Genomic DNA, 72,089 nt, shown 5'->3' on the forward strand with positions numbered 1-72,089 from the left:
TGGCTTTTTTTTTTAATATAGTGGCCAAGATGGACATTACCATTCCCCTTACTTGTGTTTTATTCCTTTTTTATTTTCCTTTTATACCTTTTGAAATCAAAAAAATTATCTATGTGTCTAGAAACTGGCCACATAGATAATATGCCAAAGGCAAAAGAAAAGAGAAATTGCAGGCATTTGTATGGTATGGAGGCAAACTTTAATTAGAATCTATAGTCAAGATATAATATGAAGGATTACGCCTGTGTTTTATCTCCTACACCAAAGAAGCGACAACATAAAGAACAGATTCAACATGACCAGCACCTGGGTATCCTCTTCCTCCTCACCTCGAGACACATCTCCTGAACTACAGTCAAAGCTCTAACACACAACAGCATGCATAAATGAGCTTATATAAACCCAACATTGTCGCAGTTACTTCTCGTCAGATAATTAAACGTGTATTCTAAAAAACCCAACTTGCCTCCAATAAATACATTACATTCTTTCATCATATGTGAGTTTATTCATTGAGCATTCGAGTCCAACATTTCAAAGAAGTTTCACTATCACTGGCTAATGCCAGCTAACAGCAGCTAATGGAGGCTAACTGTAGCTAACGGAGGCTAACAACAGCTAACGGAGGCTAACAGCAGCATTCACCTACAGAAACGTTCAGGACATCCCCAACAACTCGCCTCAGTATCATCAGAGAGAAACTTCACTGACTCACTGACTCTTATTAGACTCCTTTCCCAGTTTGAAAGCCTCTTCTAGAGTAAATAGATGTGTACAATGGCAAACTAACAACCTACAATCACTACTGAGGAACAGTAGCCAGAATGGTTTGTCCTACAGCAGCCATCGTAGCTAGAATTATGTACTTGAATTAGGATTGGTAGGAAAACAGGACCCAGTTGATTGCAATCTGCAATCCACTGACATCTCATCAAGCTCATTCTCAGCTAATTAAACTTGATTATTCGTTACTTTATGTTATTTTTGCTAATCCTATTATCCGTGTTGGGTTTTTTTGTTTGTTTGTTTGCTTGTTTTAGATTTTGTTGTTGTTGTTTTTACAATAGAAGCCCCACTGTTCTGCATTTTTCCCCATCCACACCTGTGTTTGGACAGAGTGGCAGATGGCAAGAAACTCCACAAAGAGGGAGAAACCAGGGCTGATGCTAACAGCTTGAACTGGTCCAGCTTGTGACCACCGTGATCCTCCACCACATCAAACTTTGCTCAATGAGACTGTGGAGGGGAAAGTTCCCCATCTCAAAAGAAATCCTGAGTCAGACATAAATTTGCTGTATTTTTTGTGGCCATAGGATCACTGAGCAACTTCTACCTCACATTTCCATGTCCCCTCATCACCCCCTCCCTACAGCCTTTGTAGCCTTTTCAAAATTTTGCAGTTGGTGGAGGTCGGGGTGAAGTTACACTTTAAAAGCCTGAGTTTAGAAACTGCCATGGTCCGTGGGTCGTTATTTCCTATTACCTCATTTGATTTCCTTTTGGTGTTTTTCTGATACCTTTAGTTTTGTCCTCCATGTGTTTCCTACTTCTCAGTTTCCCTCCTCCTGGCCTGCCACTGTGTTTTCTTGTATGCTTTCTTAGCTGCATGTGAGTAATAATCCTTCCACACTGCTGAACTATGCTTTATTTGCCTTTATAGGTTGGTAATGTGTAATAATCACAGTAAAATGTCGCACAGCTATCTTATGAATTTAAGTTTAACTGGATGCTTCTTCCTTGTCGGTGGCTTGTTTAGTGTGTTCTTGTAGACGTTTGACAGGCGTGATGTCTGCCAGAAATGCAGCTGCTGTTAAAAAGTATTTCTGAAGAACAGTTGACAAGATAAGAGAAGAAAAGGGAGACAGATGGGAGCTTGGTGGGTAGAGCGGGTCGTCTACCAGTCAGAAGGAAGGTGGTTTGATTTAGCCGGCTACTACAATCGTCAAAATTTCCTTAGGCAAGATACTGAGCCCTGAGTTGCCCCTAATGCATTCAAGTCAGTGTAAAAGTGTTTGTGTTTGTTTGTGTGTGTGTGTGACTCGGTGAATGAGGCTTGTTAAGCCCTTTTTTCAGGAACCAGAAGCGGATCAGCTGTGGTGTCTCTTTGCTTATATCAGAACTGAACCCACCCAGAAGACGGTTGTACTTCTGTACAAGATACTACTGACAAGATCTTTAAGGTCTCTGGAGTCTTCAACGGAGCAGGCAGAGTCTAAGTTGGCTTTGTCTTTCTGTACCTGCCTCCTTTCACACTGACACTCACCTTTCTTCTGAAAGAAGGGGCTACAAAGAGAGCTTTTGAGATTTGGGCTTTCCGAGTGCTTTTTTTTCCTATTTTTAACATTATGCCCCTCAGGATTAGAAAGTAGTGTTCTCCCACAAGCTTACAGATTTACCACCTTTCTTCAAACATGTACATTCCCCTTTTTCTTCTTGTTCTTTTGGTTTATGTTTGTTGGTTTGTTTTAATCAACTCACTCCTTTAAAAAGCAACAAGAATTAGCAGTTGAATTTGCCTTAATTAAATTATTAATCGACCGCGCCATCTGTCAGTACAGTGTTGGTCTCCTGGGCTTGCCATGTGAGACTCTTGTTATGGTTCCAGAGGTCAAAGGGCAAAACCCATTTTAAATTGCATTTCCCTCAACCCTAACTCCATGAATTTTGTTTGCATATATAAGTTTATGAGCCCTGTCCCTCGTGCAGATGCCATTAGAGTCGAATCAGGGCAATCAAAGGCTTTGGTGCTGCTGGGAATGATGAATGGCTGCCATGTGCTGAGCTCCGTGTGGTAATCACCTTAGGTAAGGGCTTTTTGCCCTGCTGGCAGGGGAACAGAAAGGGTTAAGTGGTTGTGGCGACTCACTGCTGAAACCTCATGCTCTTCCATCGCCTCAGGCAGCAGATCTTCAGCTTATTCCCCAACATCTCCAAATGCCTACACGGATGAAGTCTTGAGCTAAGGCAGGCAAACATTGGGGAAATAGAGATGAGGCTTAATTTCCTTCATACCAGTAGTGGGACTGGGAAGGAGGAGAGAGGATAAGCTGACTGGCTACTTGCCTCCACTCCACTTGCCTGCTGTCCTGGGGCAGCAGAGCCAGCTCATGGAGCGGGCCCTGTCTGCCTGTCATCCTGCGTCAACATCAGCTCTGCCTCTCGCTCCTCTCCACTTCTCTGCTATGTGACTCTGCACTCACGGAGGTCACATGAGTTCAGATTTAGTATATGAATAACCTCGGCCCAGGGAGGTGTCAGAGGTGTCTTATTCAGACCTCCAAGTAAAACCCACAAACTCCCCCAGATCTCGCCGCAGTTCACTGACAAGTCGTGTTGTGTAGAGGGAGAGGAGAACAAACACATAAAAGAGATGCTGTTACATGCTGTCATCATCACGCCTGCTTCTATAAGGTTCATAGTCTCTGATGTGCTCAGGCTGTAGCATTCAATAGCTGCTAAGATCAGTGGCTTCGTGCCACTTGTGCTGGCCCATTTGATGTTGCGAAATAAGGAAAGGGGGGGGGGAAAAATCACCACCTCTCGTTTTCTCTTCTCTCCGTGATGACCGTTTGCACCGGAGATGTTTTCCGTGTGTTCACGCTAGACTTTCACTTTGATTTTAAAGCACCTTGAAGGAATTGCTTTGACGGGGCAGGAAATGTTGCTTTACATTGCACCTTACAAAGATTAGGAAGTGAGAAGAGAGCCTGCAAGGCATGAGTGAGTGGTTTGTGCGTGTCAAAGGTCAATCGGCTTTAAGATTCAAGTTTCATCGCGGTAAAGGTCAGCAGTTGTGAGAATGTGTCAAAAACCAGGTGACTGGCCTCATTTTAATCTGCGGTTTTCAAGATTGAAATTAGACTATTTGTGCATTTTGGTAATGTTTCCTATTACTTTCAGTTTCCTGTTTTCCTTTCACAAATTAAAATTAGCCACCTATAAATACTCCTGCCCTTCAAAAACAAGAAGAAAAAAACCCACTTGGGTTTGCCAGGATTGGGTTAGATGAAAAATCAGTCACTCAGCAACACAACAAGCACAAGGTTCTGCATCTAGTCTATTCAGACTGACACAGCATCTATAAATAGTCACGCAAAGCACACAATCTCTCTCTCTTTCTCTTTCTCTCACACTCTGTGTCCCGCTTCCTCGTGTGGCCAGCCATGGGCTCGGTCCCTGCAAAATTCAATTTGCAGTCTAATTCCATATCAAAAACATGGTCAAAGCTCAGTGTTTGGTAAGCGTGACACAAACAAGCAAGGACACAGTCTCAGCATGGCTCCTCCCGCAACCTCATTATAGCTGTGCCCTCAAGTAACAGATTTGTCCTTAATTGGTGAGTTGTCCTAATTGACTTTAGCTAATTTAGGGATTTGATTATTTTTACCCTCTTCCTAATAGAACCATAACTTCCATGTGTTTTTCCTGGCTGGCTGGCTTGTGAGTAATTGGTGTGCTGCGAGTTGTGCGTGTCTGAGTGGAAGCTGGAGGTTTTGCACCATCGCATTCAGTTATGTACAGCATCCATATAGAAAATGAATCCAATAAGTGAGATGTGGAGGAAAAGAACAATGGCAATACCCGAGCAGGAGAGTCCATTTCTCAGGTTGATGGAGTGTAGCACCTTGGGGTGCTAGTCCATCTAGAGGTGTATTGGGTTTTTGGACTGTATATGTTGGTTCCAGTGCAATATTAACATAGTTAGGAGGCTCTGGGGCACTTGGGAGTGATAGTAAAAGTGAAGGCATTTAAGTAGAAATGCTTATGTTTTTAACAATTCTAATAAGCGAGAATAAATAATAGATACATAAATGAGCAATCCAGTCGTTAAGTGATGACGTGACGAATCCTATTTCCGGGTCTAAAGTAGTCTGCCTTTAATATGGCTTTTGTGTTGTTAACATGTTTAATGTTTTGTATTTTCTTCTATTTAATCTCAAAAAGCTCCTAAAACAGTCAGTGATCACTGCTGACCTCCCTCGGCTTTTATTGCCGCTAATCATTTATTTAAGCTCAGTTTTTAAAACCTTAGGATGTAACTACAGCCCAGCCCATGCAGCAGTATATTAATGACTAACCTCGTATTGTGGATGGATTATCTCAGTTGTTCTCCTGGCTGAAGTTTGGTCCTTTTACAGCATCCTGCCATGCGATTACATTTGTTCCTGACCACCGAGAACACTCACGTTAGCTTTTATCGAGTGGAAAAAAAGTTAGCTTGTTTATATTATCCTAACATAGCTGTGTCGCTAGCGGTCACGTAGCACATCATTATATACCAGCTAGCCCAACTTCAGTAACCCTACAAACGTCACTGCTGTTTAGTTTTCTGTCTTCATTTATGTTGGAAGTGATAACAAAGCTGTACGTTTTAATTTGTTTCCAAAACCCTGCAGTCAGGACATGCTATATTGTATTTAGATAGAAGCTAGCGAGCTAACTTCCTGCTAACTTCTAACTCCGTTAAATGTCATAAATTCCGTTTTCATGGATGCCTGGATGTTAAACTCAATTGTTACACCTGGTAGAGCAGAACGCTGATCATTTTATTAAAGATTAAAGACTTTAGACAGTTTTTCAACTCTCAGTAATGCCATAGTGATCGTTTGATATATGGACCTGCAGCAGAGTTTAGGCCCAGACACGGCTAGTGACGTCAGACTTAACGGCCGGATAGAGGTGTAGCTGTTCATCTTTGACACACAGTTTTTGGTTTAAAGAATAACTAACATTATTATTATTATTTATTGTTTTTTGTATGTGTGTATGCTAGCAGGATTAGTGTAGTTAGCAGACACTGTGATTTCAGTCAGGTCTCATAGCAAAATGTGCAACAGTTACACTGACTTTATGTAAGCATGACTTTGAAAGGGTTTTTTTGAGAGCACCACTTATATTCTCCAGACTGTCGCTATGGCAACCAAGAAAACAGCTTTAAAAAGGTGGCAGCCTTATATTTTGACCCAAACCTTGATGTCTTTTGTAAGGCAAATCAGGCGGTCTTGCTGCGTAAACATAACCAAACAACAAATGAGCGTGACGTCAAACTCTCCAAAGACACAAAAAGAAAGAGTCAAAATGTGTTTGTGATGAACTAACTCTGGAATGTATCTACAGTTATATATGGACCACGTTAAAAAACACGTTACCATGTTCTTGTCCCCCCCCCACAACATTTCTTCTCCAATACAGTCCAATCCTTCGCATGTTTTGGTGTCTGTGTTCCTCAGATTACGTTTACCTCACGTTATTATCTCCCCAAAATCACTTGTTTTGTTTTTTCTAATTCTGTTCTGATTTCTGCGCTTTTGCACACACGTTTTTCTGTTTCCCAGTGTTTTCTTCAGTTGCAGTGTGTTTGACCTCTCAGGGCCACTGTAGATTCAGGTAACTGGTGTGAGGAGCAAAATTCATTGTGCCAGTACAAATCCCTCCAGATGCAGATTTCAGATTTTGCTCTTTGATCCTTAAAAACTCGATTCCCCATAAAACTACAGGTTTGAGACCGGTACGAGGCATAAATCAATCAAAATGCTTATCTCACACAACGCATTTTTAACATCCACCCTGCACTGATGTAACTGTTGACTTCTCCGTTGTAAATGGTCTCCAAACGGCGCTGATGCTGATCTTACACACAGATCGGACAATCCAGAGACAATTCCAATAAAGTTTATTCAGGCAAAGTGGCTTTCTCGCCAGTGTTGACCAAAAAACGAGAGTACTGAATGTGAGTGAAAAGTGATCAGAAGACAATCAATGAAAAAATATAGTACACAACAATTTTCTTAAGACAAAAATGGAGTAGTTTGTCTTAGAGCATTCTACAGGTCGAAAAGTATCCACAAAGTCCAAGGTCATCTAAAACACGTTGAAACCCAAAAAATGATGCTTCTCCAATAAACCTGTACTTCCACTGTAAGAGCTAGTTAAGCATTTTCACATATCAGCAGTGGGTCTGAGGAGGGAATACAGTAACTCTACATGTAGAAAATATAACCATCATAATGTAATCTAGCAGCAATTTGACAAAGGTGCTGTCTGAAAATCAGCGTGTTTTCAATGCTGATGTTTTATTTTTAGCTTAGTTTGTGTGTTTGCCCAGGCGTCCTGCTGCAGGCTCTGTGCACGCTCACATAAGGAGGTTATTTGATGCATCATTTGACTCCTCTTCCACACAAAATTGACCCACTGAGTTACACCTACTCCAATCACAGACATTATCAGAGGAACGGGTGGCAAAAACCTATAAAGATTATTAAAAATATACATATAACAATGAAAAGCAAAATTATTACTGCAAACCTGAGAAGAGAGCAGTGCTCCAAGGCGATCATTAAACTGATCATTTCATAAGTACATTTCACCACTCTGTGCACTCTCTGTGTTGCAGTTTATTTACATGACAGCAGCACAGTACCGCTATTAATCTTTAAACTTTAATGGATACTCTGTGCATTCAGATCTGACACTATCCCATAGCCTAATGACGAAATTCGGAGATCGCTTGAGTTTGTGGTCACATCAAAGTGAAATTAAATTTATTGACTGGACCAGTTATGTTAAATAATTAATATAAAACCAGAACTCTGAGCATACCCTGCTCTGCACCAGGTTGTGTATTTAACACTTAAGTTGCTGCATATCTCACTAACTAACAAATGTCATTATGTAGCAGGTGGCTCTTCCAAAGAGTCCAAATGCCACTTTAACTCTTAAAAAAAAGGAAATGACACAAAAAATCCTGTTGAATAGGCAAAAAAGATCAATCAAAGAATCAAGAAAAGGACAATAAAGACAAGCAAAACCAAGCAAACCAATTCAAAATAACCTTCAAAACAGGAAGCAAACTGAAAGAGAGACCTGAGGACTGTGCCATAAACAGAGTTCATCATAGCCAGCCTGACAAAACAACCTAAAACCCCCAGTCAGAGATAACGGCATCACAACACTGGTTATCAACTTTCTTTCATACTCCGGGCTCTGTGCGGGTTCTCATAAAAGGAGGCGTTTGATGCGTTATTTGACTCTTCTTCTGCACAAAATGGATCAATTGAAGTGCTGTCTACATCAGTCAAAGATATTATCAGTAGAGCTCTATAAAGACTATAAGAAATATAATAGCAAAAGCTAACACTGGTGCTGCAAATAAGTCACACCAACGAGAATTCTCGTGCATTCATATATTTGTTTTTCCTCTCAGCACGCCGGTTTATTTCAAGCACATCCTAGCACTTTAGAGCTCTAAACCTTTAAAATGGATACATTTAAAGATCAGTACATTCATATCTGACACTTCCCCATAGTCTAATGATGGAAATGTGAAAATCACTTAGTTTTCTGGCAAGATCAAAGTGAAATTTATGCTGATATAATATTCTCTATGATAAATATCCCGCAAATAGACTGATAAATTTTCTACTGCGTGTGTGTTCTGTTGGCTACAGTTCCAGAAGTGTAAAACAATCTTGGCAGAAGATTAAAATCAAGCATAAAACCCTTTGTTTTCTGCATAAGCAGCTGGATGCATGTCAATTCCTGTGACTACGCGGCACATTTGCATTTTGCGCTGCTGTAACTTTGCTGCACGGCTTCCTTCTGGTGTCAGTGAGATCCGACTCCACGGGTTGCATATATAAAATGTAACTCTGCATTAGAATATCTGAATTTTTCTCACAGCGTACTGAACATTTAAAAAAATGGTGTCAAAATCACTTCCAGCTGATTTCAAAGCAAAACTCTAAACATAACCTTGTCCGGAGCCGAATGTAGTCGTCAGGTCCATAATTCTGGACAATGACAGAGGATCTTTTTTATAGACACACCCCCTTTTTCAGATGCTCAAACATAATTGGATAATCTGCTGACAAGCAACATTATGGGTAGCTGAGGCTCATTCTCTTGTTATTTCATGATAAATTAAACAGATAAACGATCTCAAGCTGATTCCAATTGTTGAACTTACATTTGGTAGCTGTTCACTGGAACTCTCATTATGAGCACCAATGAGATGTTGATGTGAGGGAGGCCAAAAAACCAAAATGAGACAAGAACAGGCCAAAAGAAAAAGGGTGGAAATTCTTTGCAGAATAAAAATTCAAGACTCAATAATAAAAAAACACAAAGAAAGTGGAAAAAAAGAGGCTGACAGAGACATACTGGACAATAACTCATGGAAGCAGCAGCTTGTTTTTGTCCGACAATCAGTCACAAATACTTCAATTCACTGTCACGCGTGGCAAAGAAAAGCACCAAATATTGTGTTGTAAGAATTATTGTACGGTTGTATACCCAGCAAATCGTTTTATTTCTGCTTTTTGTTCACCCTTTTTTGCTTTTATTGTCGTCGTTTTTGAAAATGACACAGGAGCCGTCACTTACAGTACTTTGGTGCATTTGTTGCAGTAAGAATTATTAAATCATAAAAGATTTATGTATATATTCCCACATCCTCCAGCAAAGGTCTGGATTTTTTTTTCTGCAGACAGTTTAAACAATGAAAAAAAAGTTGTTTGTTTTGAAACGTCTAAATGCAGATTTCCACGAACAAACATTTCCTCTTGTGCTTAAAACAAGCCTCGAGCAAGGCTGCTGCTGTTGTTCTTTTCAACTAACCTTTTTCTGTGTGTATGTTAATCACAATGTTTAACCAAACCTAGAAAATACACAGTGGAATCTCTCTGATGCAGTGGGGAAAGTTTAGCTGTAGGAAGCATCGCATATAGACAGCTGTGTCTCTGTTATAATGATTTTTTCATGCAAGATTTTTCTTTCATTCCCACCTTTCTTGGTTGGACTCACTGTATGTGAATTATAATGAAAGCTAAATGACACGACTGTACAGTAGCAACAGTAAACAATCAGCTGCAGCACCATGCATGCACACAGCCCTCAAAAGGAGGGTACGATGGGAGAAATCTTCGTGCTAAAGTCTTTCTTTGTAATGTCTCTGCATCTTTGTGTGCCCCTTCTTTTTTTTGATGATTATGTGCGAGCATTACAGCGTACAGAATGTGTGTGCATGTGTGCAAAAGTTAATGATGGTGAGGAGAGGAGGTTGAGATGTGTCAGGGATGAAAGTGCTGCATCTCTCCTTGGGGCTGTCAGGCTGTTACCAGGTGTCACTTCAACTCCTCTCGCCCACCTGCTTTCCAGCCTTCGCCAGGCCGCTGCCACACACACACTCACACACACACACACACACACACACACACAAAAGCTGCAGACAAGAGCGAACTGACAATAAAGACAAAGTTAAGCAACAAAAGAAGGAAAAGAGACATAGTTGAAAAATGATCACAGACAGATAATTAACTTAATTTTTTTTTCAATAACAACCAACATTTAAATGCTAAAAACACTTCCAGTAGAGTGATTCATCAGCGCGAAGAGAATCTCACGAGACCGGATAAACTTGTGCGGAATGAAGACCCGGCTGACACGAACAGAAAATGGCGATATGAGCTGACATGTATAGCTACTCTCTCACTGTAAAAGTCCTCATGTTTGCAGGGTATTTATACAAAAACAGGTCATGCATATGTATTACGCACTCCTCTGCATGCATCTCACTCTGAATACAAGACATCTCATATTTGGGAGTATTCGTGCTAGCTTTGGAAGATCGTTCTCCTTAACTTAGAAAAGATGAGCTCCGCGGGTCCTCGGTGTCTCCAGACTGAGAGCGAATCATTACATTCCCGTGAGTAAGGCTCTGCTGTTTAATGGATTCTGCCAGGCGCCTTTTGGGACTGAACTCTGTAACCCCACCTAATGAAGGGAGACCTTGCTTAAGAAAAAACCTTTACTCCCCTTTCTGATCGTGAGATTACCATTAATTATCCAGTTTCCCCTAAATGAATTGTTGAATTCTTGTTTCTTCTATTTGACAGTCCTTTCTTGTTCATAATATTACATTTTTAGAATTATAAGGTCACTTAATTTACTGTATTTCCCCATTGCTGAATTTTACCTTCACAGCTATCCTGGAAGTACCATTGTGTGATTTTGCTACCTGTTACCATGGGTAGCTGGCATCCACGGCTGCTCATGTGGCCTTGAAAACGGGCTGCTTGTGGGGAGGGTATCTTTTAACATCCAACACAACTGGAAAAATAAAACAGTTAATAATGTCCTCCACGCAAATCCATGAGTGTGCCTTTTAATAGTACAATCCACTGTTTTTATGTGGGCCTGAGCTTCTTTTCATATGTTTATTTAGCTTATTTAAGTGTGACCAGTAACAGATTTTTTATATTTTCTCTAAAATAAACAGTGTGTCTCTATTAATGAATATACAGTATTCCTATGGGAAATGCAACGATGGCTATATAATAGGGTTTTTTTAACCATAACATTCCATTTATCCCGTTCTTTTCACCTTTCTCAGGGTCTTATATCATCCAAAATAATTGGGACTCTTATGGTTAAGACATGATTAATCCCCAGGTGTACTCTTTCCTACTCCAAGTCCTTTCGGCAGGGAGTATTTCAAGCTCTAGACTTCAATTTGCCACATTAAGTATTAGTTTCCCACAAGTTTTCCCAAACCAAACGCAGTAATGTGTGATCTCAGCTTTTCCAATTTACTTCGATTGTTCTGTTGAGTACTTTGAAATCTTAAAAAAAATCACATAATGTCACAAACATATGTTTTACTTTACAACATTCATATAAGGTGTTATATTTCCTCCATGACCTCACATATTCCACACATTTTGCTCCTGGGAAGATTTTTCCTTCCTTTCGCTCCATGTGTTTAGGATCCCGGGACAGTTCTCCTTCTTGTACAATCATCTCCATTAGACTCATCTCTGTGGTTAAACTAATCAAACTGACCCTGATGCTATATGGACAAATGTGTTGTGAAAGCCATTACAAAAACACATCTCTAGACTCCTTGTTATTCCAAACTGTGTATACAGAGACGTGATTGCTTCGTATTTTGCTTTTTTTTTTTCTCCACTGACTCTGACCCAGTGGGACATGGACATATGACGTGTAGAGATGGATCCTTCGGGTCCTGTGGGCTATTGAGCACTTCCATGGACAGATGACAGATTGGGGTCTGGGGAATTTGATGGCTCATTCGGTGCCGTAGGCTCTTTATCGTGTTCTTCAGACTGGTATGGTAGGGCACACTGTCCTGCTGGGTGAGGTTTATAAAGTGTGCAACAATGTTAAGGCGGGTGTTCGGTGTCCAAACCTTTGGACCACTTCCCAGAATAACAGTGCTTTTAAAGGAAGAATCAACATTACTCAGTCCACCTGCACATTCAAATAAATTCTCATTTTCTGTGAATGAGGTTGGACATATCCTGAGCCTGAGAAGGTTTGACAATAAAGGCCCTTCAACCACAAGAAAGGATGACGCTCAACATACTGCTGAGATGATTGTGAGTTAGGGCCGATTTAGAGGAATTACAAACAATAACCTGTTTGTCTGTTCATGTTAAACGATGATTCGATAGGCAGGAGATGCTACCATGTCTATCACTGCACAGTCCCTTTTATTGTCAGACTGAGTCTGTTCACCGTTAAATCTGGAGGAGCTGAGTTTACATAACCCGTAGCAGCCAAATAAAATGCAAATAGATGCTGAGCCTTTGGTTCCACACCATCTAAAATACTTTTGCCTGCAAATACGTGAGAGAGACCACAGTGTAACTGCAGAATAGAAAGAGGCTGAGACAGGCAAGAATTTAGAATTGAGAGGGAAGATAATGATGTCAAGACTTTATTTACATTTGGGACTCCATGCTATTAGTAACTAACATTTTAGTTGTCTAAAATACATCTAATGTTTGCTGTAAACACAATCAATAGTATGGATGTTAAAACATAATGACTGTGTAATTATATTTTAGTCAATATTTTTTATTTCCTGGAAAAGCTTTCTTGATTCCAACTAATATGATGTTTAAGTCAGTGGTAGAGGTCTCGAGGAGAAAGACGATGGAAACGCGAGAACTTTAAGAGGGTCTCTCAACCCTCGTACGTCAATCTCTTTCCTATTTATAGAGGCTCAGTAGTCTGCTCTTCAGTTTGGAGCTGTCTCTCTTAGCCTCTCGTTGTCTCCGTCTAACTATCTCTCATGGCTTCTGTGACTGTCTCTCTCATGCTCTCTCTCCAAAATCTGTATCCTTGTTAACACAAGGGGTTTTGCGTAGGAGGGCAGAGATTCCGTCCATCAGGTTTCTTTTTTTTCCCTGTCGTCTTCTCCTCCTCATCCTCCTCCTCCTCCTCCTTCCAAACAGACTCACAAACAAGTAAACGCTCAAAACAGCAGCGCTTTCCCTACAGTCTTGCCTCCTAATCGTTCTGTCGACAAAACAGCGAAGGGCAGACGTACGCAATAAGAGAAAGGGAGAGAAGAAAAGAGATGCCTCTCACAGATATTTGCAGAACTGTTGAGTTTCAGCTGCTGACAGCCCTTTATCATTACCTTTCATTCTTCCATGTTGCCAAAGGAGCATTTTATATTCTGAGCCAGGCTCCGTGTGGGGGGACTAAATCAATTCCAAATTATTGCACCTCTCAATAACTGATGGCCGTGTCTGGGCGGAGGAGAAATGATTAATGATGATACTATGGACAATGTGAGTAAGACACACTCTGAGACATTATCGGCTGCATGCCGAAAGACACACACACACACACAGGGTTCCTCAGTGTGTGTGTGTGTTTGTAGTAACTGGCGGTGATTACTGAGGGAAAAGAGACATCACCGCTCCCTTTTGTGATGAGAAGTAGAGACTTCAGAATGTGTGTGGCAGAATACAATAGGCAGGTGAAATCATAGGTTAGCTCACATGATGATACCATTGAGACACATTATGTAACCTGCAACACCAATCCACCAATCACACGACTAGTGATTCAGCGCCATATACCGATGAGTATAATACATCAGTCAGGCTCAATATGTGTAAATGAAGAGGAAACCATACCCTTTAAGGAGCTTTTAAAAATGCCCACAAAGCCATCAACCATACATCAAATGTGACATAATCATATGCTAATCCGATTAGTTGATGGATAACATGTCAAAGTAATTTTTCAGAAGCAGTTTTATGGTGTTTTCTTTTTTCTTTTATTTTTTGGTGTACTGTGCAGCAAGCCAAAGATTGCGTCAATTGTGAGGATTTGCTGTTTTTCTGTTTCTCTTTCCACAATTTGAGAAAACAAGTAATTTGAAAAATAGACACAGTGATGTGTATGAAATTGTGATTGGCTTTCTTTGCTATTTTCTGACACTGAATCACGCCAATAGTCTAGCTCTGATTGATCTCGAGGAAATTCCCAGACAGGGTACTTTTATTGCTTGTTTCTCCTATCCTTTTCCGATAACACGGGGGGGGGGGGGGGGGGGGGGGGGGGCTATGGATATACTAGCAGCTCTCTGAAGATCTACCTAGGCTACATGTAAACTCTATGTAGGTACAGAATGCTGAAGTTAGTCACTGGATAAACAAATCTCAACCCAAACACAGATAGTAGATTTAAACTCATTGGACACTTTAATTATTTAAGCCTTGCTTGTACCAGGTTGCACCTACTCAGAACTGACTTGATTCTTTGTGGCACAGTGCTGGGAACATTCCTCTGAGAGTTTGACATGGTGGCATCACAAAGTTGTTGCAGATGTGTCAGCTGGACATCCGTGATGTGAGATCTCAAAGTTGCTCTACTGAATTGAGAGTTGGTAACTATGGAGGCCATTTGAATATAGCACAGTACACTCCGGAAAACAAAAAATCATCACATATTTGTTGCATAGTGTCATGGCTGAGTAGCCGCTGTGTTGTGATGTGGACACAAAGGCAGAGCGCACGTGAGGCAAAACTGAAGCATAACAAAAAGCCGGCCGTTTATTTAGGCTTATGGCAAAAAACTAAACAAAACAAAGGCAAAGACCAAATGATAACCTGGGAACAGCTAGAACTAGACATGAAACTATGACTCAAACATGAACAGGAGCATGCAAAAACTAAGAAAACAAGAGCATGAAAAACAGACACTTGAGGAGACATGAAAATCCACGGACCGGAGGCGAGATAAACAGATGGCCCAGCAATGAACAAAAGGAGACAGTGGACTTAAACACACAGAAGGGTGATGAGGGAAGTGGAAACAAATGGCCAACACAGCTGACACAAATGAACATGACACCACAAGGGAAGCAAAACTAAACACACTGAACATGGAACACGAGTTTGGAAAAAATAAAACATAAAACATAATGAGATGTAGACAGTGACAACACGAGCTTGAAATTAGGATGTGATGCCACAGGAAATGACACCTAAACAAGGAAGCATGGGTGATAACATTAACTAGACTAAAACCTGACTAAGACATACTAATAATAACTACTAGAACTCAACACTTCTCCACTACGCCATAAGAAAACCAGAATACAAAACAAACTCTGACACATAGTGCATTATCGTGCTAGAAGCAGCCATGAAAAGATGAGTACAGTGGTCATAAAGGGAACTGTAGCCTCAGTTTCCTAGTCCTAGCTAATCAAAGTGGCACCTACTGTGGTCTTCTGCTGCCGCAGGCCATCAGCTTCAAGGTTCAATGAGTGGTTATTTGCTACAGTACAGTTGCCTTCCGGTCAGCTCAAAGCTGTCAGGCCATTTTAATCTGACCTCTGCCATCAACAAGGCATTTCTTTTTTTTTTTTTTTTTTGCTTTTTGCTGCTCAGTTGATATCTTTGATAGCTGTGTGGTAAATCCTAGCAGATCAGTTCAGATCAGTACACTTGCATGTACAGTAAATCAGTTTTTGTCTTCTTTTGGTTGGTTTTAACTTTGGCAGGCTGTCTTGAACTGCATGCCTAAATATGTCCATGTGACTGACTAATCACAACCCAATCTAACATCGTAATCTGGGAGTGTGAGTGTATTTGGCCTGAGGTACTGAGGTACACTGAGGTACTTTTGCCAATTACAGGGCAGTTAAGGCACTGGGAAGTGGGCCAGACATCAGGCCTAAAGTCAGCTAGCTGGACTGAACATGGGTTAGGGCAGGTTTTATATGGGCAAAATGTGATCCAAACAGACATGGCCTGCACAAAGTGGCTGAGTTAAGGCAACCAGACTCACCCTGAGATAACAGCCTCAGTTAAGGTCTAATTAAGGGCCACAGAAAAATCAAGATATAGGTCACATTCAGGCTAATCCTTTGACTGGATACTTACATCATCATGATTTGCCAGTCATATGGTAGGCAAACCCTATAGCATAGGGTATATTTCTTCTTTTTGACTACTATAAAATGAACACATTGATTAGATAAGACTTCCAACTAGACTTTGTGACCAAAAACACATCTGGAGAGTGTTATCAAGGTTCAACTGGTCAGTATAGTCAGTTTTTTCATAAACTTCTGTATGATTAGAGAGAGAAATCCCCACCAGATTTCAGGCACTCCCACAATGGTTTTAGTTGTCAAATATAGAAGTTTTAACTCTTTTCCTCTTGACATGGTGATGGTGAGCAACCATTGAGCTCTTGGTGACTCTGAACGCCAGCCTGAGAGCACTGCAAGTGGTGTACACAGCGTCACAGTGCTGTGATGTGAGAAGGTTCAGATATTCAGTCACAGTTTATCTATATAGCACAACTGCTTTAAAAAGGTATGAATGCATTAAGCTTTTTCTATGAAAATAAAACAATAAACCAAAGTGTGGATGGTGCTGTGAAAGGATTTAGTTAAAACAGGGACAGCAACAGCAATCGCCCCGAGAGTAGTGTGCTGTAGGAAAAAGTTGGGTTTTTGAGGCTGCAGATACACACGTCTTGAAATTCTTGGCTGTGTGTGCATTAGGACACTAGGTTAGAAAACATTTTGTAGCCAATGTTGGACTAATTTAAATTAAATGATGGCTGTCCGAATCTGCAGTCTGCATCTGTGAATCACTGGTGTATTTCTTGATGTAGCCCCTAAAAGATTTGACTGTAAAAGTGGCACCTACTTTGGACCCAGCATCCAGTTTTGTAGTGCTTTGCTGTTGCTAGCTTTTCGGCAAAAAAAGTAGCCTTTATTTTTCCATAAAATATATGTAACTAATTCTAGCATCAGTTCTACTTCACTGGAAAAGACTCTTCTTTTATACACACATAATGATCTATGCTCAGTGTAATGTTACAGTAAGTACGCATATTTATATAATGCCCTTCTAGTCTTACAGACCACTCAAAGGGCTTTAGACTACAAGTCACATTACAACCAATCATTCATACTCAGTGTATAGAGTCACCACTTGATTCTCTACACTTCTAGCACTTTATCGACCTCACAGCTGATTTAAAATCATCAGTGTGTCTTTGGACTGTAGGAGAAAGCCAGAGTACCTGGCGGAAACCCACACAGGTACAGGAAGAACCAGGAAAAAACCAGCTGAGCTTAAGCGCAATGGCTCAGTGGTTACCACAGCTGCCTCCCAGCAAGAGTACCTTAAGTTTGAACCCGTGCCCAAGACTTCAGCGTGGCATTTACTAGCAAAAAATACACATAATGATTTTTAGTCAAAGTAGTACAGTATAGCGATTCAAGAAAATGCTAAGTTAATGCTGCTTAGCCCAGATACACCTCTAATATAATTAAACTAGGCTAGCAGATGATATAAACTATACACTTACAGCAAAATGCTAATTTAAGCAAGTACTGCTGATTAACAGGAATGATGTTTAAAAGGCTTAGGATGGAAACATGCTAATTACCTCTAAACACTTTACAGCTAAGCTAATGAGAATGGTCTACATAAATATTAAGAGATCACAAAAGTTATTATAATTAAGCTTCCATGAATGTCAGAGTTCACATGTGTCCATGCAGCAATTGTTCACATATTTCAGGCTGCACTATAGCATACATTTATCAGAAAATATACACCGAACTATGGAAAGTCACTTAGCAATACTTCTCTTGGAGGTATTTCCAAAATTGTCCATTTTATTTAATCATAAGGAGATAAGATATTCTTGCTGGTAAACACTTAAAAACATTAAAAACCACATATGTATTTTCAAGCATTCTTGTGAATGAAATGTAAACACATGAGTGGCACACAGTGGTTCTTGGCAAGAGTGGTATTGCTATTTATTAGATGGTAATCTTTCAACCCTACAATGTTTATTCACTGTTTGAATTTCACTAAGTTTACATTACTGCAGAGCAAGCAGATACAGTCACGGTGGCTTTAGGAGCTAAACTCTGGAGCAGCTCTACAGTTAGGAGGACTAAGTTATAGGAAGTATTCCACTGTTTTTCTACTGGGAACAGTCTCGATATCAATAAACCAACGTTTTGCTAGATGCACGCAGCAGTTGTTCTTTCAATTATGATTGCAGGCTTCAAACTATTTCTGTATAAGATAAAGCTGCAAGCGTCTGAGTCTGTTTGTTGGGAACGAAGGATAGGAGAACAACCAAAATTACCTGCAATTACCACCCACAATCTCACGCATTTATCTCTGACTTCTCCCAGACCAGCGCGCAAACACGCTGAACATCCATAGCGATGCTCCTAAATAACTACTTGCACTCATACATCTGGGGAAAAATGTATAAACACACTTGCTTACAAATCTAAGATCTTTGTACAAAGAGCTACTGTCACGCCCACGGCCCAAATGGCTGTTTTCTGTTGTCAGTCATTTACTCCCAAAACATACACTTACCCGCACTGACAAAGACTTCCATCTTTTATTATCTTGCCACACAACAAAGCCCAAATTCATGTGTGCTTTCTATCTCACTCATAATCTTCCTCATAGCACTCAGGCTGCACTCTGGGGAGTCATTTCAAAACAGTAAGCGCAGCCCCGTGCAAGCTTAAAGTGCACTGTGTTTGCCGGCGCATGCACATACACAAACTGTTACGGACCCGCGCGTGCTCCCTGATGCGTCGTCCCTGATGCACTTGATAGCTGGTGATAGTAGCCATTGTGAGACGCAATGTTCCCCATCTCTGTGTTGTGCTGTTATTACATTAGCAGCTCTGATTTTATCCCCTTCTTCCTTTCTTCGGCTCTGCACCTCTCTGCCTTGTATCTCTCTATTTCTTCCTCTATCGAGCCTCCCTCCCCCCGTTCTTCCCTCCTTCCCGGTTCTGTCTGTTGTGATTTAGTTCCTACAGTGTTTACTCTCCTATGCAGTTTCAGAAACCAGGGGAAATTATAACTCTAACCTAGGCTGAGTCTCTCTCCAAATTATAGCCATTGATTTGTGTCTTTATTACATCTTCAATGGAACCTTGTTCACCAGCTTCACCAGATCCTGATGCTTTGTGCGGCTCAACACTGCCATCCAGTGATGCTTTAATCCACCGGTGTGCAACAAAGAGAGGCAAGCTCAGGTTTCGTGTTGTGTATGTGTGTACGGCTGCTTATGGATTTTACCTGACACACATGAATGGAGACAACCATGATGCTTGTTTCCATTCACATGAGGTGCCGCATACTGTAGGAGGATATAGCAGAGAAGGACTACTAACTGTCGTTCGGCTCAATAGCTCAATTCCAGTGAACGCAACTGAGTTAGTACATCTCTGTGGAACCTCAAAGTGACTGAGATGAGGGTCGCTCCATTCTCTGCATCTCTCACTCGCTCTCTTCGTGGTGGTTTACATTACCCTGGGCAGAGCAGTTTGGAGCAGAATGGCAGCCCACGGCTGGTTTGATGCAGGAATGCCCCGGCCATCTGCTGCACATTAGAATTAGACCTCCAGCCCAATTCAATTAGCAGCCCAAGCCAGTGCCACTGATTGGGCAGAGGGGGGAGTGCTACAAGGGGAGTGCTACAAGTCAGCCACCGGCCCCCAGTAAACACGATAGACCGGAGGGTGTAATAGGAAGGAAAATTATGGAGGACAAAATTTTTTTAAATCAAACGTTTCTAAATAAATTCTTCTAAAAACGAACCAGGTGTGACAGACGAGCGAATAGAAACGATCAGAGACTGGAACATGACTGAGTGCTGGTGGATATGCCTGAGGTCATACCACAGGTTTGATCAGCAATTTATCACCATAGGGTAATCCTCATCAGAGATTGTGATTTTAAAAAAAATAGCTCCGAAATTGTCAGGGAATTGAAAGCCTGTTTTCCTTTTTCTTTTTTTTTCTTTTTTTTTTTTTGGCTTTTGCAAATCATGCCAAGTCAGATTTAACAACAACAGCGGTGGAAGACAAAACAAAAGCCTTCCAGAACATGATATCTGCCAACTTTTTGAGCAAAACAAGAGGAAACAGGCAAAGCTGATTGAATAAAGGAGAAAAGGCCCCCACAGATAAGCATCTTATTTGCCTTCACAATATTTGGACTAAGACAGATGGAAATAAACCCAACCATTATCCGGAGCAAAAAATCCGAACTTCTGAAGAGGAACTGCAACATCTGAAAGAGGCGAAAGCTTACGTAGCAGAATCTGTCGAACTTTTAATACCTGCTGAAATGAGCCAAAGTACGACTCAAAGATGTCTTCCATTATAATCAGTGTTTGATAGGTCACGCTGATGCTTTTAATCAAAAACATCATATTAGAGGATTCAAAGACAATCCACCCAAATTCTGCGTGCGCTTGACCTTACTCTATAATAACAAGTGTCGGAAAGGCCATCCTACCTTTGAATTAGAGTGACTGGAATGAAGAGTATTGTGTCTGTGTGCGCTTATAGCTCTCACATTATGGGTTAAGGTGTAAAGGCAGGTGTTAAGCGTTAATAAGAATCTCAGTCACTGTCAGGTCGTCTGACGGAACGCAAGACAGATGCACGTTCGTGTTTTGCTAACAATGAATGACTTAGCCGGGCAAAACATCCAACATATACAAAGGCAGGTGTACACAAACCTTCCTGCCTAATCTGCCTAATCCTCACAAAATCCACATACACATACTTTGGGGGTTGCAGGACATATGCATCCAGTGGAACAAACTTTCTCAAATGTTCAAGACGCTGTCAAATGCTCTCAGAGCCCTTGGAGACATAATGCACAAAAACATTGAGTCATGTAAACAGTGTTCGTGTGAATCTGTTCCCAATTATCTCCTGCATATTTCTCTGATTCTTAACTCACAGCAGACTGGCATCACTGGAAAACCAAAACTTTTAAATGAATTGCAGGATTGTGCTTTTTTGCTCAAGCGAATGTTCACCACAAGCATTTGTTTTCTTATTCTCGTGCATAGCAAAATATGTTGAACAGTATTTGCACTAGCCTGTTCCCCCCGTCCCCGTCGCCAACGGTGGGCCGTACGTTTGTGTGTTCGTCGGGATGGGATTCTGTCGATGTGTGAGAGCAGGGAGGGCAACTTGTCGACTCCCTTTTCTCATCTCTCACCTGCTCCTCACACCACAGAAAGAAAAACAACAACAACAAAAAAAGCCTGCAGTGGAGCAGCACACCGCGTTGTGCAAACATGCCCTCGGGCAGGCACCGCACACACAAATACAAACTCACACGGTTAACAAAATTTCAAAAGTAACAAACACACATAGGGCAGGAAACCTCAAAAAACATATCATTACTCTTTAAAGCTCTAAAAGACCACAAAGAACCAACAAGAGGGTAGAATCTAAAGAAACGCAAGCAGACACAGACAGAGATGGGCAGTAACGCGTTACTTGTAATGCGTTACTGTAATCCAATTACTTTATTCAAGTAACGAGTAAAGTAAGGGATTACTATTGCAAAAACGGTAATTAGAGTACCGTTACTTTCCCGTAAGCACGCTGCGTTACTGCGTTACTAAAACTGTGATTTTTTTTTGCAAGAATGTCTCATGACAGTGACATAAGCGAGTGCGCCGTGACAACAGCTGTGTGCAGATCAACAATGGATCATATATGTGCAGGAGACAGTATGAGCGTGCAGCGTTTAAAGCGTGGAAGTACTGACCTTACTTTGAGTTTGATTCCATAAAAAGTGACAAAAACATTAGTGTCCGTTGTGCGTGGGAAGAAAACTTCTTTTTACAGCGAAAAAAACCCCCTAAACTTCCAAGCTAGCACCGAGTGCGCAACGACGTAATGGGAAACTCACAGAAAAACTCGCGGATTCTTCCACTGACCGCTGCGGCACACCTGCACCAGGGTAACTATCCGCCTAACCCACTCCTGCTTTACAGGTAAAAATAGAGCGACAGGACCGCTGAGTCTTTGATTTTATTTATTTTCTGCTGTGTTTTACTTGCATCTATTTGAAAGAGTGAGTGTAAACACAAAAAAATATTTTATTTTATGTGCTGGAATGTGTAGAAAATAGGTTTAAATGTTAAACAAATTTCTTCCAGTCAGAGAATGTTGCATATAATTACATTTTTGCTTGATGCATAAAGTTAAAAGATTAAAACTAATAAAACACGTTTTAAAAAGAGACTTTTCCATTTGATTACATTTTGTATGATGGATTATGTAGAAAAAGCAGAATTGGGCTGAAAGATCTATCGCTTTATCACCTCTTCAGGTTGTAAATCATGTTTTTAAAAAAGTAACTAAGTAATTAATTACTTTTGAAAATGAGTAATCAGTAAAGTAACAGGATTACTTTTTGGGGGAAGTAATCATTAATTAGTTACTGATTACTTCTTTCAAGTAACTTGACCAACACTGGACACAGAAAGGTTCGCCTCGGTGTGACGTAGCCGTAGACGGAGTATTTATCAGAATCAGAATCAGAATCAGAATACTTTATTGATCCCTGGGGGAAATTATTTTTTGTTACAGTGCTCCATTTTAAACCAACATTAAGACAAGACAGACAATACGCTAACTAAGAATAGTACAATATATACATATATATACATACATACATACATAAGTCACTCATAAATAAATATTTGGAAAAGAAACATGTGTAGTTGTAGCAGCAAACAGTGTGTTAAGTGGATGCGTTGTACAGGGAGATGGCCACAGGCAGGAATGATTTCCTGTGTCGTTCAGTGGTGCTTTTCGGTAATCTCAGTCTCTCACTGAACGAGCTCCTGTGACTGACCAACATGTCATGGAGTGGGTGGGAGGTGTTATCCAACATTGTCTTTATCTTGGACAGCATCCGCCTCTCCGACACCACCTTGAGGGAGTCCAGCTCCATCCCCACAACATTGCTGGCCTTACGGATTAGTTTATTAAGTCTGTTGGCATCTGCGACCCTCAGCCTGCTCCCCCAGCATGCAACAGCATAGAGGATCGCACTGGCCACCACAGACTCATAGAAAATCCTCAGCATTTTCTGGCAGATGTTGAAGGACCTCAGTCGCCTCAAAAAATAGAGACGACTCTGGCCCTTCCTGTAAAGTGCTGTGGTGTTTTTAGCCCAGTCCAGTTTATTGTCAATGTGTACTCCAAGGTATTTATAGTCCTCCACAATGTCAACACTGACCCCCTGGATTGAAACAGGGGTCAAGTGTTTCCTGGTCTTCCTGAAGTCCACGATCAGTTCCTTGGTCTTTGCCACGTTGAGCTGCAGATGATTCTGCTCACACCACGTGACAAAGGAGTCGACCACAGCCCTGTACTCTGTCTCATCATCCCTGCTGATGCATCCAACCACCGCAGAGAGTCATCAGAAAACTTCTGAAGATGGCAGGTCTCTGTGCAGTGGCTGAAGTCTGTGGTGTAGAGGGTGAAGAGGAAGGGGGAGAGGACAGTCCCCTGTGGTGCCCCTGTGTTGCTGATCACCTTGTCAGACACACACTGTGGGAGACGTACATATTGTGGTCTTCCTGTCAGGTAATCAACAATCCAGGACACCAGAGAAGCATCCACCTGCATCGCTGCTAACTTATCACCCAGGAGGGTCGGCCTGATGGTGTTGAAAGCACTGGAAAAGTCAAAAAACATGACCCTCACAGTGCTCGCCGGCTGGTCCAGATGGGTGTAGACACGATTGAGCAGGTAGATGATGGCGTCCTCAGTTCCGAGACGAGGCTGATAAGCGAACTGAAGGGGATCCAGGTGTGGTCTTACTATGGGTCGCAGCTGGTCCAGGATGAGCCTTTCCAGGGTCTTCATGATGTGGGAGGTCAATGCCACGGGCCTGTAATCCTGGGGGCCACTGGGACGTGGCGTCTTTGGTACAGGGACGAGGCATGATGTCTTCCACATCACCGGGACCCTCTGCAGACTCAGACTCAGCATAAACAGTTTATGAAAGACTCCACACAGCTGGGGGGCACAGGTCTTGAGGACAAGGGGACTCACTCCGTCTGGTCCAGCAGACTTGCCTGAGTGAAGTCTCCTCATTTGCATCTCAACCTGGTATTGAGTGAAGGTGATGGGTGGGGGAGGGGTGTCAGGAATCTCACAGGAGGCAACAGCGCCATGTGAAGAGAGAGGCTGGCACAGTGGTATTTATGCTGCAGTCCGCAGGTGAAACACTGCTAGCATTTCTGTGTGATGGAAAATGCAGATACAGACAGAGCCTGCTAAACAGCATGTTAGGAATGACTGTGTCTCTATGTGTGTGTATGTGTGTGTAATCTCCATCATCCCACTGTTTTGCCTCTCAGCTAAATTCAGCCACTATTATTGGCCAACAGGAAAATCCTTAGCCTGGTGTGATTAAGTGTCACGATCGATAAGTGCACTACACTACCTGTGTCCTATGAATATGTGTGTCTGTGAGTTGAAAACAGGACACACTGAGGTAACCGCATGAGCAGAGAGGCTTCTGGATCGATAAATTTGTGGTTTCAGTATCTCAGAGTTATTGCCTTAGCATTTATTTTGACAGCCCTTATGAGTGCGTCTTTATTTCATTGTTCCCATGACAATGCAATAAGTGTGTTGATTCTGCTCATCGGTGTCAACATGGGCAGATAGACTGTATTCCCAGGATGTGCGTCACAGCTCGTCACGATTGCCGTGTGTACAGTCGATCCAGTGAGTCTCTATGATGAGTCACCCATTTCTACTACTCCGAATGAGAGCGTCAGGCTGGGATAGCTGTGACGTTTTTGGGCAAACGCCAAAAATTGAAAAATATATCTGTGTACAGATTAAATTATATTGTTTCTGAATAATGTAATCCCACATATGTATTTTAGCCCACATGCTAGAGAAAGAAATATTAGCGTACAGTAGTTGTAAGTAAGCAGCAAGCCAACAAATTAGCCAGATTAACTGGATATGAAGGTATTTATGTATGCAGAGACACAGTTCAGTCAGGACCTTTAGAGAAGGTTCAGATATTTTTGTTTGACTCTTCTAAGTGCAGCAGCACGGACGTCAGAGGATGCGTCCATGAAAACAGATTTGATGCTGATTAAACCAAAAATAGCTCGGGAGGTGGGTTGCAAAGCGGCTTAAACCTGTGAGCAGGCCCGGTTTGAGATGCCCAGTTGGATGTGTAGAATAATATTGAGATCAGCTGATCAACATAGGGTGTAGTGAGTGAGTGAGTGAAGCAATGAATGTGTTATCTTATAAGTTTCCAAGATTGTGCCATATTGTTGCCGAGGTAGTCCTCCCTTTAATGTTTCAGCCTGTGTTAAGTGAGGTAAATTTCATCATCCTCAGTTGACCCATCTGCAGGACACTGCATTACAGAGCACATGTGTCACATGTGTTTATGCCTGAAAGAAAAAGTATAATATCGATGACTAATTAGAAAAAGCTTTGCACATGTGCGTACACGTCATGCAATTCAATCCCATACTAAACCCCTTGCACTAGCCAAGCATGGGGATATTCATGTACTTGATATACGCTAAAAATAAGTCAATGCTGATTTTCTTCTGCCAAACTCACTGCATCACCTGCCTATGAGCTTTCTTCCTCACATACCAGTCTCTAGACCTGTGTGACTGAGTCCTAATGTATATCACAAGACAGGATAGGACAAATGTTGAAAGTGGAAAATATGATATTTATATGCAACCATTTAAATGTCTTGCATTTATAGGTATAAAATATCTGTGTTGTAAATGTATTGAAAAGCACAGATAAATAAGTAAAGGGATATTTCAGCTTCCTCCCTCATTTCAGCCTTGGTCCTTCTTGCCAAACACACATTGGAGGTCAAGTACCACATTTCTCAGACGCCATTCCACTCAAGGGCTTCTCTTTCTCTTTTTCCTTTGCCTTTCCTCGACTGCTTTTTTATGCCTTCTTTTCTTCTCTATCAGATGCAGACAGCAGGTACTCAATGCTTGGCCTCACACACGTCTGAGCCAGTGGTCATATATATATATATATATATATATATATATATATATATATATATATATATATATATATATATATATATATATATATATATATTAGTCTAACTCACATACATACTGGAAGCACAACCTTCTCTCTTGCACACAAAATCACACAAAGGGCAATAGCAGGCTATCACTCACCCTCAAACACACGCACACACACATGCACACCCAGCCCTACCTCTGTGTCCTTTTTGCCCTGTCTGAAATGTATTGTTTAGGTAAATGAGTCTGTGCACCCAGCGGGGGAATCAGCATGAATAAGAACCTGAATGCATTACCCCATTACTCTTCCCTCTTTCTCACTGTCTCTCTGTCCCTCTCTCTTTCTCTCTCGCTCCTGCTCTTTCTGTCTGTGTGGCCTCTGCCTCACTCAGCACCCACAGTCCTTGAGAGCTCAAATTGACATTGGAGACCTGGTTATTAATATGTGGATAGTGGATGCTTGTGTATGTGTGTAAGGTTTTTGTGTGTGTGTGAGCGCATGCAGCGGAGAATGATAGAGTGCTCTTGTCATTTGTGTGCACTCAATGTTGTGTGATTTGTTTTGAGAGAAAGATGAAGATGTGTTTTGAATGTACATGTGTGCAACTCAGTGGGTGTGTGTGTGTGTGTGTGTGTGTGTGTGTGTGTGTGTGTGTGTGTGTGTGTGTGTGTGTGCCCCCATGCAGACAGATTCAGGCAGGCTCTCTAATTAGAGAGACAGAGTGGAGCACACTGACTCAGAACAGGAGGAGAGGGATAAAAGAAAGGTTGCTTTTTTTATACCCCTGCTGAAAGCATTACACAGTGTACGTGTATGTGTCCCGCTGCCTGTTAGTGCTCTTATGCACATGGCCTCGTGTGCATCTCTGCGTGGATTTCTACCCACCTGTGCAAAGTTCACCTTCTCACTTTTTCTTTGTTCCCATTTCCTTTCACTGCCTCGCTGCCCGTTCATACGAGTACATGGATGCACGTGTGTTTCTGTGCACGTGTTTGTGTGTGCGTCCGCGCGCGCATTCGTCAGGTGTCACCCAGTGAGTCTGATCACCACAGAAAGCTGCCGCCACTGTTGGCATGGTGACTGCTGAAATGCTGTGAGACACTGCTGCCATGGTTTCCAGGCACGCCAAGCAGGGTGGAAAGAACCGGTGCTGCATCTCTACATTCGCTTCCTCTTTCTGTGTGTATGTGCATGCGTTTGAGGGAGCCCCCTTCCCTCATTACTGCCCTCATTGACTTCCATCTCACACGTCTCTTTGTTAGAGATGTGCCCTTAAAATGTGCAGAGAGACATGTTTCCCATCTTTCTGTGTATACTGTACATCTTTAGGCTTTAGGAGGTGCATACACGGCATAAAACTATCTTGGGTTGCAAGGTGTGTGTGTTTGTGGGCTTTTTTTATTGATTGGATCACAAAGCCATATCGTGCTCGGAGCCCGAGTTCTTTTTCGAGCCATATATTGGTTATGTAGCAAGAAATGTGCAACGCAGGAAGTGTTGAGTGCATTTGAGTAGACACAAGCCAAATTCAGTCTTTCTTCCCCCGTTAATACAGATCAATAAAGCTCTCTTTTAAGAAAAAAAAACGTACTCAGTAACAGACCTAATTGTTTTAGCAAATCCAAAAGAAGTACTCAACCAAACATCCTGCTTATTTCCACGACTCCCACAGAAGTTTTTTTTTCTTTCTGTTTCAATTATTGTGCCACTTGTGGTTTTTACTCTAAATGAACTTGTTGTGATGCTGTTCTTTCAACATGTACTGGACGTCGCTGTGGCAACAGTCTTGTCTGTGAGCCATGGTGTTTTTATGTTTGTTCATTTTGTCACAAAGAGTCGAGAATTGAAATGACAACTGTGAAACACAAGTGTCAGGGTGGCCACAAACAATAGACATTGTAAAACAAAGGAGCCGCTTGTGATCGTGGGGTGGTGAGAGCCCCTGCCTGAAGCTATAGCAGCTGGCTTGAGGTTATCTGAGCATGCCCGCTACCCTGGTGCCTGATGAATGTGTCTGCCTCTCACTTTGTTCTTTGTCTCTCGCTCGCTCCCTTGGGTTCTCTTCCCATTTATTGCTCATATAATATGACTTTATACTCTGGCTTTAGCCCCATTCTTTAAATAATCAACTCAGCATGTGTATATTTCAGTTCATGCTGTACACTATTCACTTATAGAGCATCCATAATATTTTGTTATGCCTATTTTCACTCTATATTATTATTCAGGGGACTAGAGGAAGCTTTATGAGATTAAAAGTTCTTTTAAAAGACATTATTTTTCTGATACTGGCCCTTCATTCAAAGCCTCACTTCATCATCATCATCATCATCATCATCATCATCATCATACTGAAATAAGCCATTTTAGCCTTTAGTCTTTTTAAGCCCTCCCTGCAGTCACTCCTGCTCTGCCTGGATGAAGGATCCATCAGTAAAGTAAATGGCTGCTTTATACATAGGGAACAACCATTAAGGTACCAATTAGCCAACTTGTATTGTTAGTCGCACTTAAACATGTAAAAGCAGCTCTTGCTATAGTTGGTGTGGCATCATATACATCCACTGTCTTCACTTCACTTATGTTAAAATTTCTTTCACATAATTTTATTTACAGATTATGTTTTGATACCTTACCATTGCCCTTTTGTGCTGCGTTAGCATTAGCCTAGCCAAAAGTTTCACACTGGGTGAAACTTTGTGAAGAAACATGTTGCCTGGCGACTGTTGTTGGTGCAAAAAGGAACGCTGTTGCTACAGTTAACTTCTTTAAGAAAGTCAATGTAACTTTTCTTTTCCAATAAAAAGTCTGTTTGGTCAACCTTCAAATCTGCCGAGCACTAAGGTGAGTACAGGATCAAACTTTCTGAGGCAGATGGTGCTTAGAGCACAGCTCTGTCTTTGACCATTTAAGGAAACACCTGCCAATCAATGTCAACAAGGACGACGAGCAGGAAGGGAACTGTTGAAGACTCACAGAAATCTATAGTCTGATCTTTGGGTAGATAGGGATGACTTGCATGTTATATATTCTGAACTCATTATTTTAAGTTTAGTCTGTGTTTAATCATGGCAAGAGTATACTGTAACACTTAATCATAACACCCATACATATAGCACCAAATCACAACAACAGCTGCCTCGAGGCACTTTAGAGTAAAGACCTGCAATAACACAGAGAAAACAGAGAAACCCCCAACAATCATTTAACCCCTTGAACAAGCGACAGTGGGAAGGAAAAACTCTCCTTCAACAGGAAGTAACCTCCGGCAGAACCAGGCTCATTTGCCACAACCACTTGGTGTGAGGGGAAGAAGACTTTCAAGTAATAGTTATTTTCTGTTAACAAGTCATCGAATTAACATTTTTACCACTGTTTTCCATAGTGTGACTATATCATAAGTACACAAAAATGTACTTAAATATTGAACATAATGATTGCTAAAAGTAAATTTCTTTTCCAATTCCAATGCAGATTTTTGCAACCCATTGGCAAGTGAAGCTCACTGACCAAAATTTGCAAAGCCTGGAAGACACAGCTACTTTGTGAAACTATTCATTTGAGTGGGAATTGTTGAGTGTGAACGAAGCAATCCTTTATAAAATGTCACTGCGCCCAATCCTGTACAAAATGTTTACGCAAATTACAAACACGCAGGCCGGGATAATCCCCTTCACGTGCTGTTAACTCCTGTGTAATCTGCCCGGCAAGCTGTCTCCTGTTCTAATATATGAACAGGACAATTGTGCTCTGAAGTGTTTCAGAAAGTTTGTGCAAGCTTGTGTGAAACACCAGGGTACACTGAGCTAAGGTTTTCTAGTCCTGTGTCTGGGACAGACATCTGTTTTTAATGTCCTTACCTCCATTTTCATCCTGCCATCCTTTCATAATTCGATTTCCTTTTTTTCCTTTCTTTTTTATATCCGCTGCCTTACATCAATCTCTGTCTGTCGCTCTTCATCTCCCCTTTTTCTTCATTCTTCCAGAACATTTTCCAAGGAAAGGATATCGGGGACCATCTGCTCACAAGACTTTGATAAGGTTACCTTGACTTGGAAAGCCACCACAGGCTTTTCTGATGTTTCCAGAAGTAATTTTTAACAAACAAAAAGACTAAAGCATAGAATTAACTGTGTGACATCAGCAGATTTGTGAACTTGTGGACTTTGTTTTAAACATGCTTATGTGGATTCAAGGCACATGAACAATAAATAATGCTTTATTTAAGCGACTGCATATTTAAGAAAAATCACTTTTGCACAAGTTGCTCTACAGGATCTTATGTTAGGATGTGTTTGATTTTTCACTCGGAGACAGCAGGACTGCAGGCTTTGCTCTATTTTGGCATAAAACACATTAGTACATAATATTCACTTCATGGATTCAGTAACGGATTTCAGAAAAAGACACAGACAGACAGATCTGAAAACAATCCTTCAGATCAAATGCGACCCTTGTTTAATCCGCTTTCACGCCCCCTTTGATTACCAACAAAGCCTCCTGATCACACACCGAAACCTCTTACCCCTGCAGAAAATCTCCAGATTATTAGATTTTTGGTCTCACACATACAATAGGATTATAAAAATGAGATGTGGTGGACTAGGAAGTAAAGATCACAGATCTTATCTTTTGCAAACTGATAAAAAAGAGAATTGTTGAAACAACTTAATTGTCAGCTAGTTACATGTTTTTAAAAAATTTACTTAAGATCAAACCAAGAGATTTAGGTTACATGCAACACACAATAACTTGTGTGCTTTCACTTAAATAAAAAAATAGCACGTTAGAGGAACAGGTTTTGATTTGAAGCTGGCAGAAACCCCCCAAAAAAACTACAACAGCAAATAGAAATACATTTTATTTTCCCTTTGGCCTTTTACTTCTTGAGATATCAAAATGTATATTGTCTTCAATGTATTGCTGTGTAACATTGTCACTGTGGGCAGCATGCCACGATGGGATTGTAAGTAACTTCACGATTCCCCAATTTTCATCTTTTCAAGGCCGAACTGAAAGTGACAAAACATAAAAATGTCAGAGAAAGTATTTAGAGAGCTGATGACAAAGATAACGGTGGAATCACAATGATGTTGGAGGGGAAGTCAATAGAGACGGCACTGCTGGTGTGAAGGGCAGCAAAACAGAATCTTAATGACACCTTAGACTGTAACTGGCACTGAGGCAAGTCAGACGAGCACTGAACATGACCGTCTCCATGTGATTATTGACAATAGTTTTATTTTTTTGCTTCCCATTCTGCTTCTAGATATTTGACATACTAACAATACCAGCTAAGACAAAAAAAAAGACACGTGACACAAACGAAAATGCATTTTTAAAGCTAAACGATTTTGTTAAGTGGGAAGGTAGTGAAGTGGTTAGCATTGTTGCCTCACAGCAAGAAGCTCCTGAGTTTGAATCTGCCAGTTTTTCATGGAGTTTGCACGTTCGTCCCAACCCTGCATGGGCTCTCCACAGGTAATCTGGCTTCCTCTGAGAGTCCAGAGGCATACATGTTGGGTTAATTGGTGATACTTAATTGGCCATCAGTATGAATGGATGTCTTAGTGTTATGCCTGGCTCAGACCAGCAACATGTCTAAGGCACAACAGCTGAGATAGAGTAGCTCCACTGTAACCCAGAAATGGATAAAAGGGAGAAGATGGATGTATATAGTGTTTTTCCTTTCGCCATAGACTTTCATATCCAATTTTTTCTATATTTTTTTGCCTGTAAAACCCTCATTCTTGCTTTACTAACTATTACCTCAAAACATGTGGTTTCACAACCTGTGAAACACAGGTAAGCTTCGAATTTTATTAGAGCAGCCCTAAAAAATAACCATTAATAGTACTAATAATAGCATATTTTAGGATTATTTTCTGGAATTATCTTCAAATGTTATATTTTCCTAACTTTTCTATTGATGACGGTACAGGATAGAATGAAAACGGGTTTAGTGACCAGTGTCGGTGATGTGTTGATGTTGCAGTGCGCTCACACAGAGGTTTCTCGTCAATAATAAGATTGTCGTTGCTGCGGCAGAAAGAAGATGAAGAGATCATGACATCCATTGCTGTGTCTTATAATGTGTCTGCTTATTTTTATTTGTTTTCTAAATACCCTCAAAAACATTAGCTAATGTAGCTTAAATCATTAGAGATTATTAGCTTAATGTAACCTTCTGATCCACTAGTCTGCTGGTATATCACGGGTTGTCAGCCAGGAAGCTGATGTGCTTTATTATTTTAGTTTGTTAAAATTTTATTTTCCTGTTCTGGTCGAATTGGGCTTCAGTGTTTGTTTACGGTACATCTCCAGATCCAGGTGAGAGCAAGTCAAAATGATGTTACCTGTCCATGTCCAGCAGCAGTTTGAATATCGCTGTATACTGATACGGGTCAGTTTGTCTTAGATTCACTGTAGCATTTAAATTCACCAAAAATTATAAAGCTGTAGCAGTGTGTCGCCCTGTCGCCACGAAATGTATTCGTCACAAAGTAGTTATTCGTGTATTTCATGGAGTCTTTGCGTGTGGACATTCTAAACAGAGCATTTTACACGATTCATACCACTCTGAACACGGCTGAACAGGATGGCTGATACTACTTTCATGTGACGGCTACAAATCTGTTCTCCATTCATGAAATTGTGGTACATGATGCTCTGAGTCTAATAAAGGGAGGGTTTGCATGAGTTCAAAAGCTTTAATATAAAGCAGCTCTATTACCAGTTTGCTTTCTGTACAGGTCCTTGAGGTGGCAGGGTGATTTTCCAGTGTCTGTACTGAATAATGCTACTTCAAGCGCTTGATGATTCGGTGGCTTGCCTCTATGTGTTTAAGAGACTGAAATAATGCTGTGTATCTTATCTGCTTTGCCACAAATAATTCTTTAACTTCTTTAATGACTGAGCCTTTGCCTCGGGTTTGATAACTAAAGATTGAAATCTCTGATTATTCACTCTAAATATATTCTCACACACTACAATAGGTCATCCAATTAATTAGGTTGCTTTTGAAGGTGACATTGCAATGTTTATCCAATTAAACTGAGGTTTGCAAATGTAAAACGGGTTGATTACATTTGGAAACAGCATATTCGGTTTATGTTAAGTACAAGGCTCTGCATGCAAGACATAATGATTGGAAGCAGAGTCCACCCAAGAGTTTGAACTCGTGCTGTGAAATATACAATATGAACTTGAACTTCTTTGTTCAGTAGAAAACTTCGAAGGTATTGCTAAATCTTTTGCCGTACCTATCTCCCTCATGGCTGAATGCCCCAGCCAAGGCAGGTTGTAATATCAGTATATAAGAGTGTGAAAAGAAATGCACAAAGGGAGCAAAAGAGATTCTGATGAAACAACAAATGTTTATGGACAGCTGTAAGAAAAGGAAGAAACTGGCAAGCAGATGTCTAACAGCGATACCTCTGAAAGTGTTTGTTGATACTCATTCAAGGTTTGGTAAATGGGATATAAGCTGTAAACTGTGCGGTGGAAATGAATCTTGGTGCGACTTTCCACTGGCGCTATTTAATGAAATCTAAAAGCCTAAATCATAGTGTGATGGAAGAAGAAGGTTCCGATGAAAAGCTTTCAAACCTTCAACAGTTCGTGAAAGAAACACTCACAAAGAAAACAGGAAACCCAACACCCTCCCTCGGCTTCACATTTGTTCCCCGTGTTATCAACCTTTCTCACTTTCCACCAACACTCATTACCGTGCTGGTCTGTCTAACAGCAGCCAGAGATGAGTTTTTGAGTTGGAAAAAGGCCAAAAACACATCCACTCAACCTGCCCATTTCCTGTTTTTGCTTGGTCTTCCAACAGGATGGAGTGAAGATTTCCTAGGCTCATTTTTTGGACTCCCGTTGCATTGTCACTTCATTCATTCAGTCAATAAATTACTCTCTGGCTGGCCTGTCACTCAGTGTGCAGCTTGCTTGTTTTTAGTTTGACAACAATAGTTAAAAATGGAAATAGCTATTATATTTAAAGATAATTTATCGGTGGCGTAGCCTTACTAGATATGGTAATGGGCAGATACAAGTAATAATGTAGATAAGGCAACATCAACAACAACAATAATAATAATAATACTGGTGTTTTTTCATTTATGTACACATGTACAACACATGTACAACACAGAAATCTCAAAATGTAAAGGATGGAACAAAAGAATGGAAATGGAAATTATCAACCTACATAGGGCTGAATTCAAAGACACCCCAACAATCAAAGTTAAAAAGATGTTGCAGTAGGCTAGTTCATTTTGCCAAAATTTCATTGCAACTTAAAATGGTACACAGTAGTTGGTATGACCCCCATGAGCATGCCTGACAGCGACACCCTGCTAATGAGATGACAAATGTGTCCTGAGGAATCTCCTCCCAGATCTGGACTATGGCATCACTGAGCTTCTGGAGTGTCAGAGGTGCAACCATCAGATGGACCCAAACCTAATCTCCCAGAGGTGTTCTACTGGATTTAGGTCAGGCGAGCATGGTGGCTAACATGGGGGGGTAAATATGGGGACCAGTCCTTCATCCTCCTGGAACTGCGTGCATTATCTTGCCACATGAGGAGGGGCATTGTTGAGGTCCAGGACAAACGCAGGTCTGATAGTAGGTGCAAAGATTTCATCCCGATACCTAATGGCAGCCAGGGTTCTGTTTCCTAGCCTGTAGAGGTCTGTGCATTTCTTTATGGATATCTCCAGACCATCACTTACCTACCCCCAAACCGCAGGGCTCCAGATTTGGTTTTCTATGGCAAATGCCAGTGAGTCTACATGGTGCCAGGTAGTGAGCACAGGGCCCACTAGAGGACGTCAGGCCACCCTCATGAAGTCTGTTTCTGATTGTCAGGGACATTCACACTAGTAGCCTGCTGGAGATCATTTTGTAACTCTGGAGGTGCTCATCCCATTACTCCTTGGACAAAGAAGCATATGCCTCTCCTACTGCTGGGCTAAGAACCTTCTATGGCCCTGTCCAGCTCTCCAGGACTAACTCCCTGTCCCTGGTATCTCCTCCATGTTCTTGAGAGTGCGACGGGAGACACAAACCTTCTGGCAATGGCATGTATTGATGTGTCATACTGGAGGAGCTGGACTACCTGTGTGTAGGGTTCAGGTATCACTTCATGCTACCACTAGTGAGACTGACTCTAGCCAAATGCAAAGCTAGTGAAAAAGAAACCCTGTTGTTAATTTCATTAGTAAAACTCCTCTGCTACTGAACTGACCAGATCAATATCCCCGTTTTAACTGACTTGATGCTGAACTCTGATTGAACCATGGCTTTGTAGCTAGCCATGGTTAGCATAATATAAACCTGTAGCGCATCATTATATAGCAGCTAGTCCAACTTCAGTAACCCTACAAACATCACTGCTGTTTAGTTTTCTATCTTCATTTATGTTGGAAGTGATAGCAGAGCTGTACGTTTTAATTTTTTCAGAAATCCCTCAGTCAGAACATGCTATATCATGTTTAGGTGGAAACTAGCAAGCTAACTCCCAGCTAACTTCTAACGCCGTTAAATTTGATACAGTCATAAAAAACATTTTTGTGGATGCCTGGATGTTAAACTTAATCAGTGCAACAACCAAAACCTACTTAAAGTATGAACACACACTAGTCTCACTTGTTTATGTTTTTCAATTTGTCGGGTGGATATACAGTACTGTATCAGACATTATTTCTTTTTTATTAACAATGTCAGTGTATTAAACACTTTCATTGTGACCCTCTCCTGTTCTGGAAATCCACTAAAGATTTTCACTGATTAGCTGCAAAACCTGCGACTACTGCGTATAATTAATTTTGAGCCGGCAGAAGCTACAGTAGCTTATAAGTATCATTTATAATAATTATAAAGTATAATCACCATCTACCACCCCTGCCTTTTTTTTTTGTATTCCATGTGCAAGGGATTAGCATGATTTTTAGTTAAATTAGAGGCTCCATCGGATGAAGTAAGTACGCCCAATAGCATTTTTATACATTTACTCTTGTCTGATACAAGCAAAAGGGTGAGAATGGCAATGAAGAAGAAGGATAATGATTAATCGCAGAACAATTTGGACATTTACAGGAAACACTTGGATTCAAAGCTTTTTTAAATATTTAATTTAAATATGACAAAGTCAATCACTGACTATGTTTATGTGTTACAATCTCAATTCCAAAAAAGTCAGGACTCTGTGTACTCACAATGGAACACAAGAAACATATCAAATGTTTAAACTGAGACATTTTACTATTTCATGAATAATATTAGCTTATTTATAATTAGATGGCAGCAACACATCTCAGGAAGGCTGGATTGGGGGCAACGAAAGACTGGAAAAGTAAGTGGCGCTAAAAAGAAACAGCTGGAGGAACATTTTGCAACTAATTGGGTTAATTTGCAACAGGCCAGTAATATGAACGGCTATAAAAAGAGCATCTTAGGGAGACAGAGATTCTCAGAAGCAAACATGCGCAGAGGATCACCAATCTGTGCCTACAAATTGTGGAAATAATTTAGAATAATGTCCCTCAGTGTGAAATTGTGAAGATTTCAAATAGCTCATCATCTACAGTACATCGTGAAAAGATTCAGTGAATTTGGAGAAATCTGTTTGTGCAAGGGACAAAAATGAATATTGCATGCCCGTATCGTCAGGCCATCAGGTGGCAATACATTAAAAACATGCAGGATTTTGTCATAGAAATCACTCCATGCGCTCGGGAAGATTTTCAGAAATCACTGTCTGTGAACACAATTCACTGTGGCATCCACAAACGCAGGTGAAAGCTCCACCATGCAAAGAAAAAGCCATATGAACATGATGCAGAAAGGCCAAAGCTCATTTAATGGACTGAAATAAAGTGAAAAAACTGTTCTTTACTCATATAAATCAACATTTCAAATTATTTTAGGGAAACATGGATGCCACATTCTCCGGACTAAAGAAGACTGCATCTCATAGACGAGCATGGCGTTGTAGTTGAAGAGTCCAGGTGCAGAACTGTCCTGCCTACAGTCCAGACCTTTCGCCAATTGAAAACATTTTTGCTCATCATGAAAATAAACGTATGACAAAGTCCCTGGACTGTTAAACAGACAAGAACGGGGCAACGTTCCTCCCCCAAAAGGTCCAGCAGCTGGTACTGTGAATAAAATATGTGTTTATAAGATTCACTGCATTCTGTACATAGCGCCCCAACTTTTGGGGAATCGAGGCTATAAATGCTTTTTGTTTTTAAGTTGCTGGACAAACAGAAACAGATGTGTTGCTGATCCCTGATTTGTCTTCCCAGCCACCGGCTGGATCAATACTACGAGAGCACAGGCTTGTTAAGCCAGAGCCAGCCTGCTGATGTAGGTCAGTGACAAAGCATTGTCTCTTATTTAAGAACACCATGTGCTGTGAGGACACCTCACCACTGCACCACTCCTGCATCTGTTGCACTTCTCAGTAACAAGGCGTTGTCTTTATAGTGGAAGTATGTGTTTAATGAACTCTGTCTGGATGCTATTTTTACCCCGTACACAGTTCTGAATATGCACTGATTTCTAAAGTATATCTCGTTGAAATATCACAGCCTTAATGAAACATCCCCGCTTCTTTTATGTGAAGAGCTCAGGCAATCAGCAGATGAGATTGAGTTCTTCTGCACTGATAGAGATGCAATATCATCATATCAATCTGATGGATTCAATTAGAAATACCCTACTTGCTTTTTCATGTCAAAGCTAAAGACTTGAAGACTTTTTTTTATTGATTTACATACTTTTTCAATAGATTTCTAACTACGTTTTTAACAGACACATTTCTACACTTTTATTCTCCCACACACAAAAGTCCCTGTCATTAAACTGATTCGGAACAGGAAATCATTATTGGAGCCTCAGCTGAACATAGATCAGCAGCTGATGTTGATCCATCTGTTTCACTGCTGCTCCTTTAAGCAATAAGTACTGGTCTGGGATCAGTGTTAGTGAGTCTGTTTGCATGTATGCATGATGATTACCGTAAATGCAGGATTGTCTGGGACCCGAGCAGGGGCAGGATTACTGCTGACTCACCAGGGAGCTCTTTCTCCTTCATACATGTGTGTGATTGAGTGTGTGCAAGAGAGTGTGTAGTAGTGTGCGTGCAGTTCTCAGCAAGCGCTGATGACGGTGCACATGCCTCCTAATCAGCACGTGTTTAACAAGATCCTGATTGTGTCTACACCTGAGCGTGAACACCTAGTTTGCTCCCTGGAAACTTCAGCAAAAATTACCACACACACACACACATACATATGCAATATGTCCTTCCCTAACTTTTGCAAAACTTTAGCCAAACAACAAGTCTGTCTATTGTGCACAGACACATTCTCATGCAAACAGAGACGCGGCACACAAATATACGAGGCCGAATGGTTTTCTTGCCCCGTTGCCATCGACTGGGAGAAAAGAAGTGCCAGAAAGAGAACACAGAGTTTTAACCAAGCAGCAGAGCAAACAATGGCAGATTAAGAACAAAGCAACGCAACTGCTCCGTGTTTCCTAGAATGTCGTATACAACAAGGTCACCATGTCGAGGCCACATTAACGTCATCCGTATTCAAAATCAGCTCTAAACCCAGTCTTTTGTTTTGGTCCCTTCATGCCTGCACGCACAAATACAAACTCTAAAATACACACAATCATCTTTGACTGGTTGCCAGGTGATGACAGGACAAGGGCATGGTTCACATTTACAAGAAATACCTGTTCAATGTGAGAGACTTTAGTCCCAGAACTAGCCTATTTCTGCACACTTTGGCCTGGTTTGGGAGCTCTCTGACTGCTCTTTGAGCTGCAACAGAACGGAGGTGGATTTGCCTCCCACAAGCCCATCATCTGTGCTTGCCTAGTATGACAGCCGTGCCGTGTATGTGTGTCTGTTTGTGCGCGCGTTGTGTGTCTGTGCACGTTGCTGTGTCTCATGAGCTGCATGGAGCAGGTTTTGATGAGAACAAACTGACATAGTGGCCCAGGAGTCCTGCATTTTTTTTTTTTCCACTCAAGCATTCTGCCTCTCTGCCTACCTCTTTGTTTGTCTCTCCTCAGGTACTCGCACAAGCAAACATAATGTGAATTGAGTGAGACAAAAAAAGGCAAAGAAAATTAACACGACCATTAGCTGCCAGAGTTTTGCTGCTGCGTGATTGTTCTCTCTCGATGTGCAACAGTTACTCCAGGTATTCGAAGAGAAAAACTGGAAAGTGTATAATGGTTTTTAAGCAGGATGACATGAAATTAGAGCATGATGAGGTGCAATCTTAAAACCACCTCCTTTATATCTCTCATACATCCCTGGATTTTAGCTGATCGTTCCACTGCATCCCACTGACGCACGAGTGCAGACTGAGATCCGAGGTCAGTACCTCAGGCTCCTTTTCACGCTCCTTGAGCCGTTCCTGACCACGTGGTGCGACGGGGACCTCTGTCCTGCTGGCGGAGGCCGGCATCATGGTGTTTTTGGTCTGCCCCAACGTTTAGGTTGCTCATATATGTCACGGTGGCGCACACTTTTCCCACAAGTACCCTGCGTCGTAACAGGATCAGTGGTTTTGACTTCACCCACCGGTGGTTTTAATGTTGCAGATGATCGGTGTAGACTTTCAAACCGCTGCCAAGAATATGGTTTATACACAACATGCTGGGACAGCCTTAGTGGATGCCCACATACACTACACACAGACACACATTTCACCTGCATATTATACTCTTCCTGCTGCAATGCAAGCTGTCTCTATGGTTGAATGGGTGCATGATTTGAGGCCTGTCTTTGAAGTCCGCTGAGGCAGGGAACGGGAAGTGATGGATTTATGTTTCATGACATGCTTTACTGGCACAGTGCCCTTCTCAGTCTGCCTGGCTCATCCCGGGTCTGCCCTGCAAATTCTAATCGTATTCATCCAAAGCTGACAACCTTGTATAATTCACCCTTTGCCTTCCTGATTTTGTTTCTCTTAATTCTTTTTTTATTGTTAGTCACTGTTTAAAGCCTTCTTTAAACTTCTCTAAGTCTCCTTGTATGTCTTCATCTCTCTCTCTGTCTCATACCCTTTGCTGCTCATCTGTGTCTCTTCCCCTTAGCTCCTGAGTAAGAAGCTACTTACCCTGTGCTCTCTGGAGGGGAGGCAGCTGTCTAAACAGGACAGCTATGATGCTGGCCTGTGTGCCCCCTGCTCCTTGATATAATCTCCTGGAAAAAACAAACTGTGTTCTTTCTTCAGCATTTCAGATGAAGAGTCTGTTTTTCTGCATAATGGTGTTAAAACACTTGTTGCACAGCCCATCCTTTATCAGTATGTTTAAGCTGTAGTAAGAGTTGTTCACACACTCTAACAGGCCATTTATCATGGTAATGAAAATAAAGCAGATTTAGACTATTTAGCTCTCCTAATTAAAGTGAGAGGACACATTAGTTGAAGCCTGGCTTTATTAATAGGTTGAGCAGGTTGTAGTCAGTTGGTTCAGGGCTCAAAAGTACCCTTCCAGGTTTTTCTGTCATTGTGAGCATTAAGTTCCCCTGGTACACAGCAATACAGCCTCTCTACCCCACCCAAGGAACTGGTGCTCTGAACTGGTGCTCAGCACATGCAATCCTCCCATTTAGCGGGGAAAACCCTAAAATCCAGGTACCAACCTAGATGCCATGACTAAACCCAACCCTGCTTGCTGAATTTTAAAAAGGGCAACATGACAATGACATTCATCTACTCACCAGGAAGCTGGTTCCACGACCTGTGCGGTGTGCTGAGGTGAGCCTCAATCTATCTATGCATATCTTAATGTCCTACACAGGCCCCTTCCCCAGAGGAGAGGTGAAAAATCCCCTACAGCAAGTTCAGACACTACAAGATTGGACTGAATCGTGTTAAATAATCAGGTCCAATCTTATCTTAAAGACCTCAAAGAACCACATCACCCAAATAGAGCACTTCATTCTCAGGCTGCTGAATTATTTGTGGTTCCTAGTGTTTCCAAAAGTAGAACGGGGGGCAGAGCCTTCAGCTTTCATCTCCAGCTCCAAAATTGGAAGACAAGGTCTGATTTTGCCTTATTAGACCCAACATATTGAAATAAGTCAATACCGATGTGTTGAAATCTAAAGTTGGCAGAAAAGAATCTCAGCATTCAGCATTTTGGGTTTCTTTGACGTGTTGTCCATTGTTTCAGTTAGACCTCGCAGACTTCATCAGGCTGGACAAGTTCACAGCTAGTCTGTTACACAGGCGGCCAAAAAATAATGGATTCCTTCTGAAGGAATATTGCTAGTTTTATTCTTATGAAAGTAACAGGAAATATCCTGTTCAATGAGATTAAGAATTGACAGTTAACCTGAAGCAGCACTCGATTCAAGAAGAACCTCGTGTTCTCATGGGTTCATTTTATTTACAGTTACTTTGTTGATAGACCTGCTTTGAAGTCATCTATTATCAATGAAAAATTTGTGCTACCGACACTACAATGTATCATTTTATTCCATTTATTAAGAAAAAGAATATATAATTTATATGATTTATAAAAAGCTTTATGTTGCCAAATTAAGAAGCTTCTCGAAATTAAGCCTCATCATCTATTCTTCTGAGGCTGATGTGCATTTCATAATATGCTAATGTATAACAAGTATTTTGTGTCAATCAGTGAGACTGTGCAGCCAACCGCCTGAGCCAGAATTTAGAGCAGCAACAGGGCCGATTTAGTGGAAGTACAGCTGTGAGACAATGAGATGCAATCCAAAAAATCCATTTGAAAGTAAAACAGTAATGTATTTAAAAGGCTTGCAAGAACCACAGAAAAGGGGGTTTGCATTAATCCCATGCAGGATTTTACAGCTTTGCGTTTCATATTTTGTTTTCAATAATCAAAAGAATCATAACATTCATGTCACCGAGTATTCTAGCACGAAGGTGTGCTTAAATTTGCCTTATGTAGTACACTCCCACCCCACTGCAGGACGGGCACTTTTTCCACACAAGCCTCAATTTTTGTCACCCTGGAATGGCACTGTGAGGTAACACAGGTGCAAATGCTTAAAGAAAAAAAACACTTTTAAAAGCCATCCTGTTCTTGCCTCATACATCACACCTCACTGCAAAGTTTGAAAGTAGAGCCGACATTAATTGTTCCAAAGGATATGCCCAGAAATTCTGTAACAGAAACAAATTAGAGATGCTTTCATCCATGATCTTCTCTTTTGGTCGCCACCCAAACTGCGCTGCCAGAGGTGACAGTACCACGGGTAAACTGAGAGTTTCCCTATTCAGCCTCAGCTCCGCCTTTAGCTGAATATTCCTGCAAAAGAGTGACCTCATGCTGCAGCTCATTCTCACTTGTGAAAAAATCCCCAAGGTACTTTTTCTTGTCCGATGCAAACCCCCCACCCCCGTGGTAACCAACCAACCACAATCCACTATGTATCTGCTGCTTCATATTCCCAACCCTGATTTAAAAAGCCTTACAAATTCAGACTATATCGTGATTAAGCTGCAGTAATGCAGCGCCGAGGTCACAAACTGGACATGCTACGCTCCTCTGCCATGCATTAAAATCACAAACAGAACTGGTGACAAGACGGCCTTGGCAGAGCCCTGTTGCCACTGAGAATGTACTCGACCTACTGCTGAGGACACAGCTTTCCTTCCAGTTACACAAGGACCAGATGGCTTGGAGCGCAGCCCTAGAACTTCATACTTCCTCATCCACAAAATCCAGCCCGTGCTGCGTGGAAGGGTTGATTTAGTAGCGTGTCAGTTAAAACACCCTCTGCCTTAAATATCCAAATGAAACAAAAACTAATTTCAGCTGTTGATCATCTGTTGTCCGGATTTTCCCTCTAACCCCATCATTATCTCACAGACCAAAGAACGGTCTCCGAGACAAAAGGCACCAGTCGAACGCATCAAATGTCCGTTTGAGGACCTGAAATTTTATTCTCCTGTCAGACTCTCTACAGCAGAACTGCCTTCACACACACATACGTATAAAGACACACACTTGCATTGACATGTATACAATTGTGCACACTTGCTTGACACCAGGAAAATGTGTGCCTAACGGCCCGCGGGGGAATCTGGCTGTGATCAAAAATGTATCAAAGGGGAGATGAAACTTGAAAAAGCAAACTTGAAAAGATCTGCTCATTTTGTACCTGATCATAAAAAAATTCTCTGGGTTTTTTGGGGACAATGTGGAGCTGTTGTTCACTAATAGCAGAGACTGGTTGGCATATTTCTCAATTTTTGTTCTTTTGTTTTGAACGCCAAAATGCTGCAATTGTTTAAAAGCCTATTAGCCTGCATTGCAAAGCATTATTAGTCATGCAAGCAGCTGTCAACTCTCTCTCTGCGGGTTCAGCTTGATGGCTGCAGGGTCTATCTTGTATGGGGAAAGCAGGCAGTTGCTGTAACCGCATTAGCTGCTGAACCCAAGCTGTGCTGTCATCTCCCTGTCTGTCTGCACCTCTAAATACAAACACAGGTGAACAAGCACCTTTAAACTCGAGCTAGCCGCACTCTACTGTTCTTACAGATGAACCAGGTTCTGTTCAAACAACAGGGAATGAAATTATGTCTGACTCTGCCCTAGTTTCTGTGCTCAGAAGCCGCTAATGGCTTATTAAACATTGCTTTGCTGACCTCTGCTGACCTGACACTATTCGATGGGATCACCAGGCCTTGTTCACTGCTGTGGAAACAATTATTATCAACCGTGGTAAGGTAAATTGATCCAGATCAGCAAGTGAGGCAAGCATTCCTGGAAGGAAAGGGTTCTTTACTTTCCTCTTTGACTGCAAAATGCTAAACAAAAAGGTAAATCTTCAGCGTCTGCATGCAACAACAGTTCAGCTGCAGCTTGTTTGCCCCCCTGAGATGGTCCTAAGAGCTGTCAGCTCTCCTTAAAATTCATTGCACCAGTAAAATACATATAAATACCTCCTCCTGCTGCTGAAACCGGAATGCTCAATAGAGTTAGACAGATTTCAGACACCACCTCTGTCACTGCATCTGCTTACTTTCTAACTGCCCCCGTTTCCGTGACTGTCTGGTTGTTGGGGAAAAAGTCGCGTACTCATGTCTGCATTCCCATTAGCATACGCCTGAGCCTTTAAAAAAACACACACACACAGGTGATAACAAATAGATGTATAGCTCTGTAGTAACACATGCAGAGCACACACACAGTGAATTATTTATGCGGTGGTGATACTACATTTTTCATCTTGGCTTTTCTCTCGTTTATCCATGCTGTGAAATGCATGTGGTGTATTCTGAAGTAGCAGTATGTGTGCAAGGGATGGATGGGGTGTGTTAACAATGCATGCATTTTTGTCTTGTTAGGTGATCCCTTCATTACATTGATGATTTTGTAAGTGACCGTGCAGGCACGTATTGCAGATGCATGGTTGTGTGCGTGCAGTTGCCTGTCTGTGTTTGTGCACCTCAGTTCAGACAAAGGCCCAGCCAGAGTCCATTGGCTGGGCGGGGAGCGCGTGCAGTGTAGTAATGAGGGCGTCATTAGTTTGGCTGGGAGGCTCCTCTGCTATTAGCTAATGGATTCTCAGCCATCTGCTCTGACAGGCTCCGCTGGTTACTCATTGCCACCTCGATCAGAGTATACTACAGGAGATGTCTTTCCTCTCTCTGTGTGGAGGCTCCATGAGTGGCTGATCCCCTCCTGCTGCGCGGTTCAACTCCTGTCAGTTTCTCTGGCTCACTGTCAAGGAATCGTCTGTCTGTCTCTGCAGTTGCTTTTGTGCCCCTGACAGCATCCGTATGACTTTTTTTACATTTTACCTTTTAACTCTTCAGTTTTCTATTCTACCCCCTTTTTTCTGGTTTTCTTGCCTGAAGATTAAATTCTCATTTCTTAAATCAAAGCAGAAGGTGAAGTAAAAAAGAGCCTTTTCATTCCCTTTAATCATTTGTCTAATTTATGTATTTATCTTCTGTTAAAGCAAATCTCCTGTCCATGCAGCCTCACTCAAGTTATCTCGATAGAGAGCAAGTGCGCTTGAAATATCTTTTATATTAAAGGCTGTGAAGACAGCTGTTTTCAGTTGACCAAGTCACTCAGTATGAAGTGCCTGAATAGTTCTCAAAATCATCACCAAAAAAAGGCGGTGAAAAAACAATTTAAAAGGCAAGATTTCTACCTTTGGAGGGCTGAAACAACAACTTGCTGGAAGAGACAATGTGTGACCTATCTTGTCGGCTTCACTGGGAGCTGACCTCTTTATTCCACTCAGGCTGGAACCAGAAATAGGTTGTGGGTCCATTGCTGGTGGGTCTCCACAGGACGCAAGCTGTAATAGATTTTAAACAGACTGGCTCCCAGGGCAAGAGAATAAAATCGCCACCTTTTGATCCTTTTGGAAAAATATGTATGAAAACCAGGTCTATTTACCTGATGTGTTCCACTTACGCTACTCTGCCATTCTCTCTCCCGCGCTGCTTCTGTGCTTTCAGTCAGTTGTCAAGTGGCTTTTATGAAAGTTTTTTAAAAGGCCAGAAAATATGAAATGCCAATCAGGTGAATTTGCATCAGATGGACTGCGCTGAATGAAGAAGCTTTTACCAAACTGAATGTCAAACTGAAAAATCTGTTATTAAAGCTCTTGTTTTTATTTTTACCGCTAGAGGGCAAACTCATTATGTCATCAAATGAAGACCTAATGACTTATTTTAGCATAGCAGCAAATCCAGCACTAATAGAACAGCAGAAATGCAAAGAGACTGCAATAGACTAGGTCTATGGCAGCGTAACTACGAGAGGATTCGGGGTCACCTGATCCAGCCTTACCTATATGCTTTATTAAAAAGAAACGCTTTAAGCCTAATCTTGAAAGTAGAAAGGGTGTCTGTCTCCCAAATCCAAATTGGGAGCTGGGTCCACAGAAGAGCTGAAGGCTCTGCCTCCCATTTTACTTCTAAATATCCCAGGAACCAAGCAAACCTGCCGTCTAAGAGCAAACTGCTCTCTCAGGGACTATGGTACTATGACGCCTTTAAGATATGGGGGGTGATTAGTCAAGACCTTATATGTGAGGAGAAAAACTTTAAATTTGATTCTAGATTTAACAGGGAGCCAATTAAGAGACGCCAAAATGGGAGAAATATAGTTTCTCTCTCTCCAGTCCCTGTCAGGACTCTCACCGCAGCATTTTGGATGTTTCTCCTTGTAACGCTTGGAATCAGCAAAATTTACAAAAATGAGTTAATGTTTTATTCAGTTTGTGTTGACAGAGATCAGAGTAGGGGATTGCTTCCCCATAGAGTCTACAGGACCACAGATTTCACCCCCGTGTGACCAGAATACCAATAACCTAGTAATAACCTAGATGTAACACTCCACAGGTGGGTGCTAGCACAGAAGGAGCACAGAAAGAGTTTTGTTCTCACTTGTTGTCACAAGTCAAGGAGACTCGGGAGCAGCAATATCCAGGACTATGACCAAGATCTTGACCTTGAGAACAATTTGGTTAAAGACCCATTAGGTATGTAAAATTCAGTGAGCTGTAAATGCTATAAATGCTGGCTTCACTTTTAGACCCACAAGGATATCATGTCCATCCATTCACTGCCTATCCCCAAATAAATATTAAACATTCACTTTAGTTCTGGTTTAATTCTTGACCTCATACACTGTATTCCTGGTGTCTTTCATTTTCTTTGTTTTACTTTTGTTATTGGGGTTAACAAAGATAAAACACACTGTGATGATACTGATCACAACCAGTATCTGCCTCCAGTGAGACCACACTAATACATCTTTTCCTCTTTCTTTAAATAGCTAAGCTACGTAAAAATGGTTTGCCAAGCACCATCTTTACTGCGAATACCACGTCTCTGTGTTTGGCAACATTTATATATAATAAGTTTATATAAAGCATTTACCTCATAACACAGGGTGACCAATAAGATTGGATTATGCTTCTTTTATCCCCACAATACCTGATCCAATAATGTTTGACAGTATTTGGACTTAATTCTTTTTAGTGATGCATTGCCCACCTACAGTGAATAGCTAGTGATCACATGACCTCCTATGTTAGAAGCTGTGACTCATCCAGAAAAGGCAAGCCATGAGCTAAACCAATAAGCTAAACCCTTTCACAGTAAAGACGCACATTTGTTGGTTTATTTATTTGTTTTCAACCAAAAATCGAATATCATTTGCACACATAAGCACAGTAATACCTTTACTATCACCTTTTGCCATATCATCATCACCTGTCAGTTGCATTGTACTGTATTATCTCATCTACCTCTTCTAAAAGCTCGCTTCAGCTCTTTCAGCAGAATACAGCCAAACCAGAGTCAAACAATTTTTTTACTCTTTAATAATATGCTTGTTTTGTAAAGCATTAAAAATGGAAAAAATAAAATATACGCTACATGGAAAAAGGTTAAAACGACATCGTGTAGGTGACATGGTTACATGATATGTGTAAATGATGTGTATTCACCGAGCTGAGCAGACTGGCCTCATCAGCTCAGCGCAAGTGTCCGTCTGTTTGACTAATAGTCTCTATTTGTTTTTATCTGCCGGTATTCCCAGTTCCCCCATGATCCTCCCTCTCTTTCTTTCCCTCTTACGCTGTCCATCCATTTCTCATTTACTATGAATATCACAACAGCCATCCCTGAGGGGCCCTTCCAAGAAATTACACATTATCACCCTTCGCTTTGACACAGACGTGTTGGAGCATTTATCACACCTATCAGGATGCATCATCAACATATGATCGCGTCCGCTGTCTCTTGGGGTGGGCGGGGCTGCAGCTCATCCAAAACGCACATACGTGTACACAACACAGGCTGCCAAACATCCAGATGTATATGTCAACTTTATGACACTCTCTATCACTCACGCACACACGGGCATGTCCTACCGATGCCACAAATCTTTTCTTCCTCGTGGGTTTCTCTTCCTACCGGCTTAGCATGGCTCCCCTGGGCGCAGTAGAACCCGATCCTGTTTAATTGAGTGTATCTCATCATTTGCAGCGGGCCCTCCCCTCGCTAATCAGTTTCAAGAGCTTCTTTTCTTACTACCACCTTCTGTGCCTAAGTGTTTGTGTTTTGAATAGATCTGGTGAGTGAAGTCAGGAGGATAAAAGCACCGATACCACTCATCTTTTTGACTCTGAATCTAAGAAAGTGTAAGTGAGAGAAAGAGGAGAATAATTGGCCCACCTTGACGGGCAATAAGTGACTGAACTTGAGATAAAAGTGTTGCTACAGTCAGGAAGAGGTGGAGGGCTTTTATTCCTTTTTAAAGAAAGAAAGTAAACACACAAAACTTTAACAGTTTTATGTTACACCGTTCCTGTGGGACGGGCAGAGAGTTAGCGCCTCTCTGATTACTGTTAAATAGCACGTTCCTGGTGCATCAAGCTATTTTCTGGGGAATATCATTTTTAGATGCAGAGGAACAGGAGATGGACAAATCCCCTTTGCTATTACTAAGGCTGGAAGTTCAAATGCAGCTTGAAATGCTGTTTAGATCATGTTAACCTGCCTCCAGCTGCTGCTGCCTCTGAAAGCCGCTTTGGAACCCACCTCCAGCCCATGTTCTCACTTCGTGACGCATCCAGTGCTGCAGTCAATGATGCCTGCTCTATTTTGTGCTGCTGGGTGTTGTTTCTGGTCTCCCAATTTCATGCTTCCACACATGAGCGTGAAACTATGGCGATGTCCCGAAACAGAGCCGTGTATTATTTGATGATCTACGCTTGGCTTTGTGTGTTTGTTTTGTTTGTACAGTAACATCTATTCTCACCACCTCTCACACCCATTAGTTAGCAGCATGTTCTTCTATATCTCTGGTTTAATGGTGGCTGCCAAACAGTGTCTAGGTGCGTTGCTGCCACCTTCTGATTGTAGCAGTGTACTGAAACTGGTAAAAACAAAAGACGGTATTGAGGGAAATAAATGCAAAAATCACTTGTTTTTTTAGGGGAAAATTTGTCCAAAATCAGTATCATCCATACTGTTGAATCAATTACATTTGGCCTTTGACTATGTTGCTACAAAAAAAAGGGTTTTTCTTTTAACTTTTAATTAAGTTTCTCACAAAAAGCTGCATTCAGGTGCCGCTATAGCTCTCTTGGCTGAGACAGGCCTAGGTTTCGTTCTGCCCTGGACCTTTTCCTGTGTGTCATTCGTCCTTGCTATCTTCCTGTCAACTCTTTTCCTATCAATAAAGCCTAAAATGCTACATATATATAAAAAAGAAACACTGAATCAACTGGCTTCTTGTTTTAAACACAAGCTACAACTATTAAGCTAGTTGATCAGTATTAGCTTATTGTTACAGTTAACCTTTATTTAATCACATAAAGACACCCTGGAAGAATTCACATGACATAAAACAGAATAGAAAATAGGAAGCAGACAAATATGATAACCACAGTTTACCTTAAGCTGCGTAGATGATGTCTGCCTGCTCAAGTTCATTAATTTTGCTAGGCTAAATCATTTCCCTCTCTCCCCGTGCCTGCAGCAGTGTGTTTGAAGTCTGACTTTAACACACACTATGTAGCATTATAAATGGACGGTGCCCAGTTAACTTCCCCAGCAGTGCTGTGTCCAACTCTTCTGTGGTGGAAATCCAGTTTTGCAGTCTGTGCCGCTTGGGAGGCACAGAGCTGCCAGTAGTGCTTTTTCAATTATATAATTGAATTTGCAGTTATTCAGCCCTAATAGGCTCAGGGCCCTTCATAGTCATATAGCCATTGTTTTATTTTAAATCCAGTGAAATACATCACCAGTGCTGTTCTTTCTGCCTGTACTACTTACATCTTTTGTCTCTTTCTGCCCCATTATGTCTCTTTTTCACCTCACGTATATACTGCTTGTGATTTAGCTTTATCACCCCCAACCGGTCGCAGCAAATTGCTACCACACCCTAAACATGGTTCTGCTGGGGGTTTCTTCCTGTTGAAAAGGACGCTTTTCCTTCCCACTGTCACCAAGTGCTCGCTCATAGGGAATTGTCTGATTGTTGCAGTTTCTCTGTATGATTGTCTTTACCTTACAATATAAAGGTGACTGTATATTATATATATATATATCTTTATATTGAATTGAATTTAACTTTATTGTGATGTTTTGTCTGTTTGCACTAACAGTGATCAGGTCACACACAGATGCATGCAACTGTGCTGCTGCCATGTTTTAAATGTATCTTGGATAAAATGCACACTGCTGTGGAAAGAATCAACACCGTCAGAAGCAAAGCAGGGACGACAGCGCTAATTGTTGTTGCTCACTGATGCTTTCTAGTGACAATATGTTTGTGATGGTGCGTCACACTGAACCGCACTGTTTGATGTCACCCCAGCTGGCTGCTGGTACTGATTCTAAGTGAGCACATACACTATGGTCTAACTCTCTCTATCCCTCCACGGCCACGATCGCTGTCTCCTCCTCCTCCTCTTCCTCCTCTCTTTCTTTGTAATTGTGTCACTCTCGCACCATCTCCATATGTCATACGTTATAAATAGGAAATGGGGTTCAGAAAGAGGGTAGATGGATAGAAAGGGAGAGAGATAACCTCCTTTTTCACGCGCACCCTCGTGGTTTTTTTGTATACATCTAGCACGCATGCAAAACCAAGTGCTCATTTCTCTAAGCATATTGCGTTTCACCTTCTTAACCCCCACCTCCGTCCCTTCTTATTCCTTCCTTTTATCTTTGAGCCTTTCATAAGTACTCTTTGCCCTTGGTTTGTCATTCCACACTTGAGAAGTGCATGGCTGTATCACATATGCATGATGCTCCCCGTGGTTCCTGCTGTGGTTCTGTATGCTTTCAGCTTTTTCTAGCGTCCCAGTGTGACTCAACCTCACATGTCTATTTGTGTCTTTCTCTGTCTCTGTATTTTACTCACTACATCTTGCTCTTAATAACTCTTCCTTGCTTCCTCAACATGTTGTGTTTTTTTTTTCTTTTTGCCTTATTTTCTCTCTCGTTTTCTTTCCACTCCAGATTGTTCACTTCACATTTTCTCTCCTCGCTTCTTTGTCTGTCCCTTTTCTTTGCGCATTTTCACCCCTCCCCTCACTTTCTCCCCACTTCCACCTCCCCCCCCGCACCCCCCCACACCCACCCCCCACCTCCTCCTCCCATGCCTGCCATCTCTTCTTTCATTTTCTGACTCAACACCTTGCTCTTTGCATGTCTATTTCTGGTCTCTATCTTCCTCTCCCCATGCCAGCATCACCTCCCCCTGGTTCTCATTATCTGTCTCCCTCTCTTCCTCTCTCTTGTCTCTGTCTCTGCTTAGATTCCTTCTATTCCCGAACCTGTCCCACCCACATGTGCATGTGTGCACGCGTGCACCCACACAGCCGTACACCTGCACGCACACTGATACACAGTTTTAGAGGAATTGCATCCTTAGGCAGGTCATTTTCTTTACCTCTGGAAACATGACAAACATGCTTGTTAAAAGAAGATCTAATGTCACGGCAAGACTTGTCAAGGATTGTCTCCCTTAAACACATTTTGGGGATATCAGTAGTTAGAGCTGCAAACATGATGCATAATAAATGAATTTACGCTCGCTTCTGGTGCTTTTGCCAACTGTAGGTATCACGTGATGCCCTCGCTTCAAATATTATCTACACTAATAACTTGAGACATAAAATAACAAGAACAGAAGGCAACCTGTCAATAACATAAAGCATCTGTTCCAGAAATGTCTTTTTCTCATTTGAACTTTTGTAGCAGATTGCAAAACAATTAATCAGTGATCTGAGAAATGACAATGTCTCATTATAAATCTAACTAAGCCATTAATGTTTTTTCCCTATCTTGCTGCCCTTGATTCTATTGAACCTTTTTTTTTTCCTCACTGAATTCGTGTTTTCGTCACTAATGAGTCCAACTCAGTGCAACTCGCAGACAAAGCAGAGCAAATGTTCCTCAGACGAAGAAGGAGGCAAAGAAAACCCCAAAAACATTTTTTTTTATATTATTGTAACTGTAACAGATACACTAGTCATCAATGGCGCAATCGCACCGCAACAAACATTTGTGGGAATGTATCTACACTTTTCGACTTTCCCCCCTCTCTCGGTTTGCACCGCTTTGTTTTTGCACGTCGTGCCTCTGCCCTCATTTTCTTTTCTTTTTCATCGCTTGAAGTAGAAGACGCACTCCCCCTGATATCCTCTCATAAAAAGGAACAGATGTTCATTGAAAAGCTACTGTGGAATTATAATTATAATACTTTTTTTTGTCATGCAAACCTTGGTGGCTGTCAAAAAAAGAAAAGGAAAAAATTTGTTTGATAGACTCCACCACCAATCAGCATTTGTATCATGCAGCTAAAGTCACAGATTCCACGTCACCTGTTAAAGGACTCTATTTTGTATTAATCCTCTGCCTCTCCGTGACACTTTTTCACCATGAGCAGATTTTGTCATGTGACATTTTCTGAGATTTTTGTAATTGAATATTTCCTTTTAAATCCATGACAGTGGGGTTTGGACAGCTGCACAGATTGTCTCAGCACGCAGAGGCACAGATGCAGAATCATGCTGCACAGTTACCTAAACAAACAAAGCCGTAGGAAAATGTTACTAGAAGCATGAATAGGAAGGCGTGAAAATGAGCGTAAAGAAAATAAAATTAAAAATAATTTGTGGCAGACACTTTACGCGCGCACACATATTTACCCAGCTGTTGTTGCACACATTCTCCAGATTCTTTCATTGTGTAATCAGCGCAGCTAAAATTACCATCCACTGTTCCTAAATGTCTTTGTTTTTCCCTGTGCGCACTTGGATAGCAGTTTGTTTTTGGCAGCAGACCCATGAGGCTATTGTTGTCATTATTATTATCCTCTATTCAGGCAGGACACAGGCGCACTGGTTCAGTAGCGCTTCCTTGTCAGGTTTCTAGACTGTGCTGGTAAAGCTTCTGTGAAAATGGATTGATTTGATCCAAGGCACAATACCATAACTGCAGTATGGTTTTTACACTGTGAAAGTTTACCATTCCACACACACACAAACACTGCTGCACATACGAAAAGATGGCGTTCATTTTTACGCTTTCTTAGATGCCTCTACGTGTGCTGAGCAGCCTCAGAGATAACAGGATTTTCAGTCAGTCCGTGCTGTGTGAAACAGCTGTGGTACAGTGGTAGCCCTTACTGAACATTTAGTTGTAGGAAATTAAATAAGCAGGTGCTTATATCAGCTGCAAGGAATTATGACCACAGTTACAACCAAAGCACAAATTAATAATACCTGCCCGCCTTCATGAATCTGATGCAATCAAAATAGCTGCAGCAGTCAGCTGCTTTCAGCAGAATAAGCTCGGAGAAACCCACTATACGCTATCTAACCAGCCGTGCAGAGAGACGTAATTAGCATCTAGCTGGTGAATATAGTGGAGCAATTAGCAGATAAAGAGCTAAATATTTCCCCCAGCAGGGTGGCCGCCAAAATACAACTAAATCTGCTGGATGTGTTAACAGGAAACTGTTTGCTAACATTTTTCAATAAAAATGTAATGAAGTGGTCATGGCGTGTGCGAGTGGTCAATAGACAGAGTAAAATGTTAACTGATAGATAGCATCGTCTGTGTAAATATTCACAAATGGTTCGATTCTTCTTAAACAGAAATGTAAGCGTCAAATAATACCAAGTGAAAATGTATCTTATTCAGGATTATTTCCATTTGCAGTACTTTGTATGTGTTTTTATAGCTCTGTTCTTGGATCTTCCTACAATTACCATGCATAATTATATATATAAAACAGGGATTTGGCTGGCACTTAGATCAGCTGATCTGCTGTAATTGCTGCTAAGCTTGGCCTGGTTGCCTGAAGTAATGATACACTTAGGTCCATAAATATTTGGATCTACAATACTGTGCAAAACAGGAGCCACTCCCAGCGTTATAGTTTGCTGGGAAAATTGGAAATTGGAAAATATGCAAACATGCAAATACAGTACTGTGTATGTACAGTGTATTAGGTAAAAACATTTCCCCCCTGTTACCCTTCTTTAAGATTGGCTTTTGGATAGCCACGTGTCTGTTAGGCCGTTTCTGATGAGGCTACAGTGAACAGTAGATGGATTAACTGAAGGCCCAGGTGTCACTCTCAGGTCCTGTATCTGGTTTTGGCTAGATTAATTTTTCTATTGCTTGTGCACAGGACTCTCAGATATTGTTTATCTCCCATAAATAGTGTTTTTAAGGCCTGGCACTTCTTTGTTTATTCTCCACCTGTCCAGTTTACAAAGATTTTTTGAGATCACACTACGCCCAATTCTGAACATGCCAACGTCAGGCTAAAGGCTCTTTGTGAACCACATTGCTGTGAAAGAAGTATTGTTTTATCCCTGTGTTATGTTTAATGTGTTATGTCTTCTATAAATGGGCATATACAAAAACTGTGTAAAGAAGCCAAAAATTCCAGTAAAAAGCTCAAATATTTTTTAAACACTTTTGGCTTAAATCAGGCAATTATTGGTTTAATAAAAGCATTACAATAATTGTTTGGGCCACATTTAGCTCATTTTTAGCTCTGGTCAGAATTTAATCAAACATGCATAAAGTGGTGTGCTTAAGTTCAAAGTCAATTTCGTTTAGTGCAATATTCTGGGAATCGTGATGGACTGGGATGCAGAACCAGATGAGTGTCTACAATCTTCAACATTCTGGTTATACAGTATGTAGTCAGCATTTTTATGATTAATCTGACAAACCAACATAATTTTAAATACAAGGATTATGTATAATGCTCGGATAAATCCTTTGCAGTCAGTTTCAGCCTAAAATTTAGAACCAATGAGAAATGTTTTTCTTCCCTTGAGCTGCTCGGCCAGGTGGTTTCTGCGGTCATCTTCAGCTGTTGCTTGTTGTGGGTCTTTCTGCCTCCAGGTCGTCTTCAGTAACTGAAAATCAGACTGAAGGAAACTCTGATGTACTCTTGTAAATCATGTGTTACTTTTCCAGTATGCTTTGGGTCATTATCCATTTGCACTGAAGATCTGTCTGATCTGAATCTGTGCAGAGTAGCCCTGTACACTCAGAAACCCTCCTGCTGTTTTATCGGCTTCTAGTGGCCCGCTGGTGGCAGTCGTGCAATAACACTTTCTCCATTATGTTTGACAGATAAAGCTGTATGCTTTGAATCCTCCTATCATTCTGGTACAAGTTCATCATGTTTTCATCAGTCCAAAGTATTTTTGAGGTGCTTTTTGTTTTGTTTTCAGAACTGTGCAGGCTGTTTAGATGTTTTGTTCCTGTTCTTGAGTGTAACCAGCGGTTTGCACCTTGTTGTTAACTCTCGGCATCTCTTGATTATAGACTTTGCCAGTGACACATCTACCTCCTCAAGAGTGTTCTTCACTTGGTTAGACGGAACAGTCTTTGTTCTGAGAAAATACTTTTTAATGGTATGATTTAAAAAGTTGGTTAATGGAAAATTTATGGGTAAAACCTCCTCATCTGATAGCTCACATTAAGACATGTCATTAGACGAGTGTGGAGTAAAGACCTGTGTATCTTGGATAATTTATTTCCAAAAGTCTAACAGACAAGTTGCAGAAAAACAGAGCTAACGGCTAACATATTCACATCAATTTAGATTCAGCATTTAACCTATTGCATGTTTCTGGACTGTGGGAGGAACACAGAGAGAACCCACACCACCATGCATATTTAAAATTTGTTAAGGTAAAAGTATTTTAATGCCACAGGATAGTGTATAACCTCTGCAAAAGACTGCTTTAATACTCACCACAGAAAAAAACAAAACAAAACTAGCAGCAAGTTCTACTGCTCCACTTTTACAAATAAAAGCAAAAGCTGCTGACATTGCTCTGCAGTACACACAGTACTTCTTAAACTTGTCCTGTGCATCCCAGTGCTCGAGAAATGGAGCTGCACTTTAATGTTGCCATGGGAGATAGCGCTCTTTCTGCCTGTTGAGGAGAGCCGCATTCAAAAAGAATAAGTTCACATCTTGACCCACTGCGGGGAAGAAAGAGGTCAGAGCTGCAGTGAGTTAGACAGGAGAACAGGGTTCAAATAGGGATTTGGTCACAGGGGTTTATTTGTGAGCGAGCGGTGCTGTGAGGAACGCAGACTGACAGAAGATCCACAGCTCCTCTGAAAAAAATTGAGAGATTTATGGAACGACGGAGAGAGACAGACGGATAGATTGAGACAGAAATGGCATGTTGGCTGAAATTGAAAATGGAGTATCTGCTGCAGTACTTTGAAAGAGCACACACATGCACGCCGTCACACAAACAGGTAGAGAGAGAGTGTGTGTGTGACAGATGTGTCCTGCTGCCCATCAGAGCTATCTGCCCCCTCCTGCTCTTTTTCTCTCTAAAACCGTGTCTCTGTTTAGCCCTCACACATCATTACCTGGAAACCCTGTTGCTTTCTCTTGACTCCTTTCTTTCTTAACAGCCTCTCTTCCTACCTAAACTCATCCCTCCCTACTGGACAGAGTGGAGGAGAGTTGCAGGAGGTTTGTGAGTCATACGCTGGTGTGCCTGACAGCCAGCTAGCTAGCTAGCTCAAGAAATTTTTCATCCTCTACCTCCTGCGTTTCCTTCCCATCCTCCCCTTCTGTCTCTGGTCTGTTGAGGTCCATTGCTGCTCACTGGAGATATCAGGACACACAGAAGAAGGCCAAATGCAACCCCCGCAACATCCCTCCACTCCTCTTCAATTTTCTCCCCTCTGCTCTCATTCCCCATCACCCACACACTCCTTTTGTATACACCTGAACATTTCCCTCTCCCTCTCATTTCTTTTTCATTAAGTCCCTGCCATCCTAAGTTTCCTCTTCGGGCCTTTGCCCAGATTCCTCAGCCAGCGCGGGGCTGGCACATTGTGCCATCCTACTGGGACGCTACTCACGAACGCATATTTTGCCATGGCCAAATATTCACTCCCACACCTACCCATAATCAGACGCACTCATAAGTACCTAAACCTGCTTTTTGTTTGTGTACTTTGCCCGTGTTTCATGTTCTTTTTTGTGTTTTTTGTGTTTTCTGTTGTTTTTATCGGGCATTCATCCTGTCTGCTCCACCTTTGGGACAGCTGCTCTAATCTCTCTGTTCCCTCTTGTTTCAGCTTGACTCTTTGAGCTGCTATCAGATTGGTTGCCATAGCCCATACTTTGGATCTGGCTGCTGTTGATGGTGTTTTCTCACTCTGAGGTATACGTTTTCACCGTGTTTGCTCCCTTTCCTTCTTTTGCTCCTGTAGCCTTGTGCCCACAGCGGCACCACACACACACAGACACACACTAAGTCTCGCATAGATCAATACCTGCTGAATAATAAGCTTCCGTCCACCTAAGAGCATGGATCTGTGCCAAACCCCCACTTCTGTTTAAATTTTAATAGATTCACAGCTACAAACAACTGGGTAATCCAGAATGCTTTAAATGTGAGTCCCCTTTTCTATTCCTTCATTTTTCCACTGTTTTCATCAGCTTTGTTTTAAATTCCTGCTAATTACAAACATTCATTCACATATACTCGTGCCAGTCAACCATGAGTAGCTATGTTCAGTAGTGTCCTATGAATATGGATCACTTCAGTGAATTTTAAATGTCTTATTAATTATACAGAACGGTTAAACAATGGACTTGCTTCTATCCATCCATTTCCTTCCACTTATCCAGTTTTGAGTTTTAGTTTTGGTTTCTTTTTGTGTTTCTTTGCTTTTCTATTAAAATCATACCCAATGTGTGGCTTGGCCCAAATTAGGTAACTACATATGTGTCACGGTTTGCACTGGCAGACCGTGTGGAGGAAGGAGGAGGACCCCAATGCAGACACTTGGAACGAAATTATAATTTAACAAAAGACGAGCTGTTTATTTGTGGCTGGGAAAAGGTACAAAACAAAAGGAAACTAAAGTGGAAAAAATGAAATGCTAAACACAAGCGACAAAGAACAAAACCTTGAACATGAAAAAACCTGGAAACATGACGACCTCACACTGATGAGGTCCCTAATCAGAGAAGTGGAAACACACGAGGAACACAGCTGACACAAATGAACATAATGCCACAAGGGAAGCAAAACTAAACACACTGAACATGAAAATACGAGGCTGTCAAAATAAAACGGGAATCATAACAGACTGGGGAGACGGAATGATACACAAGGAGAGGAACATGGAAAGAGATGAGGGGAACGAGGCACAGACATAACTAAAAATAAATACATAGAGGAAGAGAGACTTACACAGGAACGGAAAACGACACAAAACAAGGGAGCATGGATGAAAATGTAAATAAACAGACCTAAGACATACTATTTATAACAGTAGAACTTACCATTACTCTAATACATCATAAGGAAGCAGACACAAAATAAACTCAAAACGCTGGGTCGCAGACTGCTACATAACACCACTATGACCTTGGCCTGCAGAAAGATCAAACAGGTTACCTGCTACAGCACATGCAGTACTTGAGTCTATATGAGTCTGCACAGAGCAGTCAAATGTGGGCCTTCCACTCTCATTTAGTCACGTGTGCAAACACACACATACTTGTTAATCATCACTCTCAAGCAAGTGAAAACACACAATAGCTACTCTGCACAGAGATACACAAAGCCATCGATTTTTAACTCATCGATTCATCGTATTCATCCCCTTTATGCCACTTATTTCTTCCTTGCTTCCCTCTGTTCCATTCCCCCACCTCTAATTGCTCAGTCGATTCCTCTTCCTTCAAATTCATTCCCTTTCCTGGCTTCCATCTCTTATCACAGTGACTTGATATTTATTTCTGTGCTGTTTTTTGGGGGGGTTTTGCCCCGATCACCTGTTTGCCTCCGCCTGTTCCCAGCTGTGTTTGTGCATTGCAGTCCATCCACCGGGATGAGATGTCTCTAACAGCTGGGACACAGCCACCAATCTATCTATAAATCAATCACACTGTCACCTGTTGGCACTTCTGTGTATTCATGAGCTTGTGTGTGCGCGCTTGTATTCATGGGCACGCCTTTCATTTGCCTCCATTTTTCCTCAGTATCTTCTTCCCCGTTCTTTTATTCACTTTTGACTCTGCTAGGGTTTGTGGAGTACTAGTCTTTGTATACCATCTGTTTTGTTGTCACGTCTTTCCTTATGTGAACATGCACACAGGTGCAACACTAGACGGATGAGTGTATAGGAATGAATGAAATGTATGATCGACGTGTGTGATTAAAATATGCCTGTTTGAGTGCTTAACTGCTTCTCCGTTCAGCTACACTTGTTTACACCCTCCCACACCTTTATTTGCCAAAAGGCTCAATCCCAGAAGGCTTGTGACAGTTTTACTTGTCAAACGCGTGTTCTCATTTCCTCATATCGGCGTCTGTCTGTCTCGTCCCTGTTTGTCACAGACAATTTGAAGTTACTGTGACTCGTCTTACTTCTGCCTCCTCAGTGGAGCAAAGTGGGAAGGCTGGTGGGGGAGGACTAACAAAGTAATAATTATCTAATAATAGCGATCTGATATAACATGCACAAAAAGGTTTATAGTATCTAAGGCATTAGAGAGTGATGGTTCGGTCCGGTTCGGTTGGTAAAGTCACATGCTATATTATAGAAAAGTCCAGATAAATACTGTAAATAGTGCTCAAAATGTTAAGCTGAGGAAGGCTTTTGTCTATATTTACCTGATATTCTTTGTTGCATTCTAGTGCAATTGGACAAAACATAGATTTACAAAGTAACGTGCCAAAGTCTAACAAGTGCTCTAACTGTGATGTAACGTGTTTTATCAGGTCAGTTGCTTTTTCAAATAATCATTCAATTACTGGTAAATATTATACTGCTTTTCTCTGTCACTTTCATTGTGACAGAATTATACAATCACCAATTCTCAATGATTCAATCTCCCTCCGACTCCTTAGCAAATAGCAGCGCAGTCGAAACACAGAATCTATATAAAGATGGACATAGTCACTGTGCCATCACTCATTGGTTTCTGGAATATACATTTTGAACCCTCAAATTTGCATTTTGGCTCCTGCCTTGTTGGATTTTTGACTCAGAATATTAATATCTGCTGAGATGATGTAATATTAGAATCTTAAGCAAAGGCCTTGGGGCAGGCTGGGTAACGTGTTCTGTAAAAAGCAGCAGCAGCACAAACATTGTGAGGAAGTCAAGTTCAGAGAATCGAATTAGTAAAGGTGAGAGAAAGGTGAAGGCAAAGAGGAATCCGGGTATGTCCTTAAATTTAAGAATTACGAGATCCAAATGGGTGAGTCATGAAAAAAAGTTACCCACTGTTCATTTGCTATGAAGGAGGAATCTGTCCATAGAAGCCAAAACAATGTTTTGCATTGTTGCTTTCTAATGCACTTTAGCTCCCCAGTTTAACATGTGCAAGACAAACAAACAAACCAGGAAGCTTCTTCGGGTGTGGTGTGATAGTCCTAATTTCTCCACCATTGTGCCACCGTTTTGGAACAAGTCTTAACCGGACATTAGAACTGCAGTTTTTTGCATTTCTGCAACAGCTTCATTTTCAAACCCCAGAGACTGCAGCATGAGTGGAATATATGCAATCCTATGGTTGCATCACTGAGCATGTTGAGGTCAGCGAGAATATTTATTTTGTGGAAGAATTTGCAGTATTTCGTGCCTGTCAGCTGCTGAGGAATTCTACTACATATTTGAAGAAATACTTCCACAACGTCCACAATGCTGGTAGTGAGGCCCGGTGAGGAGAAGAATGAGAGTGAGTACTACAGCTCTGAAACCACAACAGCTTTCTTGAGTGTTTGCAGTTGTATTGTGGAGGATATCCTACCAATATCAATGTTCTGTATAATGTGCTAAAGCCAATATATTAAGCATAAAATGTAGAGTAGGCTAAACAGCATTGGCGCAAGCTAAATGCAAAGAACTGGACCATTAAATGTTCCTACATGGCTTACTGGAAGGCTTGGCTAAGTAAAAAAGTCATTAATGATTATCTATATAAAACTAGACATAATGTAGCCCCTTGGTTACTGACATCCTGTTGTTAAGCTTCAAACTGAGCATGTTCGTTTTCACTATTTTAGCTGTTTGAATTCAGATGTCATGGAAAAGTTGACTGAGAGCCTGATGGATTGTCATGGAACTTGCTGACCACACAGTAAAGCAAATCTTAACATACTTTTGCCTCTATGGTGAGGACCTATACTCATCACTATAAGCCATATAGAGCAAAGGAGTCAAAGTCTGTTTTCCTATACACTTTCATACAACTGGACCACACCGATGTAGTCGTTAGCAACGTTGACTCATAGCAAGAATGTCTGGGGTTTGAATCCACCATCCATGGATTCTCTCCGGTTCCTCCCACAGCCTAAAGCCATGCAGTTAGTGGGGTTAGAGAATTAGTTTAAAATTAGTCTAAATTGCCCATAGGTGTGAAGGTGAGTGCAAATGGTAGTTTGTCTGTCTGTGTTATCCCTGCGATAGACTGGTGATTTGTCCAGGGTGTATCCTACCTGTTGCCCACCACTCAGCAGCTGGGATTGGTTCCTGCGAAACATAGTCCCCTACTGACCATTGCAAAGAAAACAGGTTTAAGGCACCTGATCCATATCCTGTCCATATTTTGCATCCTTAGCCAAAACAATGGTATAGTCATTGTTTATCGAAGGGACGATGACATGATATCATTTTACATTGTTTGAAACTGCTAACAATAACTGTGTTGAGCTATCATTGTGCTACTTTACTAAGTAGTGAAAATTTGAGAGTAAAAAAGATTTTTTTGAAATTTAAAGTGATGAACCAGCATAGCAAGAACATGACTCCAGAGTCTATAGACGTTGTTGACGTAGGGAACCACTACTTGGAGACTTTTGATGGAAATATTTAGGATGAGGGGGAGATTGGGAAGAGGACGATTGTATATCAGCCTGACAGGCAGAATGACAAAATAGCAACGAGTTCTGAACGTGGAACAGAGACTGATTGGCTCAGAGAAGGCAAAATGAAGATTACTGGATCAGAGCGATGATGACAGAATTGAGGATAAGGACAGTTTGACAGCGTGGGAAAGCAGAGGTGACAAAAAAAAGAGTAAAGCAGTATAACAACTCTGCTACACGAGGACAAAAAAACTCCCACAGTCATCAACAGAGATAAAATCTATAGAATGAACACATGACTAACATGAAAGTTTGTCAAAGAGCTTGTATAGGGACCAGAAACTCTTCTGTTCTACGTAGCGGCTAAAGGTTAGAGCCTAGAAGAGATCAAACTGAAGCCGGTTTGGTTTCTGTCTTGTAAATCTGACAAGGTGAAAGCACAAAGACAGGCCAGGATTAATGGTTTAAAACCAAAACAGAGCTTGATCCATTCTCCTGACAGTCTGGCTCACATTAGAAATGGAACAAACTGACAGCCAAACAAATCACCGCCGTGTTTGTGGGTTTTGCATGATTAAATGATGGAGAGTGTATTAAATCAAACTTAGCTTACTTCGCAGACTCACGTACTCCTTCTCAGTACAATAACAATTTCTCCGTGTGAGTGAGCTTTCATTGTTTAAAACGCAAATTAACTTCTTGTCAGCCACATGTGTAATACACCTGTGTTTACTCTAAAAGCGATCCCAGCTTCCCAGTTCAACAGCTGCTCTCATCTTTCCTCTGTGCACGCTTCTGCATATCAGCAACATAAACATTTGTCTTGCATTAAGGAGCAATTTGAAATGTTGCCTTCAGTTCATGACGTTATCACCCGAGAGTTTGCAAGTAAACACCGTAACACTGTTGCCACAGTTGCCTATAATGTAACCCTAACACTAACCCTTCTACTAACCTTTTATCCGCATTAGTTAGTTAGCCAAGATCATGAAGGATTTTCTTTTTCAGCATTGCAGATTGGTCATAAACGGAGTCGCTCATGTTTTCTTGATATTTTTCAGTAAAACAATAAACAATATTTGTAAATCTTGTCCTTGCTTTTTTCCCTTCAGAGAGATTAGGGTTTTCATTTGATCCCTAAACTCTGTGATACATATAACCTCAGTGTCTGTATCCCCCTCAACCCCTTTATCTTTGGCGTCCTGCTGAATAACTCCCCTTTGACGCGTCTTATTTGGAAAGAACATAAACATCAAATATTTTTCATCTAGTTCCTTTTCTATTATTGTCAATCTTAAATCATCGCCTCCTTTCTGTAGTTAAAAACTTGGAGAAAAGTTAAAAACTTTTTGTGGTTGCTATACACAAAGAATGAAGAGATGGGTTTTTCCCCCCTCTATATTGTCATGCATTTCTTTGTTTCCATGCGTTGTGTCTTTGATTCCAGCGGTGGGTTAGTAGAAGCCTGCACTACTACAGAGGTTTGGTTGTACAACAAAGCCATATAAAAATCTCTTGAACTTCCCAGGTTTTACTTTTCTTTATTTACCTGGTGTTCTATTTTCACATCCTTTAAAATTTCCTTTTCAGTATTACTGCAGGTTTTATTTTTGTGGTGAAATACCACTGTGACACCGATAGTTAACTGTCTTAGGTACTCTGTCCTGTTAAGTGTTGGGAACCTTGAGTGTCCACTCAGTTGGTTCAAATAGGAACTTAAAAAGACCCTAAAGTACTGAATTACCAGGAGGCTGTAGCATCAATAAAAGACAACAACAGTCAACATTATACAGTAGCAGCCAGATATTTGGATGCACAAAGGCTTCAGTTCCAAAAAGCCAATGCAGAACTATTAAACCTGCATAATTTATAATAGTCAGTAGGGTTCAACTCTTCAGATTGAAGAAAGAAGACTGATTTTAAAGAAGTCTATAAAGAAGTTATATACTGTTTACTTGATTTATGATCTGAAAATGTTAACTCAAGTCATATCACAAGTTTTAAGACAAAAGACAGAGACTGGTTGGTGACTGCCTAAAAACTTCTGCTGGTTAGGGGAATATGTGTAGTTCAGGAACCAGTTGAGTGGAGAGTGGTTCCTGGAGGTCGCTGGCCATTAATGGGTGAAATTCACCGCAAAGAGGGCACTGCACCAAAAACCTTGTGATTGTCATTGCTTTGGTCACTTGTTTTCAAGCATCCACTAACCAATCACCAGGAGATGGTGGATCTTGATAACATGTGACACAAACTAGACCAGTGGTCCCCAACCCCCAGGCCACAGACAGGTACCACTCCATGAGTCATTTGTTACCAGGCCGCAATAGTTGAGGCTTGGGTGTGAAATTTATGGTTTTCAGGGTTTTATGTGTGTTTGTTTTTTATCGTTTTTATTGTTAACTTGGTTTCCCTGGGTCTTTTCCCATGAGTTATGAATAAATCTTCTTTTTTCGGTACCAATACTGGTTTTATTTTGTTGTATTTATCCGTGACACCTTAAAGGCTGATCCGTGAAAATATTGTCAGACATAAACCGGTCCGTGACGCAAAAAAGGTTGGGGACCGCTGAACTAGACAACGTTTGCCTTCAAAGTAAACATTGTGCCTTACCCTGAAAACAACAACAGTCCTCATGTCCAGTTTGCATTACACGTTTCTCAGTGTCACCATCACTTAGCCCATAGAACAAAAAATAATTTCCCCCAGGGATCAATAAAGTATTCTGATTCTGATTCTGATTCTGATAGATGGGTGTGAGCCTACACAGCTATCTGCTAGCAACCAGTCCAGTCCCACAGAGGTTGTCAGCGCAGTACCCCATAACTCTTTCCAAACAATTTCATGTTGTGACTGCTCGCCACATCTGGCAATCACTCACACTGGGTGGGGAATACACACTTTTCTGGTGATTAACAATTGTTCTGTAGCCGTTTGTGACTGTAGACTAACTTGTCTGATTCAGGTTCCAAACACAAAGATGGAGACAGCTAATGAGCTGAATTCAAGGCTCAAAACAAGAGTAGTGATGTGTCTTACATATTGTGTTACTGTTCTTTATCACATTTCTGAGATTGTTGATTGTCTCCCTCTTTTAATAACTTGGCATCATAGAGAGCAACCTGAGTTTGCTCATATCTACCACTAAAAAAGGACAAATTCTCACTCACCACGGTTGTAAGTACACGCAGAATAATATCCAACTTCCCCGCTGCTTATTTGTCCAACAAACTGAACATTGGCACCGAAATTAAAGTTTTTATCAAACATTAGTGAAAGTGTTTCAGGAGTACACTAATTTCCCGCACTATGTGGTCACAAAGAACAAAACCTGGTTTTCTTTTGAAGAGTTGTTGCCAAAGGGCTGGTTCTACTCTGAAAAGTAAGTAACCATCTGGCCCTGTGTACCTGACCTCAGGTGGTGGACACCTGCTGCCAGATTTGACACAAGCCTCCCCATTACAGTTTCGCTTGTATGCATTTGTGTGTCTGTGCAATGTATTTGGCATTGCATACAAAGTAGGAGGCTTTGTAGTCATGCAGACATGTGAAAATCACCATTTGTCATAAAAAAAAGTTGCTTTTGACAACTGTTTTCATCCAGTTAATGCAGTCCATAATGTTCAAGTTAATCAGTAACCCCAAGCTGATTTCATAGTCCTTACCTGTTAAAACGTTTGCTCCGTGTTGAGTTGTGAGTATTCCGTTTTTGTAACCCTTTTCACCCTAGTTTACCCTTTCCCTTTTTTTCTATTTCCAAGTACATCACTCCCCTTTCACTTCCCTTTTGCCCCTCATACTCGTGTCACTTCTCCCCTTATTTTCTCATTCCACTTTACCTCTCTTACTTCATTCTGTCATCCATGCTACTCGCTCATCCTTTCATCTGTCTGTCTCCATTCGGAGCCTTCATCCCTTCTCTCTGCTGTCACACTTTTATCCCTTCCCCTCTTATCCTTCCTGTCTCATCTCATCCCGCTTCGCACCTTTCATCCATTTCCCATTCTGTCACTTTAGTTACTTTACTGACTGTTTATCAGAGGCTGTTTTGACTAAACAGTGTACAAAATGTCACTTTCAAAAACCCAGAGCAACAGTTTCTTCAGTCAAAACCACATTGAGTTCCCACTGGTATGATAGCAGCTAATCATTAATATCTGCAGCACATCCAGCCCGTGACACCTCCCTGTTGTTGGGTCAGTTCCCAGTCCTGCTCACTGGACTGCTGAGTGCTGGTAAAATCTCGCTGGTCAAGGCTGTCCTGCAAAGTACCACACAGTCCAGACAGTCATCAAGATTCAGGGTGGTCTGTGTGCATGAAGTGTCTGTGTGGGTCTGTGTGTGTCGGGTCCACCATTCTTAAATTCCTGAAAGAGCCTGCCTTTTTGGAATAAGGACGTCTACGCGAGGACCAGTGTTTTGACTCTAAGGGCCCAATTTTTTAGTAGCAGTGCAATAACCAACACATGCAGAGCCCTCACTGTTTTAATTTCCTGACCTTGGAATTCACTTTGTGTATCTGTGTGATATTTCGGTGCCAGGTGCAGAGCGCACGGTGCACAGGTGGGAGGCTCATTTAAATGAGGCATCGCAAAGCAAGCGGTTGGTATTTAAATGGAAAATATGTCTTGGATTTCTGTGCTGAGAAAAGATGTTGTTATAAAAACTGGATTTGTAGATGCTTACACGAGGTAGGAAATGCACTCGGGGTGCCCATTGTGTTTTGATAAGAGAGACAGGATTGAAATAATACTCTGTCTTTATGGTTTATTATGGAGCTAAATCATTTTTATGGTCAAGGATGGCTCGAACATATTAAAGGAGAAATCCACTGATTTTTTTTCATATGGTGTACAGGTTGGCTTAGTGTATAGAGTACCACTCAGCTTGTGAAGAGTTGTACAATATATGGTTATATTGCTCTAGAGGAGCTCTTCAAAGGCAGAGGAAATAACCCTGATGATTTTCAGGTGGATGCTAAGATAGTTGAAAAAGAAAATCCATGTTTCAAACTGCTGTTGTAGTTAAAACAGTTTCGAGATCTTTACTGGCCCATAGATATACACTGCTGCAACTAGCTGCACAGCAGAGGGGGCAGTCCAAGTTAGCATCGCCTCCATTTGTCCCCAGCCAATAAATATACTTTTCAAAGGATGTGCCTTTCCATTTAATTTATTTATGGTGATTAAGCAAAGTCAGATAGTTCCAAAACTGAATAAGGTAAAAGGGTAGCACTCTTACAAAATGTTCAGGAAATGTTGACAAAGCTCATTTTCATCCTCTGTATTCTCTATATTAACAAACATGCCAAGTAAGCTGTATCAGCATGGACGAAGACCTTTTCCTGAAGTGCAAACTTTGGTTATTCAGCACTGGAATAACATCCATCCATCCATCATCCATCCATCCATCATCCATCATCCATCATCCATCCATCCATCCATCATCCATCCATCCATCCATCCATCCATCCATCCATCCATCCATCCATCCATCCATCCATCCATCCATCCATCCATCCATCCATCCATCCATCCATCCATCTTCTTAACAAATTAACCATTCAGCATCACGGGGGGACTAAACGCTACCTAACACAGAGGGACAACCACATACTCACATAAACACCCATGGACAATTTCAAATTAACGTGACAGTCGTGTTTCTGGACTAGAGGAGGACACCAGAACATCTGGCAGAGCGGGAACATGCAAACCCCACATAGGAAAGCCCCAGCTGACCAGCAGATTTGAAGACATGACCTTCGCATTGCTGCAAGACAACAGTGTTGACCATAAATAAAACTTAAAGATTAACCCAAAAAAAAGATAATTAAACAGGTTATATTATGAAACTGTCTAAATTTCTAGAGCCGAAGTCGGTGTAAAAACTAAACAAATACTTTTGATGATGAGGAAGAAACTCAAGGCTCAGATAAAGTAAAGACCACTATGTGCCCTGCAGCTGCAGCACTAAGTGGGGAAGAGCTCATCTGCCTAGCACACTGTGGGTTAGAGGTAGGGGCTGCGAGTGCAGGTGTGCTCCTGCAATGACTAGACACCTAACCTAGAATTTACTGATTATCATTGTCTCATTGTCTTTTTTAATGATTGTAATTAGACCATATCTTGTCTTGCTAACATAAAAATTTACATCTTTTACTGTTGAACCTGACTGCGATGATGGAGCACTGAGTAATGAATGGGTGTAACCAGTTTAATTTTTGTGTTTGTTTTGCACATGGCGATCTCTCCTGCAGCTTAGATAGAAGGAAGCCTCCAGGTGAAAATGAGCATCACAGGTTTAGTTGGACTAAGCTGATTTTACTGTGTCAGTGTGCTTGTTCTCTCCTCAGTCTTACTGTAGGTATCACCCTTCTTTGTAGTTAGGCTTGGGACTACTTAAGCTAAGGTTGACTAGTTGCTTGGTGTTAACCAGGAGAAATGTTTTAGCTTAGCTTTGCAAATACTAAAAATCACAATGCCCTTGACTTTTGTGTTGCTAGCAGGGCAGAATCGCAACTTAAAGCTCGAGTGTGTGAATTTCCTGATGTACTACTGCTCAAAGTTTCCAATAAGTCCAAAAGAGAGGGCACACAGTCATTGACAAATGTGCAGTTAGCATTCACCCACATAAGCACAGGCTGGCAGTCATAATTCACCTGTCAGCTAATTATACCTTTGGACAGGCTGCCCTCTCTCGCACAGCGCGAGATGCAAGCCATGCAAAGGTGGATGAATACAGGTGTTGGATGCGCATCTGCCTCCATCCAACCACGTGACCCTTCTGAATAACTTCCATCTCAGCTTCACTACAATTAGAGTAAAAATGATCCTTGCTGCAAGGTGCTGCAATTAGTCTTGTCAGTGCTGGACGGCTCTGATGAAGGGCTATTAGAGGGCCAAGGAAGATAGAGACATCCCCCCCACCACCACCAGCACACACACACCATCATCACCATCTTCAGCATCTGTTGCCATGGCCCCCAACACCCATCCTTCTTCCTCCAAATCCATCACCATTACCACCAAACTTTCCAAGGCAACTTCTCTGAGCAAGAGTCATTCTAACCTGGCAGCTCTCTCCCTGCCATTATTTCTTCCTCTCTCCTCTGCATCTGTCTCATTTCCTGCCACAGATTCATATATATTTCGGGATAAGTGCTCTCCATGAATCTTACACCTGCTTTCGCTATCGCTCGCTCTCTCTCCCTTTTCCAGCTTTCTGTCTTCCATCCCCTCTCTTTCCTTCTGTTCATCCCTACGTCTATTCATCTTCCTTTCTCTAGTCTATGTAAGTGCTCCTCTCTCTCCCCCTCTCTCTCTTTCTTCCGCCCCCCCCCTCCCCCTCTCAGAGTCATGCTCCCATTTTAATAGCTCAATTTCTCTTATTCTCCCCTTATCTTCTCTAATTTGATGCATTTCACCTGGCTTGAATCATTTTGCCTGTATCCATCCATCTACTCCTTCCACTACTCTCACACCTATTTTAATACTCCAAAGCCTCTATTTGCCTCTGAAAATGAAAATATTGTGTGGTGTCTGTGAACTCTGAATCCCAAAATCCTTATTGTAATAGAAGATTATGGTATGGCATGATCTGGATTGTCTTTCTGTTAGCTCTGTAAAAAAAAAAAGAAGATAGATAGATAGATAGATAGATAGATAGATAGATAGATAGATAGATAGATAGATAGATAGATAGATAGATAGATAGATAGATAGATAGATAGATAGATAGATAGATAGATAGATAGATAGATAGATAGATAGATAGATAGATAGCAAAAAATACAAGTACTGATTTTAGAAGAGGGCGGATCGATACAAATATTGAGATCATCAATATCAACATTGGCATTGGTATCAAATAAAGCAGGATAGAATCGATACTTTGTTTCTGTCCTCTAAGTTCAGTATGTAGCCACTGAAATGTGTTATATTCGGGGGGTTTAACCTTCTGAAGGTTGACTGCCACATCTATTTTATTTATAGCCACCAGCACATTTAGACAATAGAAGCTAACCCAAAGTGCTTTAGAGACAGGCAGAGTTTTTTTTTTATATTATGTCATTATTGTGGAAAACAAAAAGCACAGCGAGTCATGACCCACTGCTCTCCCCTACATAAACTGCCTGCACAAGTTAATAGTACCTGTATCAGTTTTGGCAATATTAGCCACGTATTTATTTGGTATCAGATCCACACCAAATATCTGTGGTATCCCAATTCTCTAACTAAATTTATAAAAGTGTGTCTTTGTCATTTTACGAATATAATTACATTGCAAACATTTTTAAATATATACTGAAATGTTTGGTAAATGCAAATTTTAGCATTGAATAACTCAGCTGTCAAGTGCATAAATTGAGGTCAATCAAATTATCACACAGTACATCCAGTTATAATAATCGCGGTTCCTTCGGTTGTCAGTTACGGGAGAACACCGAGTCATCTTGTAAACACAGCCATGACAGAAAATGTGTGTTAATTGTTGACTTTTCTGACATCTCCTCAGGTTTTCTCTCACATTCTGCCTTTTTCAAAAAACCCTAAGAGTATTTTAATGAAATGCAGTTTGGGGTTTTTACCAGGTCATTCTATAACCCTCTCTTTCTTCATTCAAGCCATGCCCTAATGCATTTGTTAAATCGCTTAGATCGGTATTTATCCTCTTGAAAAGTCATCTTCGGGTTCAACTTTCAAACAGATGACCTCATATTATCTTCAAGAAAACTGCTGCAGTGCAGAATTCATAGTTGAATCAGTGCAATCCTCGCCGTCCCTGAGGCAATGACGAAACCGTAACATTTCTACCACCATTCTCCAGCAAACAAACTCTTGAGGTTCTTTTCTCAAAAAGCAGCGAGCGGTCTGTGCCAAATATGTGAATTGTTACTGTGACAATAGCTCTTTGATTCATCTATCCACAGCAAAGGATTAGACTAGTGCCTGTTTTAAATCTGCCTATTTACTTGCCCTCCAGCGCTGCTGATTGCACCTACTTCAGTATCATCAAATTACTCATCCAGACTTCACACTGACTGTGTGGGATTATCCAAACTCAAATTACCTTACACCTCAATCACCCAGAACCTCTGAGAGATAGGGCTTATGCCAAAACCTTTCTCATGGTGTTCATGCACAGCATTTGTACTGGTGTGATAAGCAATTTCCAGTTTTCAGTGCTTACTGAGTTCCACGTTGTTCGATGTCTTTCAGGAACACTTTAGTGTTGTTCTCCAGTCCAGTTTTGATGGGGCACAGCTGTCTTTGCACTGATCGTGTGAATTACATTAATGTTATATCATTTTATGTTTCATCCAGACACAAAGATACACATGCAGGGATTTCTTTATTTATTTAGTCGGACTTTTGTTGACACACTTCAATATTCTTTATGGACAGTGAAGATTTTCCATGCACTTTGACTCCAACAGGTGTTCTGCAAATCCTGCTCTTGGTTGTATTTGCTGAAGCCAGTCTTTGACAGACTGACAGCGATTTGAAATCTATATCTGACGCAGATGCTTCATCTTACAGTGGAATGATTTTGAAAATTAACTAATAATTTGAATCTTTTTAAACATCCATGACTTTTTTTTTTCCCTGAAGGGCTAAGAGAGCTCTTCAGATCTTTAGAGCATGATGACTGCTCACTCTTTACAGCAGATCAACTTGATGATGTCATAAAAAAAGCAATACTTACCTTGTCCAAGTCTCTGATCTGTATTCTTTTCTATTATAAATTTTAAAAGGTCTACAAAATGCCAGCTAAATGTAGGAAATTTTAAGACAAAATCAAATCTCTGCTTTTTCAAATGTGGGAAAAATCTCAAAATGACATCTGACACACACACAGGGATTATTAACATCATTATGAGGTGTTTTTTTTGTTTACTTTTTAAAAATCCCAATTCTTTCTCATTTCATATTCATCATCTCCCTGTGAACGGAGTGTTTTGTTTTTTCC

The sequence above is a fragment of the Astatotilapia calliptera genome, chromosome 3 (genome assembly GCF_900246225.1).
Source record: "Astatotilapia calliptera chromosome 3, fAstCal1.2, whole genome shotgun sequence".
Taxonomy (NCBI): domain Eukaryota; kingdom Metazoa; phylum Chordata; class Actinopteri; order Cichliformes; family Cichlidae; genus Astatotilapia; species Astatotilapia calliptera.